At 44.7% G+C, this 72,089-nt stretch overlaps 1 protein-coding gene and 1 long non-coding RNA gene across 2 annotated transcripts; one reads left to right on the top strand and one right to left on the bottom strand.

Moving 5' to 3' along the window:
- Window positions 1-25,227: 25,227 nt before the first annotated feature.
- LOC139532161 (matrix-remodeling-associated protein 5-like) lies at window positions 25,228-48,133 on the top strand. Its single transcript, XM_071329384.1, has 11 exons — window positions 25,228-26,074; window positions 26,276-26,497; window positions 27,091-27,220; window positions 29,244-29,482; window positions 29,790-29,941; window positions 31,524-32,007; window positions 37,877-41,772; window positions 42,026-42,983; window positions 44,707-44,893; window positions 45,168-45,310; window positions 45,671-48,133. The coding sequence occupies exons 2-11, from the start codon at window positions 26,304-26,306 to the stop codon at window positions 47,262-47,264; spliced, it is 7,977 nt and encodes a 2,658-aa protein (XP_071185485.1). The 5' UTR covers window positions 25,228-26,074; window positions 26,276-26,303; the 3' UTR covers window positions 47,265-48,133.
- A 15,588-nt stretch (window positions 48,134-63,721) lies between these two features.
- On the bottom strand, window positions 63,722-64,394 carry LOC139532160 (uncharacterized). Its single transcript, XR_011666515.1, has 2 exons — window positions 64,256-64,394; window positions 63,722-64,064 (listed from the first exon to the last, which is right to left on the bottom strand). It is a non-coding gene; the product is annotated as an uncharacterized lncRNA (long non-coding RNA).
- Window positions 64,395-72,089: the final 7,695 nt, after the last annotated feature.

The raw sequence follows: 72,089 nt of genomic DNA, 5'->3' as shown, positions 1-72,089 counted from the left end.
CAAGGTGAGCGCTACCATCAGTCCTGTGTCATGCCAACAGTAAAGCATCCTGAGACCATTCATGTGTGAAGTTGCTTTTTAGCCAAGGGAGTGGGCTCACTCACAATTTTGCCTAAGAACACAGCCATGAATAAAGAATGGTACCAACACATCCTCCAAGAGCAACTTCTCCCAACCGTCCAGGAACAGTTTGGTGATGAACAATGCCTTTTCCAGCATGATGGAGCACCTTGCCATAAGGCAAAAGTGATAACTAATTGGCTCGGGGAACAAAACATGTATTTTTTGGGTCCATGGCCAGGAAACTCCGCAGTCCTTAATCCCATTGAGAACTTGTAGTCAATCCTCAAGAGGCGGGTGAACAAACAAAAACCCACAAATTCTGACAACTCCAAGCATTGATGATGCAAGAATGGGCTGCCATCAGTCAGGATGTGGCCCAGAAGTTAATTGACAGCATCCCAGGGCGGATTGCAGAGGTCTTGCAAAAGAAGGGTCAACACTGCAAATATTGACTCTTTGCATCAACTTCATGTAATTGTCAATAAAAGCTTTTGACACTTATGAAATGCTTGTAATTATACTTCAGTATTCCATAGTAACATCTGACAAAAATATCTAAAGACACTGAAGCAGCAAACTTTTTTAAAATGTATATTTGTGTCATTCTTAACTTTTGGCCACGACTGTACTATCCGGGTTGTACCTAGGTCAGACATCCAATAATTCCGGCGGCGGTTTGAGACCTGGCTGGTTTGAGAATGCTCTTGTATAGTTGTGGCAGGTTTAGAACTTCCCGCTTGTATAGACTAGTAGTTCACAGCAGTATGTGAACGCTCTCCCTGCATAATAGCATCATATTGGGCAGGTTGATCTTGTCTCCCCAAAGCAGTCAAACACTTCTCCCTGTCAACACCCTGTTATTATTGGCTGGGTGATTTACTCTCTCTCTGTCTCTATTATATTCATATTCAATATGCTTTATTGGCATGAAGGACAAGGTCAATGTTGCTAAAGCGAAGTGATACATAAAATTCTGAAAACAACAGTGACAACCATGAGAATAGTAAATATAATTCTAATGGAAAAATGCATACAGTTGAAGTCAGAAGTTAATATACACCTTAGCCAAATACATTTAAACTCAGTTTTTCACAATTCCTGACAATCAATCCTAGTAAGAATTCCCTGTCTTAGGTCAGTTAGGATCACCACTTTATTTTAAGAATGTGAAATGTCAGAATAATAGTAGAGAATTATTTCTTTCAGCTTTTATTTCTTTCATTACATTCCCAGTGGGTCAGAAGTTTACATACACTCAATTAGTATTTGGTAGCATTGCCTTTAAATAGTTTATCTTGGGTCAAATGTTTCAGGTAGCTTTCCACAAGCATCCCACAATAAGTTGGGTGAATTTTGGCCCATTCCTCCTGACAGAGCTGGTGTAACTGAGTCAGGTTTGTAGGCCTCCTTGCTCGCACACGCTTTTTCAGTTCTGCCCACAAATTGTCTATGGAATTGAGATCAGGGCTTTGTGATGGCCACTCCAATACCTTGACTTGGTTGCCCTTAAGCCATTTTGCCACAACTTTGGAAGTATACTTGGGGTCATTGTCCGTTTAGATACCCATTTGCGACCAAGCTTTAACATCCTGACTGATGTCTTGAGATGTCGCTTCAATATATCCACATAATTTCCCTACCTCATGATGGCATCTATTTATTTAAGTGCACCAGTCCCTCCTGCAGCATAGCACCCCCACAAACATGATGCTGCCAGCCCCTGTGCTTCACGGTTGGGATGGTGTTCTTCGGCTTGCAAGCGTCCCCCTTCAAGCATAACAATGGTCATTATGGCCAAACAGTTCTATTTTTGTTTCATCAGCCCAGATGATATTTTTCAAATAGGTATGATCTTTGTCCCCATGTGCAGATGCAAACCGTAGTCTGGCTTTTTTATGGCGGTTTTGGAGAAGTGGCTTCCTTGCTGAGCAGCCTTTCAGGTTATGTCGATATAGGATACTTTTGTACCTGTTTCCTCCAGCATCTTCACAAGGTCCTTTGCTGATGTTCTGGGATTGATTTGCCCTATTCGCACCAAAGTACGTTCATCTCTAGGAGACAGTACGCGTCTCCTTCCTGAGTGGTATGATGGCTGCGTTGTCCCATGGTGTTTATACTTGCGTACTATTGTTTGTACAGATGAACGTGGTACCTTCAGGCATTTGGAAAATGCTCCCAAAGATGAACCAGACTTGTGGAGGTCTACAATTTTTTTTCTGAGGTCTTGGCTGATTTCTTTTGATTTTCCCATGATGTCAAGCAAAGAGGCACTGAGTTTGAAGGTAGGCCTTGAAATACATCCACAGGTACACCTCCAATTGACTCAAATTATGTTAATTAGCCTATCAGAAGCTTCTAAAGCCATGACATCATTTTCTGGAATTTTCAAAGCTGTTTAAAGGCACAGTCAACTTAGTGTATTTGAACTTCTGACCCACTGGAATTGTAATTAAGTGAAATAATCTGTCTGTAAACAATTGTTGAAAAAATTACTTGTGTCATGCACAAAGTAGATGTCCTAAACAACTTGCCAAAACTATAGTTTGTTAACAAGAAATTTGTGGAGTGGTTGATACACTTAGGTTGGAGTCTTAAAACTTGTTTATGTAAACTTCCGACTTAAACTGTATATATAACAAATAAATATACAATACAGAAATGTAATAATGGTCAACGTTCAGACTCTATTTCAACAAACAAAAACAGAACAGCCTGAATTCGTCGGGGCATGGACACTACAAGGTGTCGAAAGTGTTCAACAGGGATACTGGCCCATATTGACTCCAATGCTTCCCACAGGTGTGTTAAGTTAGCTCGATGTTCTTTGGGTGGTGGACCATTCTTGATACACAAGGGATGCTGTAGAGCGTGAAAAACCCAGCGGCGTTGCAGTTCTTGACACACATTTAAGCTAGTGCGGCCGGCACCTTCTACCATACCCCGTTCAAAGGCACTTAAATATTTTGTCATGCCCTATTCATCCTCTGAATGGCACACATACAAAGGCTGTGTCTCAATTATCGAAATGCTTAATCCTTCTTTAACCTGTCTCCTCCCCTTCATCTACACTGATTGAAGTGGATTTAACAAGTGACATCAATAATGGATCATGGAAAACTCAGTGTATATTGTCTATTACTTATAATACATGGAGAAAATAGTACATTTTATCTTTCCTCTCTTAGCTTGTGGCAAGCTGTGACATACCGTGCTGCCAACTCTGTAACATCAGATCTTTCCCCAAAAATATACAAAGTGTCTCTTTGTTTGATTGTTCTGTGAATGTTGAACTTTTCATTTTGAATTTGGGGAAGAATTAATAGATATTTGGGGCAGGTGATTAGAAAATGTTCTTCACTTTTTAATCTCTCCTGACAAAGTGATGACAGAGTCTGTCCTCTATGGCTAACCATGCTTTTTGATGGCATCTGGTTTCATTTGCCAGGCTATGATCTCGAATTCTGTATTTGGTTAACGTTTTTCTTTGGAGTCTTTTACACCGATTACGTATTCAGTTAAAGTGAAGTCTCTTTCCAATGTTCGGTAGCATTCCAACTTTCTCTGACCTTTGACCTCACTCCACCAATAGTTGATGTATGCATTCTTATTATTCACCTCAGCTTTTCTTAAGTGTTGCCCTTGGGGCCAGATCACTTGTGCTAATTTCAATCTTGTGTTTTTGGGCCAGTTTTGATAAGCGGTTACTCTCTGGGCAGAGACTGTTGTTCATAAATGCTCTGTCTGTCTCTTTCTCTCTCTGTCTCTTTCTCTCTCTGTCTCTCACTCTCTCTGTTTTGCTCTCCGACTCTCTCTCCCAGGGCCTTTGAAGTATTACTGTTCACTTCAAGATCCGGCGCCGAAAAGAGATGGCCGCCTCGCTTCGCGTTCCTTGGAAAATATGCAGTATTTTGTTTTTTTATGTGTTATTTCTTACATCGGTACCCCAGGTAATCTTAGGTTTCATTACATACAGTCGGGAGGAACTACTGAATATACGATTAACGTCAACTCATCATCGTTCCTACCAGGAATATGACTTTCCCGAAACGGATCCAGTGTTTTGCCTTCCACCCAATACAATGGATCTGATCCCAGCCGGCGACCCTGTGCGACGCCGTAAAAGGGGCAAACGAGGCGGTCTCGTGGTCAGGCTTCGGAGACGGGCACATCGCGCTCCACTCCCTAGCATACTACTCGCCAATGTCCAGTCTCTTGACAATAAGGTTGATGAAATCCGAGCACGGGTAGCATTCCAGAGAGACATCAGGGATTGCAACGTGCTCTGCTTCACGGAAACATGGCTAACTCAAGAGACGCTAACGGAGTCGGTGCAGCCAGCTGGTTTCTTCATGCATCGCGCCGACAGAAACAAACATCTTTCTGGTAAGAAGAGGGGCGGGGGGGTATGCCTTATGATTAACGAGACGTGGTGTGATCATCATAACAACACACAGGAACTCAAGTCATTCTGTTCACCTGATCTAGAACTCCTCACAATCAAATGTCGACCGCATTATCTACCAAGGGAATTCTCTTCAATCATAATCACAGCCGTATATATTCCCCCCCAAGCAGACACATCGATGGCCCTGAACGAACTTTATCTGACTCTTTGTAAACTGGAAACCACACACCCTGAGGCTGCATTCATCGTAGCTGGGGATTTTAACAAGGCTAATCTAAAAACAAAACTCCCTAAATTCTATCAGCATATCGATTGTGCTACCAGGGCTGGAAAAACCCTAGATCATTGTTATACTAATTTCCGCGACGCATATAAGGCCCTCCCCCGCCCCCCTTTCGGAAAAGCTGACCACGACTCCATTTTGTTGATTCCAGCCTACAAACAGAAACTAAAACAACAAGCTCCCGCGCTCAGGTCTGTTCAACGCTGGTCCGACCAATCTGAATCCACGCTTCAAGACTGCTTCGATCACGCGGATTGGAATATGTTCCGCATTGCGTCCAACAACAATATTGACGAATATGCTGATTCGGTGAGCGAGTTCATTAGGAAGTGCATTGACGATGTCGTACCCACAGCAACGATTAAAACATTCCCAAACCAGAAACCGTGGATTGACGGCAGCATTCGCGTGAAACTGAAAGCGCGAACCACTGCTCTTAACCAGGGCAAGGTGACCGGAAGCATGACCGAATACAAACAGTGTAGCTATTCTCTCCGCAAGGCAATCAAACAGGCTAAGTCCCAGTACAGAGACAAAATCGAGTCGCAATTCAACAGCTCAGACACAAGAGGTATGTGGCAGGGTCTACAGTCAATCACGGATTACAAAAAGAAAACCAGCCCCGTCGCGGACCAGGATGTCTTGCTCCCAGACAGGCTAAACAACTTTTTTGCCCGCTTTGAGGACAATACAGTGCCACTGACACGGCCCCCTACCAAAACCTGCGGGCTCTCCTTCACTGCAGCCGAGGTGAGTAAAACATTTAAACGTGTTAACCCTCGCAAGGCTGCAGGCCCAGACGGCATTCCCAGCCGCGTCCTCAGAGCATGCGCAGACCAGCTGGCTGGTGTGTTTACGGACATATTCAATCAATCCTTATCCCAGTCTGCTGTTCCCACATGCTTCAAGAGGGCCACCATTGTTCCTGTTCCCAAGAAAGCTAAGGTAACTGAGCTAAACGACTACCGCCCCGTAGCACTCACTTCCGTCATCATGAAGTGCTTTGAGAGACTAGTCAAGGACCATATCACCTCCACCCTACCGGACACCCTAGACCCACTCCAATTTGCTTACCGACCCAATAGGTCCACAGACGACGCATTCGCAACCACACTGCACACTGCCCTAACCCATCTGGACAAGAGGAATACCCATGTGAGAATGCTGTTCATCGATTACAGCTCAGCATTTAACACCATAGTACCCTCCAAACTTGTCATCAAGCTCGAGACCCTGGGTCTCGACCCCGCCCTGTGCAACTGGGTCCTGGACTTCCTGACGGGCCGCCCCCAGGTGGTGAGGGTAGGTAAAAACATCTCCACCCCGCTGATCCTCAACACTGGGGCCCCACAAGGGTGCGTTCTGAGCCCTCTCCTGTACTCCCTGTTCACCCACGACTGCGTGGCCATGCACGCCTCCAACTCAATCATCAAGTTTGCGGATGACACTACAGTGGTAGGCTTGATTACCAACAACGACGAGACGGCCTACAGGGAGGAGGTGAGGGCCCTCGGAGTGTGGTGTCAGGAAAATAACCTCACACTCAACGTCAACAAAACAAAGGAGATGATTGTGGACTTCAGGAAACAGCAGAGGGAGCACCCCCCTATCCACATCGACGGGTCAGTAGTGGAGAAGGTGGAAAGTTTTAAGTTCCTCGGTGTACACATCACGGACAAACTGAATTGGTCCACCCACACAGACAGCGTTGTGAAGAAGGCGCAGCAGCGCCTCTTCAACCTCAGGAGGCTGAAGAAATTCGGCTTGTCACCAAAAGCACTCACAAACTTCTACAGATGCACAATCGAGAGCATCCTGTCGGGCTGTATCCCCGCCTGGTACGGCAACTGCTCCGCCCACAACCGTAAGGCTCTCCAGAGGGTAGTGAGGTCTGCAGAACGCATCACCGGGGGCAAACTACCTGCCCTCCAGGACACCTACACCACCCGATGTCACAGGAAGGCCATAAAGATCATCAAGGACAACAACCACCCAAGCCACTGCCTGTTCACCCCGCTATCATCCAGAAGGCGAGGTCAGTACAGGTGCATCAAAGCAGGGACCGAGAGACTGAAAAACAGCTTCTATCTCAAGGCCATCAGACTGTTAAACAGCCACCACTAACATTTAGCGGCCGCTGCCAACATACTGACTCAACTCCAGCCACTTTAAAAATGGGAATTGATGGAAATTATGTAAAAATGTACCACTAGCCACTTTAAACAATGCCACTTAATATAATGTTTACATACCCTACATTACCCATCTCATATGTATATACTGTACTCTATATCATCTACTGCATCTTGCCATCTTTATGTAATACATGTACCACTAGCCACTTTAAACTATGCCACTTTATGTTTACATACCCTACAGTACTCATCTCATATGTATATACCGTACTCTATACCATCTACTGCATCTTGCCATGCCGTTCTGTACCACCACTCATTCATATATCTTTATGTACATATTCTTTATCCCTTTACACTTGTGTGTGTGTATAAGGTAGTAGTTGTGGAATTGTTAGGTTAGATTACTTGTTGGTTATTACTGCATTGTCGGAACTAGAAGCACAAGCAAGATGTTAATACACTCGCATTAACATCTGCTAACCATGTGTATGTGACTAATAAAATTTGATTTGATTTGATTTGAAGATGTCTTATCAATCCTGATTAAACTTCAAGGAAGGAGCGTTATTAGGTGGTTGAGGTCGAGGTGATGTAACGTTACGAGATTAGTTGCATCAGAGTCATGGTTTACGGGAATTGATGGTGCATCTTTCAGTAATTGGAAGACTTTGTGTGAGTTGCACACTGGGAAACATTCCACTGGGCAAAAACGGGTTGAATCAATGTTGTTTCCACATCATTTCAACAGCAAAAAATATAATCAACACGGAAAACTGATTGGATTTGCAGAAAGTAATCAGCGTAAAGGAATTGTATCTTTTAACCTAAATCCAATGTCATGGTGAATTATTTTGTTGCTTTCACGTTGACTTCACGTTAGTCGTGAAGAGGGCACGACAAAGCCTATTACCCCTCGGGAGACTGAAAAGATTTGGCATGGGTCCTCAGATCCTCAAAAAGTTCTACAGCTGCAGCATCGAGAGCATCCTGACTGGTTGCATCACTGCCTGGTATGGTAACTGCTCAGCCTCCGACCGAAAGGCACTACAGAGGGTAATGCGTATGGCCCAGTACATCACTGGGGCCAAGCTTCCTGCCATCCAGGACCTTTATACCAGGCAGTGTCAGAGGAAGGCCATAAAAATTGCCAAAGACTCCAGCCACCCTAGTCATAGACTGTTCTCTGTGCTACTGCACGGCAAGCAGCACCGGAGCGCCAAGTCTAGGTCCAAAAGGCTTCTTAACAGCTTCTACCTCCAAGCCATAAGACTCCTGAACAGCTAATCCAATGGCTACCCAGACTATTTGCATTGCCCCCCCCCCCCACCCCCTCTTTTACGCTGATGCTACTCTATGTATTATCTATGCATAGTCACTTTAACTCTACCTACATGTACATATTACCTCAATTACCTCGACTAACCGGCTGTTATTTTACTGCTGCTCGTTAATAAAAAATAAAATAAAAATAATAATACTTATCTATTTTTTACTTAACACTTTTTTTTCTAAAAACTGCATTCTTGGTTAAGGGCTTGTAAGTAAGCATTTCACTGTAAGCATTTCACCTGTTGTATTCGGGGCATGTGACAAATAAAATGTTATTTTATTTGATTAGTTGACAACTCAACCAAATGTAAGTAGACGTTGTAAATAGACATTGAACTGACATCTGTGCCCAGTGGGATATCAAATTGGAGAAAATGTAGCGATATGTAACATATTATAAGCCTTTACAAGATGTTATAAAGGTTCATACATGTTTATAACAAGTAATAAAGCATTAACCTGTCAGCTGTAAATTAAGTGTTATTCTCCAGCTGAGGGCCATCCTCTCTCTCCCTCTGCCTCACTGTCTCTCACTCCCTCTCACTCTCTCCCTCTTTCTCTCTCTCTCTCTCCCTTTCTCTGGCAGTGGTCCCACAATCCTCTTTCCATATGCTCACCCATCAGTGTTCCTCGAGAGGTATCCTCCCATGTGGCTATGTTTAAAAGGTGCATCCGCTGAGGTCCCCATGCACTGGGCTACTATTCCATCAGTCTTTTTGGAATCACATATTTTGTCATGAAGCGCTGTATCAATGTGTTACTGTTATGGTTATGCAAGCGGTGCTGTGTCCACACAACCGTTCTGGCTTAGTCTTTCTTTTCCAGGAGTGGGGCTTTAAGCCAGACCCTCCCTCTATAGCGTTGCAGAACTAGCTTTTAGTGAAGTTTAGATACTCTGAAGAACCCAGCTTAGAGGAAGAATGACCACACTTTAGATTTACTTTAGAGTAAGTTTCCATTGATGGTCAGTTGCCATCCATAGGCCTATCCCTCCACCACTCTACTCACATGACACTTACTGCCATACAGTCGTATATTCATGTAAACACCACATTAACACTCCACAAATCTTCAATTACTGTCTCATTATAACACACTGCATACAATGTACAGTAACTTAATTTATTTCGCAGGCAGATTCAGTAGTTTAGCAGAGTCAGTGGTAACTTGATGATCAGGCTGTGCTCCACATGGTAACAGCCTGGAGAGTTAGTTAGCCCTGCACGGTTGTGTCGCTCTGTCTCTGTCATTTTTCTAATGTACCCATTACCCATTAGGTAGTGTTCCATTGACTAACACATGGACCTTGGCTCTGTTTCTAGTTAGATTAGTATGCATTCAGTATGTACTGTACTGTCTTCTATGTGCGAGGGCCTTTGTTGCCTTTTATGATTCCAATTAGCCAGTAGCCTACATTGGTTGGGGAACTACAGTACCTGTTGAAAGTTTGAACACACCTACTCATTCAAGGGTTTTTATTTTTTACTATTTTCTACATTGTACAAAAATAATGAAGACATCAAAACGATGAAATGACACATATGGAATCATGTAGTAACCAACAAAGTGTTAAACAAATCAAAATATATTTTATATTTGAGATTCTTCAAAGTAGCCACCCTTTGCCTTGATGACAGCTTTGCACACTCTTGGCATTCTCTCAACCAGCTTCACCTGGAATGATTTTTCCAACAGTCTTGAGGAAGTTCCCGCATATGCTGAGCACTTGTTGGCTGCTTTTCCTTCACTCTGTGGTTCAACTCATCTCAAACCATCTCAATTGGGTTGAGGTCGGGTGATTGTGGAGACCAGGTCATCTGATGCAGCACTCCATCACTCTCCTTCTTGGGCAAATAGCCATTACACAGCCTGGAGGTGTGTTGGGTCATTGTCCTGTTGATAACAAATGATAGTCCCACTAAGTGCAAACCAGATGGGATGTCGTATCACTGCAGAATGCTGTTTTGGTCACTACATGATTCCATATGTGTTATTTCATACTTGTGATGTCTTCACTATTATTCTACAATGTAGAGAATAGTAAAAAAACAGGTTACTTAACAGGTAAATAGGATGCTTTATGGTTATATACTGTACACAGCTAACAGGTAAATAGGAGGCTTTATGGTTATATACTGTACACAGCTAACAGGTAAATAGGATGCTTTATGGTTATATACCGTATAGTGTAGCACAGTTAACAGGTAAATAGGATACTTTATACTGTATAGTGTATACAGCTTATTGCAACATGTATTATCAACTAGTTTCATTTTTATCTCTCTCCCCCTCTCTCTAGTCCTCTCTCCCTGACCTCAGGTCAGTTACCCCAAAGCCCAAAGGTTTTCACAGCTATTACTATGAACAGTATCAGTTCAGCAGCTTCAGTTCCTCCAAGGTTCCTTCAATATTAAACATTTTCCCTGGCCAACCAACCTGACTCAAACTGTTTGCTTTAAGAAAGCTGATATTTTTGTTTTCTTTCTTCTTAAAAGTGTTCATTAATGAGGCTCTTGCTGCTAACCTCCTTGACTAGGAAGAGATGGAATGAGAGTGATGCATCAAACTGCCATTCCACAGATGGTCCTCATCGTGTTGTGTTTTTTATTATCTCAGGTGTGGCTCCCACCTCCCCAGGCCAGTTCATTAGCAGTAAAAAACAATCGCATGCAGACCCACATGGTCGGTCACACACACTGAGACACACTCATGCACGTACGCACAGACGTAAGCATGCATGCTCGCACACACACACCCACACAAAGGGGGACTTAGTCTGAGTAGGGGCTGAAGGATAAGGCTTGATATCCCCCGCCTCTTTGAACCAACAACGGCCGTTTGACAACCCTCTCCACGTTCTCAAAAACAACAGAACCGATTCCCTCAGGCTATAGCAGGTTAAAGCTTGCGAGGTACAACGTAATCACACGATGGAAAACAAGACCACCGTGCCACATACTGTGTTCATATAGAATGATTACGTCCTTCTGCGAGCCTGAAAACCAACAGTTAAATCATAAGCTTTGACAACAGGCACCCACTCCTGTAGACCTAAAGCGGTACAAGGTGAAGTGAAACTGTCGTCCCTAAGCTATGATAGAACATTGAGGGGTTAGTCTCCAGAAGGGAATCAGTCTGTGATGTGGACAAATCAGCCTTTAGAGGTTTCCCATCCAGTGAGGGGAATGGAGGAGCTGGTATACTGGGGACGGTAGATAAATACAGTTGAAGTCGGAAGTTTACATACACCTTAGCCGAATACATTTAAACTCAGTTTTTCACAATTCCTGACATTAAATCAAGTAGAAATTCCCTGTTTTAGGGCAATTAGGATCACCACTTTATTTTAAGAATGTGAAATGTCAGAATAATAATAGAGAGGATTTATTTCAGCTTTTATTTCTTTCATCACATTCCCAGTGGGTCAGAAGTTTACATACACTCAATTAGTATTTGGTAGCATTGCCTTTAAATTGTTTAACTTGGGTCAAACGTTTCGGGTAGCCTTCCACAAGCTTCCCTCAATAAGTTGGGGGAATTTTGGCCCATTCCTCCTGACAGAGTTGGTGTAACTGAGTCAGGTTTGTAGGCCTCCTTGATCGCACACACTTTTTCAGTTCTGCCCACAAATTTTCTATGGGATTGAGGTCAGGGCTTTGTGATGGCCACTCCAATACCTTGACTTTGTTGTCCTTAAGCCATTTTGCCACAACTTTGGAAGTATGCTTGGGGTCATTGTACATTTGGAAGACCCATTTGCAACCAAGCTGTAGCTTCCTGACTGATGTCTTGAGATGTCGCTTCAATATATCCACATAATTTCCCTTCCTCATGATGCCATCTGTTTTGTGAAGTGCACCAGTCCCTCCTGCAGCATAGCACCCTCACAACATGATGCTGCCAGCCCCGTGCTTCACGGTTGGGATGGTGTTCTTCGGCTCGCAAGCATCCCCCTTTTTCCTCCAAACATAACGATGGTCTTTATGGCCAAACAGTTCTATTTTTGTTTCAACAGACCAGAGGACATTTCTCCAAAAAGTACGATATTTGTCCCCATGTGCAGTTGCAAACCGTAGTCTGGATTTTTTATGGTGGTTTTGGAGCAGTGGCTTCTTCCTTGCTGAGCGGCCTTTCAGGTTATGTCGACTGTTTGTTTCCTCCAGCGTCTTCACAAGGTCCTTTGCTGTTGTTCTGGGATTGATTTGCACTTTTCGCAACAAAGTACGTTCATCTCTAGGAGACGGAACGCATCTCCTTCCTGAGCGGTATAGCGGCTGCGTGGTCCCATGGTGTTTATACTTGCGTACTATTGTTTGTACAGATGAACATGGTACCTTCAGGCTTTTGGAAATTGCTCCCAAGGATGAACCAGACTTGTGGAGGTCTTGGCTGATTTCTTTTGATTTTCCCATGATGTCAAGCAAAGAGGCACTGAGTTTGAAGGTAGGCCTTGAAATACATCCACAGGTACACCTCCAACTGACTCAAATTATGTTAATTAGCCTATCAGAAGCTTCTAAAGCCATGACATAATTTTCTGGAATTTTCCAAGCTGTTTAAAGGCACAGTCAACTTAGTTGATTTAAACTTCTGACCCACTGGAATTGTGAAGCAGTGAATTATAAGTGAAATAATCTGTCTGTAAACAATTGTTGGAAAAATTACTTGTCATGCACAAAGTAGATGTCCTAATCGACTTGCCAAAACTATAGTTTGTTAACAAGAAATGTGTGGAGTTGTAACGGCTGTCAATGTCGTTCTCCTCCTCAGACGAGGAGGAGCATGGATCGGACCAAGATGCGGAGTAGGAGGTATTCATGATTTTAATGACAAACCAACAAACACTAACAAATTAACAAAACAACAAACGTGACTAACCTGCAACAGTCCTGTGTGGCCCAAACGCTAACACAGGAAACAAACACCCACAAAACACCAGTGAAACCCTGGCTGCCTTAGTATGACTCTCAATCAGAGACAAACGATACACACCTGTCTCTAATTGAGAATCATACCAGGCCGAACACAAAACCCAACATAGAAATAGAAAACATAGACTGCCCACCCAACACTCACGCCCTGACCAATAAAGACATACAAAACAAGAGAAAACAGGTCAGGAACGTGACATAACCCCCCCCTTAAGGTGCGAACTCCGGGCGCACCAGCACAAAGTCTAGGGGAGGGTCTGGGTGGGCATCTGACCACGGTGGTGGCTCAGGCTCTGGGCGAGGTCCCCACCCCACCATAGTCACTCCCCGCTTCCGTATCCCCCTCCCAATGACCACCCTCCAACTCAACCCACCTAAATGAAGGGGCAGCATCGGGATAAGGGCCAGCACCGGGATAAGGGGCAGCAGCTCCGGGATAAGGGGCAGCAGCTCCGGGATAAGGGGCAGCAGCTCCGGGATAAGGGGCAGCAGCTCCGGGATAAGTGGCGGCAGCTCCGGACTGAGTGGCAGCTCACGACTGTAGGGCAGCTCACGACTGGAGGGCAGCTCACGACTGGAGGGCAGCTCACGACTGGAGGGCAGCTCACGACTGGAGGGCAGCTCACGACTGGAGGGCAGCTCACGACTGGAGGGCAGCTCACGACTGGAGGGCAGCTCACGACTGGAGGGCAGCTCACGACTGGAGGGCAGCTCACGACTGTAGGGCAGCTCACGACTGTAGGGCAGCTCATGACTGTCTGGCGTCTCTGGCAGCTCCTGACTGGCTGGCGTCTCTGGCGGCTCCTGACTGGCTGGCGTCTCTGGCGGCTCCTGACTGGCTGGCGTCTCTGGCGGCTCCTGACTGGCTGGCGTCTCTGGCGGCTCCTGACTGGCTGGCGTCTCTGGCGGCTCCTGACTGGCTGGCGTCTCTGGCGGCTCCTGACTGGCTGGCGGCTCTGGCGGCTCCTGACTGACGGACGGCTCTAGCGGCTCCTGACTGACGGACGGCTCTAACGGCTCGGGACAGACGGGCGGCTCTAATGGCTCGTGGCAGACGGATGGCTCAGACGGCGCTGGGCAGACAGATGGGTCAGACGGCGTTGGGCAGACAGATGGCTCAGACGGCGTTGGGCAGACAGATGGCTCAGACGGCGTTGGGCAGACAGATGGTTCAGACGGCGTTGGGCAGACAGATGGCTCAGACGGCGTTGGGCAGACAGATGGCTCAGACGGCGTTGGGCAGACGGATGGCTCAGACGGCGTTGGGCAGACGGATGGCTCAGACGGCGTTGGGCAGACGGATGGCTCAGACGGCGTTGGGCAGACAGATGGCTCAGACGGCGTTGGGCAGCCGGGCAGTTCAGGCACCGCTGGGCAGACGGGCAGTTCAGGCACCGCTGGGCAGACGGGCAGTTCAGGCACCGCTGGGCAGACGGCAGACTCTGGCCGGCTGAGACGCACAATAGGCCTGATACGTGGTGCCGGAACTGGAGGTACCGGGCTGAGGGCACGCACCTCAGGGCGAGTGCGGGGAGGAGGAACAGGGCTCTGGAGATGCACTGGAAGCCTGGTGCGTGATGTAGGCACTGGTGGTACTGGGCTGGGGCGGGAAGGTGGCGCCGGATATGCCGGACCGTGAAGGAGGACACGCGCTCTTGAGCACCGAGCCTCTCCAATCTTACCAGGTTGAATGGTCCCCGTAGCCCTGCCAGTGCGGCGAGGTGGAATAGCCCGCACTGGGCTATGCAGGCGAACCGGGGACACCACCTGTAAGGCTGGTGCCATGAAGCCGGCCCAACGTATCTGGCCTCCAGTACGTCTCCTCGGGCCGGCTTCATGACATCCGGCTCGATGCCCAACCTAGCCCTCCCAGTGCGGCAAGGTGGAATAGCCCGCACTGGGCTAAGCACGCGTACTGGGGACACCGTGCGCTTTACCGCATAACACGGTGTCTGACCAGTACGACGCCCTCTCACTCCACGGTAAGCCCGGGGAGTTGGCTCAGGTAACCAACCCGGCTTCGCCACACTCCCCTTTAGCCCCCCCCCCCCCCCAAGAAATTTTTGGGTGAGCCTCTCGGGCTTCCAGCCTCTCTTACGTGCTGCCTCCTCATACCAGCGCTCCTGGGCTGTGGCTGCCTCCTTCTCCTCCCGAGAGCGGCGATTCTCTCCCACCTTAGCCCAGGGTCCTTCTCCGTTGAGTATTTGCTCCCATGTCCATTCCTCTTCTCTCCATTGCTTTTGTTCTTGCCGTCCTTCTCCAATCCGCTTGGTCCTGGTTTGGTGGGTGTTTCTACCCGGTTGTCAATGTCGTTCTCCTCCTCAGACGAGGAGGAGCATGGATCGGACCAAGATGCGGAGTAGGAGGTATTCATGATTTTAATGACAAACACTAACAAATTAACAAAACAACAAACGTGGCTAACCTGCAACAGTCCTGTGTGGCCCAAACGCTAACACAGGAAACAAACACCCACAAAACACCAGTGAAACCCTGGCTGCCTTAGTATGACTCTCAATCAGAGACAAACGATACACACCTGTCTCTAATTGAGAATCATACCAGGCCGAACACAAAACCCAACATAGAAATAGAAAATATAGACTGCCCACCCAACACTCACGCCCTGACCAATAAAGACATACAAAACAAGAGAAAACAGGTCAGGAACGTGACAGGAGTGGTTGAAAAACGAGTTTTAATGACTCCAACCTAAGTGTATGTAAACTTCTGACTTCGACTGTATATAGAAAGTCAAAGCCATAGACTGTCTGCTCTGAGGGAACTATAGAGTTATTAACAGTGTAAAGTCTAGGGGGAATTCGTGTCACTCTGAACTTATCCATCTGTGATTTTGAGATTCAAAATGACTGTGGGTAGGAAGGGAAATGTGAGATTTGACTGCATACCAGAAATTAAATGAAATTGTAACGCTATACTCCAGTTTGGATGTAGGCCTATTCAACCTGTTTAAATGTAGGACATACTGTACACACACACAAACAGATGGTTCCCTGCTTTTTAAACCTCTTAAGGATCGGACCCATTTTTTATATTTTCGCCTAAAATGAAATACCCAAATCTAACCTGAAGCAAAGATATGCATATGCTTGATACCAGAGATGGAAACTCGAGTCTGAGACTCGGACTCGAGTCGCACTTAAGTCGCAAAGAAAATGACTTGCGACTTGGCTTAGACTTGTGATCAGTTGACTTAAGACTTGACTTGGACTCTAGATGAGAGACTCGTGAACAATGCAAGTCAGTACTGAGAAGTTTTAGTTGTGCATTCTGTCAGATAACATGGAACAGGTGGCGTTGTAACACAGAGAAAGTAGTTTAATACATAGGTCTAAAAAGCGTTCTAGAACGTCTGCGTCATTTGTACGTCACTGTAGTACTACAGCTAAACAATCGTAATCAGCAACAATGTCATCAGGTGGTGAGGCTTTCGTTATTACATTTGGTTACAAGAACCTGCAGTATAATGCCAGTGGGAAAAAAACAAAATGCTGTTTGCAAAACTTGTGGAATTAACATTAAAGATGCTGGCGCAACTGCATGCGACATTTGAAAACTCACTACGAAAGGTCAGTTAGGCTAGCTAGCTAACAACGTTACAATGTGGTTAGACTAATAATAGCCTGTTTAGCAGATTCCAGATAGCTAAAAGATGACACACAAGAAAGCTAACTGGAAATGTATTGCTGTCGAATATTTCTTGAAACGTTAATTAAGAGGTGGGTTGTCAGATGGCTAGGCCTGCTTGTTAGCAGAGATTATTAAGTTACATCTCGGCTATATGCATATCATTCTGAGATTTAATATACTTTCTGTTGTAACCAGGTCCTAGGAAGTAACTTAGTATAAAACGAGAGTTCAAAGCATGCAACTTCTTGGACATTTCTGCTGAAAATCCCATAGACCATATATATTTGTTTGTGTCCTTGTACTTCCATCTCAAGTCAGCAGCAACTATCCATGATGTTGTTGATCTGCAGGTACACTGAATTCTGCAAAGCGAAGGTTACCAGCACAGGGACAGAAGGACAGAGCAGCATCGACTCATTCTTGACCACCACAGGTGTCCATGTGTACAGCCAGGGCCACCCCAGACAGAAGGCCATTACAGAGGCTATATTGCAAGACCTGATCATTTCCTGCAACCTGTCTATGTCCTTAGTGGACAACCCTCACTTTAGGCATTTCATGTCAGTGGTAGATGATAAATATAGACCAGAGAGAAGACCCTAGAGAAGACAGAATCAGTGTCTGTCACTAGATATATGGACTGACAGGGCCATGAGGCGCATCATGGGAGTAATGGCCCATTACATGGCCACAGAACAGGGGAAAAAACTCCCAGTTGGAGTCAGTTCTGTGATAGATTCACAGGGTCACACACTGGGGAAAGAATCTGTGATACATTTAGAGACAGACTAAAGGAAACAAAAATCATAAACAGTGTGATGGCTAAGGTAACTAAACGTTGCAGCTTACTACATACTACCTGTGGTCTGAAAGAAGCATTTGAAGCAGAGTTCCGAGACAGTCATAGTATCCCTGCTGCTGTGTCTACCAGATGGAATTCCATCCTCTGGCTTGTTAAAGCATTCACCAATCTGAATAAACAGAGCCTAAATACTCTACTTGAGCCCCAAGGACACAAGGAGCTCTGCTTATCACCAAGGGAATGGAGCCAGCTATTGTAACTAGTGGACATTTTGGACCCTTTTGTCCAGGCCACCGACCTTACTCAGGGGGAGAAAGTGGTGACTCTCAGTGTTGCCCTTCCTTGTGTACTGTCATTCAACTATCGTCTGCAAAGTATACTGAGCCCAAGTCGTCACCTAGTCAGTCTAGTAAAAGCACTGCAGCAGTCACTCAAACGCCGATTCCCGGGGATGTTTGTGAATGTCAGAATGGAGTACTCGGATGAACAGGCAACAAAACTTCCATTTGGTGACAATGTATACATAATGGCTGCACTGCTGGACCCATCTTTCTGCCTGTTTTGATCATGATGTCCTCATACCACATGAAGATAAAGCTGAATTGAAGGAGAGTCTGATTGGTAGGTACAATGCATTGCAACATGCAATGTCTTCTATGTCACTTACATTAAAATAATGTTTTTTCATGTATAATGTATTCTGTTATATTCTTGATCATAGACATAATTGTATGAATTCTTTTCAGACCTTGTTCTGGCTGAGGCACGGAACGTCACCGTTACGGAGAGCAGTTTACGGAGATAAACAAGAACAACCACCTGCCAAAACCTCCAGACTGTTCTCTGGCTACCGAAACAAGATTAGCAAGAAGGAAGGAGACAAAGTTATCTTTCAGAGCAGATATTATTCGCTACATTAAAGTATCTTCTGATGAAAATTAAGTTGATTGCTTGGATTTTTGGAGAATCTATGCAAAAGACTTTCCAATGCTCAAGCAGGTAGCAATGACAGTGTTGCCTGTGCCTGCCACCTGTGCCCCAGTGGAGAGAATGTTTTGTCATGGAGGTCTCATCATGCGCCCTCATCGTGCCAGGCTCAGTGCAAGGACGCTGATAAACTTGATCTTTCTGAAATCCAACCTGTCTGCAACATAAATGTTCTCTGTCTTAAGGCACAGGATGTAATTTGCTAATTGTTACAGGAAATTGTATTTCTGTTAAGTGTCCGGGTCAGTAAATATATTTTAGGAATAAAGGTCATTACGTTTGATATATAGGACACTTTAGTGCAGTTAATGAACAGTTGTCAGTCATTTTTGGCTTACATTCATGCTTGTCATTTATCTTCCCTCACCTACAGATGTTCTGTTTGTGTGACAGAATGAAGTGAAATATAGACAATGTCTGCCACAAAATACCATGCACTTTAAAATGTTATACTAGCTTTTTTTCATATCCGGTACAATTACTTTTATTAATGTAAACTGTCTACATTTTAAGAGGAAATTATTTTGATTTAAATAGAGCCTGATGTGCTTTCTTTCATACAAGTATGGACTAATGAACAAGGGAGTCGCTTCAAATAATTTACAAGGTTTATAGACCTAACCCACAGCAGGCAGAAAGCCATTGCCAAAAGGGACTTGAGACTTGACAAAGACTTGGCCCTAATAGACTTGACTTAGACTTGACTTGGACTCTACCTCAAAGACTTGTGAACATCACTGCTTGATACCATTTGAAAGGAAACACTTTGAAGGTTGTGGAAATGTGAAATTAATGTAGGAAAATATAACACATTAGATCTGGTAAAAGATCATTTGCAAGAGAAAGGCAATAATATAATATTGTAGTTTAAGCGAAATTTAGATTTTGGCCACTAGATGGCAGCAATGTGTGTGCAAAGTTTCAGATTGATCCAGTGAAGCATTGCAATACTGGACAATATTTTGTATCAAGTCTGCCCAAATGTGCCGAATTGGTCAATTGATACATTTTCAAGTACATAACTATAGAGAACATACACAAATGATATGGTAATACAACATGTAAGTTTACACACTCCCAGGAATGTCATACATGATTGATCATTAGCTTATACACTAACTTTCACACATCTAGATGGCCGGGCGGGGTTGGTGTGGAGCTAGCAGGGCTTCAAACTGTAGAAACCAGTTCCTACATTTGAATATAAAAATGGATTTTATCAAATTAATCTATGCTACAATTTATCTCTGGGACCCTCAGAATGACAAAGAGCAAGATTACTGAATGTAAGTACATTATTTACCTTCAGAGGTGAATGTATCAAACCAGTTGCCGTGATAAAAGTTTTTTATTGTTGTGCACTCTCCTCAAACAAAAGCATGGTATTTTTTCACTGTAAAAGCTACTGTAAATTGGACAGTGCAGTTAGATTAACAAGACTTAAAGCTTTCTGCCAATATAACACATGTTTGTGTCCTGGAAAGTATGCTGTTACTTACAATGTATGATATAATTTCCCAACATAACTATAAATAATGATGTATCGCCATGATAATAATGTATAGGCATTATCACTATTGTCCCCTGTGTGTGGCTGTGTATTGGAACAACTGACAGCTGTGGGTGGGATGGCTCCCTGCACAGATGATTCATAGATCCCCTGGTGAAGGGAGACTACTGACATGTAACTGGCACCACACCTGGCAGCTAGTGGGGTGGACGCTGCCTCAACCTCAGCTGGGGCTGAGACTGGCCCCCAGCCTCAGCCCGGGCTTCAGCCTCTGCCTCAACCCCCTCAGGCCCAGCCTCTGCCTCAACCCACAGCTGCAGCTTCAGCCCTACCCTATCCTCCCAGCCTCATCCCCGACCCTATGCCTCATCCCCAGCCTCAGGTGGCGTATCCGCCCATCCCGTCTTCAGCCGAGGAGAGCACAGCTGCAGCCCAACAGGCTGTTGATACCGCTGAGTAGTCCCGGCCGACAGCCATGTGAAGTAAGCAAGGCTCTGGGCCAGTAGAAGACAAAAAGGAAAAAGGCAGTAGTTCAGACTCAGGGTGTGTCCAAAATGGCACTCTATCCCCTCTACAGGCTCTGGTCGAGAGTAGTGCACTATATAGGGAATAGAGTGCCATTTGGGATGCATACTGACTCAGAGCTATGGAATGACTGACCTACAAACCTGTCTGTCTTCTCTCCACAAAGAAATATCCACCACAAATTATTTTCATCTGTTTATTAGTTATTATAGCACTGGTAATAATCAGCATATTAATGACACAACATTAGGTGCATTATGTAGCTGCAATAATCTTTGGTTGTATAGTATTGGAGAATGAATGGTGTTTATTATTGCTGAGCTGTGTGGTTGGTGGGTCAGATCATGGCAGCAGATGTCTCTCCTGAGGGAGAGCATAGCATGTGTTTAGTGGTTGAGAGTCTGGGTCTGGCTCAGACCTGGGTTCAAGAAGTATTTGGTTTCTGTCAAATGCTTTGACCGTTTTGATCGAGCCTGTCTGGAGTGCCAGATAGGCGAGGTTCACACGTTTGGAACTACCCCAATTGGTTCAATTGCGTCACCCCAGCTCAATCAAGTGTAGCTTAAACGTTGAAAGAAAACAAATACTATTTGAATCTAGGTCGTCTAGCTCATAGAGCAGTCATAGAACACTGCCTGTTGTGTGGAAACTTTAACATTGTCTGACAAAAGAAGGGAGGGGAACGAGAAACACATTGAAGGATTTTTAGAGACGCTGTGTGTGCAGGAAATCTAATTAGAGTCGTTGAACACCGTGAATGCGTTAGATTAAATAAGGAGTAGTGCTAATTAAAATGTGATAGAAATAGTTTCCCATCCATTCAGTTTTATTCAACAAATAAACTCAAAATTAGGTGTACATTGTGTTACATAAAAAAAAGCATTTCACTCTTGTAGATTTCTTCTTTAGTTAGTTAATTATATTTACCCACCAACCTGGTTAGAAGTAGTTTTAACTATAGTTATGTGGAATGGCTGTTGTTGAACATACTGAGGTACATGCCAGCTCCGAGACTAAGTAGCATGTCAAATGGAAATCCTGTCATTCAATTTAGTGCAGCCAGGTAACACAAAGCAGCTCCCTGTTCTGAAAGACACCTGTCAAACCCCATTACACCTGGACGTGGTTGGTAAAGTTTTACGTCTCTACATGAGGTCACAACCTTCAGAAGACCCAAACAGGAAAGAAGTGAGAAATTGAATCAGTCCTGGGATGTTTCTGGACCTTTCTGGATGAGTTAGAGCACGTGTTGAGCAGGTGGACGTCGTGATGAATGTCTTTCTGAAAGGTGAGGAGGTCACCAAGAGTTTTCCACTGATCTATATGGTTCTGTTATCTCCATGATTCAAAGGCTGTTTCTACTGCATGGCAGGTTTATGGAGAGTTTACCTTGGCCTCTGTAGTTACTTACGCTTCTTCACAAAAACCACATCGCTCTTGCGTACTCAGACTTGCAGACGGGCTCTGCAGACGGGCTCTGACTTATATAAAGGTTTGAGTGTCTGAAGAATGGTGCCCTTTGTTAAAGTCAACCTAACTCATGGAAGGACCTGCCCCGGTCAGACCTGGGTTCAAACATCATTTGAAATCTTTCAAATACTTTCAGCGTTTGCTTTAACATGGCTGGAGAGGGACTTTTCTATTGTTTTCATTGCAACAGGCAAGCTCAATCAAGCACAGCTACACAGTGTTGAACCAAGGTCTTGTCTGGACCCTGTTTCAACCATACACAAGGTCTATCCCTGAAAACCTACTTCAAGACTTGAAGGATAGCACAGGTCATAGATCCCTTTCTCCCCTGTCAACATCATGACAGTGGAACAACTAAAAGGTATGACACTGCAGAATGCAGGATTTCGTGTCTCTTTCCAAGCATTCGCCTCCTACCCCTCTCCCCTGGTGTTTGTGTAATGTCCGAACTCAATCCAAACATTCAGTAGCCTCTAAAATAATTATTCTGCTCTAACAAGCCAAAATCTCACCCTATTACCTATAGTGCTACATTTGGCCAGCGCCTCTGAGAGACTTCTAGTTCTAACAGGCTTTTTCCATGCATGTCCAAAACATCACCCTATTCCTAAGGCCTATGTTCTGGCCAAAAGATCTGCACTGCTCTGGCCAAAAGAAGTGCACAATATTGGGAATAGGGTGCCATTTCAGACACGCAGCCAGTGAGATACAAAGATTTCGTATTTCTGAGAAATTCTGAATACTGTAACTAGGACACATGCGAGAGCCATATGTCCCGGTGAAAAAGACAACCCCCCCCCACCCCATGGTTTATTTTCTCGGATCGTTCGTCATGGTGCCTTGTCGGGTACAGTATGCCCGCTCATTCACTGTACCTCTGTGTATCCATCCACACTGCTGCCATGGCGAGGAGCGAGGAACTAGAGTAGTCTGGCATCCATTGCATCCTGACTCTCTCTGTGAGTCTATTCAACACACATTACACACAGTCATGGTGTGTGACTGGTCTAGCTCAGTTGACCTCTACGCCCCCGTGGGTATCTACCAGGGTGAGGCAAATAATTCCCTTACTTTCTTTATGGCCATCGTATGGATGGATTTTTTTTTACCCATTGCTGGCTCCGTGATATGTGGACAAAGATGAAGACTAAATACCAGGGTAGACTGATTTTAATTCAGTCAAATCAGGAAGTGAACAATTCCAAACCAAGACAACAGAACATACATGAGAACCCCGTCACATGCCTGACACTACTGTATTGTCATGTAAAATATGGCATGGACAATAAGTTATTTGTTGCTAATCTGCCTCGATTTGTAAGATTGATTTATTCATTATAAGGCTAATCATCCCACTGCGCCTAATGATAGTATATAAAGGCCTTTATGTTTGCTATTGGGTTCTCTTCCTCAACAGAGCTATAGATTTCCCCTCTCCTTAATAACAGCTTTGTTATTCTATAATTGACCGTCATTAAAGCTTTCCTAAAGGTTTTATGGATTCTGTCTCAGGGTAGATGTTGATGTTGTTTACTCAGCTAACTGAATGCCTGTTGTGGTCGATGCTTTAGCGAGAGAGAGAGAGAGAGAGAGAGCACACGAGAGCGCGAGAGAGAGACACTAAGGAACTAAGTCCTTTTGCAAAGATGAAACACTGTAAACACATTTAACACATTTAACCCAAGTACATTGGTTTCTTAAATAAACACATTTATTGTAATTAATCGAGCAAAATACCTTTCTGCAGGAGACTTCTTTGTGTGTCGTAAATACAGTGTATTTTCCCCGCCTTCTGCATAGCACTGCATCATAAAATGAAAATGCCAAATACAAGTTATGAGTTTTAATGATGCTGTATCTGAACCTGCACTAGAAAGCCAAAAATAATATTAATGGCATGTTAAGAGATAACACATTGTAGTAACTTGCAAAAGGCAAAGTAATGCAAGTGAGTAATGCAAGTGCATAGTCATAATTCACAATGATATCTTTCCACTCTTGGCAAAGGGTATGGTACCAGTAATTAGTCTATGAGGGGAATGTATCATTTTGGTGGCATGCACAATCGCCATCAATCAAGTATTTCCAATATTAATTTCATGATACATTTCTCATCTTCTTTTACAGATCTCCAGAGTGGAAATCCCAGAACATTAACCATCATCAAATGAAATCTACTATATGTGTATGTATGCTCTTTAAAGAGGATATCTTGCACAAGCTATCTGACTTTTGGGCCAACTTGTCAAGATGACGCAATGTGTGTGGTACTTGACTGAGTTGACTCTGTACTTTAGGTCCCCCTCTTGGCACTTTGATATTGGCCGCACCTACATGTGGCTTTGGTGCAGCTGTGTGCTATTGGTTGTTGAAGTGACACGGTGATGGATGTCGGGACAGGATCACAGTCTGACATATCTCAGGCGTTTGGTCGAACACACAGGCTTCTCAAGCTCTCTGACCCCCTGGGAAACATTGAACTCTTCGCTCCTCAAGGTTGACATGATCACACAGAGCAGGTCAATAGGGTCCGCTGCCTCCCTCAGCCACAAGACTTCCTACTGGTGGGTTAAAGGACTATAATGTGAGGTCAGTCCCCAGGGGTCAGATTTTCTGAACTTTTATATAGACCTCACCCTACAAGCATACACACACACACACTTGATCTGATTTACATGTTCTAAAAGTCTGTCCTATAAACACCAAATCAACTAAGGGGATATGGGGATAGAGGGACCAGTGTGACAGACTGTTTGTGGTTCCTGAAATGCTTGCAAATGGCACATGTGCTTGCTGACACAGTACTGTGTGTGTTGTGTGGTAGAGGGGGAGATGTTAAATGACAGGGCTGTAAAACCAACATAAACTTTACCTTGGGTCTGTCTGCTCCCTTCACTTAGTAGGTTACCTCACATGGTGGTCTACAGCAGAGAAGTACAACAGAGAAAAGGAGTAGGCTGTTGGTATCTCCCTCCACAGCAGAGAAGTAGAACAGAGAGAAGGAGTAGGCTGTTGGTATCTCCCTCCACAGCAGAGAAGTAGAACAGAGAAAAGGAGTAGGCTGTTGGTATCTCCCTCCACAGCAGAGAAGTACAACAGAGAAAAGGAGTAGGCTGTTGGTCTCTCCCTCCACAGCAGAGAAGTACAACAGAGAAAAGGAGTAGGCTGTTGGTCTCTCCCTCCACAGCAGAGAAGTACAACAGAGAAAAGGAGTAGGCTGTTGGTATCTCCCTCCACAGCAGAGAAGTACAACAGAGAAAAGGAGTAGGCTGTTGGTCTCTCCCTCCACAGCAGAGAAGTACAACAGAGAAAAGGAGTAGGCTGTTGGTATCTCCCTCCACAGCAGAGAAGTACAACAGAGAAAAGGAGTAGGCTGTTGGTATCTCCCTTATTTTTTTATAAATGAATTCATACATTTTAATGAAGATAAAGTCTCAAAGCAGCAGTCCTGTAAGTGGCCAACTGTCAATGTGATGACACAATGATTATGCACGTAGTTGAATGGAAAAACGATATCCTTATTGTAACGACCTACTGTAGCCGACTTCAGCAGTTGCCGTCTCTTACCTCTATCTCACTTTGTCACCCCTCATTGGGTCCTTCTGCTTCTCAAAGCTGACTGTATGTTGGAAACGATTAGCCATTCACTCATCCCTCGCTGTCGGTGGAAGGCGCATCATGCACTGTAAAGTTTTGGGCAAAAGTGTAATTTTCTTTGCGAAGTTTCTCAAGGGCTACACACGAAACAAAACGGATACTTCAAACAGTCTATCGAAGTCCTTTGCGCATTTTTGTCTACGGATTTTACATCGGAATTTCTTGTAACGATTTTATTCTTTGGGGAGTTTGTCATTATAGGACTGTATAACTATGGAGTTATGCGCTTCGTGAGGAGTGGCATTGAGGAGAAACCAAAGCCATGGTAAAATGGGATACAGTGAGTCTGGATCTAAATAAAGGTTAATACATTATATTATAAGGTGAGATGTTTAACATTTTCCTTTCGGTTCAGGTCATACCATGTTTGATGTGCGTAAAGTTGCGTTCATACAGTGGTCACTAATTTCGCGCGTAGTCTATCGATTTTCTCTACTGTGAGGTATTTTGTCAGAGATCACCTTTTCATTTGTATTTGGGTACTACTGAAATAGGCCTATAATTCATCTGTAACTCTCGACCAGCTCCAGTGATAGGAACACTTTGTGGTGGATGGATGCGCAGCTGAAGATGGCCCGTCCCGCCGCATTCATATTGATACTGTCCATGCTGATGGCGCCAGTTACAAGTCTCCCCTGCCCGCGCCAGTGCACGTGCCCTCAGGCCACAGAGGTGCACTGCACGTTCCGTTCCCTGCTCACCGTGCCCGCCGGCATACCCAGACAAGTGGAGCGCATGAACCTGGGGTAAGCCTGGTGGATAGGCTTTATTCAATGACCCGCAATGAGACCGTAGGCCTAAAAAACAAGCATCATGCACAGTAACTTATACCGATAGACGTACAATATGGGTAAAATGTGAAGTGCATAAAGTATACGATTTTTATTTATGCATGTGCGTTGTAGACCAATAAAAAAAATAAAAAAAGCAATCAAAAATAGTCACTTTTCATTAGAGGCCTTTCGAATTGTTTATAGTTAAGTACTTGTTCAAATGTGCTTAGCATGTGACTGAAATTAATCTCTCTGCAACTCACAAGTAAATATGCCTTCAGTGAAGTCTGATGTAATCTTATTATATGCTTATTACCCCAGTCATTTCACATATGAGCTTTAGCCATTTCTTAAAAAGAACAGAGAAGCCCACCCACTGTATATGTTCCCAACTACAGTACCACCTTTATTGACAATGTTTGGATCACGTGGTCTTAAGTTCCGTCAGGTCTTTAACAGTGTCTTCTTATATAGTCAGAAATGAAGGCACGTTGCTCCACAAAGAACAAGTCAAGTAAGTTAATAGTCAGTCATTAATTTCTTGTGTCGTTGTTTGTTTCCTGTAGGTTTAACACCATAAACCACGTGACTCAGACCTCTCTGTCTGGGTTGAGGAAGCTGGAGCTTCTGATGATGCATGGGAACGATCTCTACAACATTCCCAACGGAGCCTTCAGGGATCTCATGTCCTTACAGGTACAAATCAAATCAAATTGTATTTGTCACATGCGCCCGAATACAACATACCTTATAGTGAAATGCTTACTTATAAGCCCTAAACCAACAATGCAGTTTTAATAAAAATGTGTGTTAAGTAAAAAAAAAAATAGATAAGTATTTTTTTTATAAATTAAAATAATTAAAAAGCAGCAGTAAAATAAACAGTAGCGAGGCTATATTCAGGGGGTACCGGTACAGAGTCAATGTGCGGGGGCACAGTTTAGTTGAGGTAATTGAGGTAATATGTACATGTAGGTAGAGTTAAAGTGACTATTTATAAATAATTAAATGCAAATAGTCTGGGTAGCCATTTGATTAGCTGTTCAGGAGTCTTATGGCTTGGGGGTAGAAGCTGTTAAGAAGCCTTTTGGACCTAGACTTGGCCCTCCGGTACCGCTTGACGTGTGGTAGCAGAGAGAACAAGCAGAGAGACAATTTTTAGGGCCTTCCTCTGACACCGCATGGTATAGAGGTCCTGGATGGCAGGAAGCTTGGCCCCAGTGATGTACTGGGCCATTCGCACTACCCTTTGTAGTGCCTTGTGGTCAGAGGCCATACCAGGCAGTGATGCAACCAGTCAGGATGCTCTCGATGGTGCATCTGTAGAACTTTTAGAGGATCTGAGGACCCATGCCAAATCTTTTCAGTCTCCTGAGGGGGAATAGGCTTTGTCGTGCCCTCTTCACGACTGTCTTGGTGTGTTTGGACCATGTTAGTTTGTTGGTGATGTGGACACCATGGATCTTGAAGCTGTCAACCTGCTCCACTACAGCCCCATCAATGAGAATGGTGTGCTTGGTCCTCCTTTTCCTGTAGTCCACAATCATCTCCTTTGTCTTGATCACGTTGAGTGAAAGGTTGTTATCCTGGCACCACACGGCCAGGTCTCTGACCTCCTCTGTATAGGCTGTCTCATTGTTGTCGGTGATCAGGCCTACCACTGTTGTTTCATCCGCAAACTTAATGATGGTGTTGGAGTCATGCCTGGCCATGCAGTCATGAGTGAACAGGGATTACAGGAGGGGACTGAGCACGGACCCCTGAGGGGACCCCGTGTTGAGGATCAGCGTGGCAGATGTGTTGTTACCTACCCTTACCACCTGGGGGCGGCCGGTTAGGAAGTCCAGGATCCAGTTGCAGAGGGAGGTGTTTAGTCCCAGGGTCCTTAGCTTAGTGATGAGCTTTGAGGGCACTATGGTGTTGAATGCAGAGCTGTAGTTAATGAATAGCATTCTCACGTAGGTATTCCTTTTGTCCAGGTGGGAAAGGGCAGTATGGAGTGCAATAGAGATTGCATCATCTGTTGATCTGTTTGGCCGGTTGCAAATTATGGTGGGTCTGGGGTTTCTGGGATAATGGTGTTGATGTGAGCCATTATCAGCCTTATTAAGCACTTCATGGCTACAGACGTGAGTCTATGGGTCGGTAGTCAAAATGTCAGTGAAGACACTTGGCAGTTGGTCAGCGCATGCTCGGAGTACACGTCCTGGTAATACGTCTTTGAATGTTGACCTGTTTAAAGGTCTTACTCACATCGGCTACGGAGAGCGTGATCACACAGTCGTCCGGAACAGCTGATGCTCTCATGCATGCTTCGGTGTTGCTTGCCTCGATCGAGCATAGAAGTAATTTAGCTCATCTGGTAGGCTCGTGTCACTGGGCAGCTCGTGGCTGTGCTTCCAGTAATAAACAGGAAATGTTGATTGACATGAAATATCACCTCAGTACTGTACAGTAGGATATAGAGTATAGTACCAGGCAATTGTTCCATTCTATTATTATATTCTACTCCATTCTACTATACTCTATTCCAGAGTTTCCTAAACTCTGTCCTGCACCCTGGCACCCCCTGGGTGCACGTTATGGTTATTGCCCTAGCACTACGCAGCTGATTCAAATAATCTAAACTTGACGATGAGTTGGTTATTTGAAGTTTGGGAAACCCTGATCTATTCTATTAGGATGATAACTCACTCACCTCTGCCTTTCTTCCCCTCAGATGCTGAAGATGAGCTATAACAAACTGAAGGAGATCAACAGACACACTCTCCAGGGTCTGTGGTCTCTGACCAGACTCCACCTGGACCACAACCATCTGGAGTTCATTCACCCAGACACCTTCCAGGGCCTCACCTCCCTACGTCTCCTACAGCTGGAGGGGAACAGACTGCAGCAGCTCCACCCCTCTACCTTTTCCACCTTCTCCATGATGGGACACTTCCACGTCTCCACCCTAAGGTGAAGCCTAGCATTATGAACTACAGTACCCATAATGCTCTGGACAATATTTGGTTTTATCTTAGTATCGGGCACTTTCTCGATTCATCTTTCATAGATTATTTGCGTCCTCTCTCCTCACCGCCTTCTCAAAACCCATTGTAGAGGAAAGTCAGAGGGGCGGGACCTTGTACCTTCTCTAATGCAGTTGAAAATGAGGCAAGGAAATATGATGTGAGGAATCACGGAAAGAGGAATTGAGATGGAGCCAAGACGTTCCTGAAGCTAATGTTATAATGTCCCTCCTGTCTCTTTATCGATACATCAGGCACCTGTACCTGTCGGAGAACAGGCTGACCTCGCTGCCCCAGAAGCTGCTGGGAGGAATGCCCCAGCTGGAGAACCTATTCCTGCATGGGAACCCCTGGACATGTGACTGCAGGATGAAGTGGTTCGCCGACTGGGACAAAAACTCACCAGGTTATGTAAACTCAGCTAAAAAAGAAACATCCTCTCACTGTCAACTGCGTTTATTTTCAGCAAACTTAACATGTGTAAATATTTGTATGAACATAACAAGATTCAACAACTGAGACATAAATCTCCTCCTCATGGACTGCACCAGATTTGCCAGTTCTTGCTGTGAGATGTTACCCCACTCTTCCACCAAGGCACCTGCAAGTTCCCGGACATTTCTGGGGTGAATGGCCCTAGCCCTCACCCTCCAATCCAACAGGTCCCAGACGTGCCCAATGTGATTGAGACCCGGGCTCTTCGCTGGCTATGGCAGAACACTGACATTCCTGTCTTGCAGGAAATCACGCACAAAATGAGCAGTATGGCTGGTGGCTTTGTCATGCTGGAGGGTCATGTCAGGATGAGCCTGCAGGAAGGGTACCACATGAGGGAGGAGGATGTCTTCCCTGTAATGCACAGCGTTGAGATTGCCTGCAATGACAACAAGCTCAGTCCGATAATGCTGTGACACATCGCCCCAGACCATGACGGACCCTCCACCTCCAAATCGATCCCACTCCAGAGTACAGGCCTTGGTGTAACGCACATTCCTTCGATGATAAACGCGAATCTGACCATCACCCCTGGTGAGACAAAACCGCGACTCGTCAGCAAAGAGCACTTTTTGCCAGTCCTGTCTGGTCCAGCGACGGTGGGTTTGTGCCCATAGGCGACGTTGTTGCCGGTGATGTCTGGTGAGGACCTGCCTTACAACAGGCCTACAAGCCCTCAGTCCAGCCTCTCTCAGCCTACTACGGACAGTCTGAGCACTGATGGAGGAATTGTGTGTTCCTGATGTAACTCGGACAGTTGTTGTTGCCACCCTGTACCGGTCCCGCAGGTGTGATGTTCGGATGTACCGATCCTGTGCAGGTGTTGTTACACGTGGTCTGGCACTGCGAGGACGATCAGCTGTCCGTCCTGTCTCCCTGTAGCGCTATCTTAGGTGTCTCACAGTACGGACATTGCAATTTATTGCCCTGGCCACATCTGCAGTCCTCATGCCTCCTTGCAGCATGCCTAAGGCATGTTCACACAGATGGTCAGAGACCCTGGGCATCTTTCTTTTGGTGTTTTTCCAGAGTCATTAGAAAGGCCTCTTTAGTGTCCTACGTTTTCATAACTGTGTCCTTAATTGCCTACGGTCTGTAAGCTGTTAGTGTCTTAATGACCGTTCCACAGGTGCATGTTCATTAATTGTTTATGGTTCATTGAACAAGCATGGGAAACCGTGTTTAAACCCTTTACAATGAAGATCTGTGAAGTTATTTGGATTTTTACGAATTATCTTTGAAAGACAGGGTCCTGAAAAAGGGACGTTTCTTTTTTTGCTGAGTTTATTTCATTTACCAGCTACTCAGTGAATGTACGTATTCGTCAGTGATGGCGGATACAATTGGATCAATGCTCAAAGCATAAGGCAGCTGTCATTTTACACATTTGTCCCGTAAAAATGTATGTCCAAAACCTAACCAAACTTCACATTTGGAATTCCAAACATTGAATAATGATGTTAATGTTCCCTCTCATTTTCCTTTCTTTATAGGTGTGCTGAAGTGTAAAAAGGACAGGGCCTACCCAGGAGGTCAGCTCTGCTTTATGTGTTACTCCCCAAAGAACGTACGAATGAAAGAAGTCCTGGGCCTGGACACACTGGTCTGCTCTAGCCCCGTTATCACCTCCCCTGATCGACCTACGACCCAAGAGGACACAGAGACAGAGGTCATGACCCTGGAGGAGTTCAAGGGGTCGTTCGGCAACATTACCCTAGGCCTGACGGACGAGCATGGGAACAAAGTGGATCTGGAGTGCAGCGTCGGAGAGCCCCGCGGGGAGTCGTCTAAGGTCAGCTGGGAGCAGGTCAACCCTCTGCAGCTGGCCTATAATGTGAGTATCTCCGTGGATCTAGGGTGTCCCATCAACAGGGACAATTATGAGAGACTCTGGAGGCTGATCGCCTACTATAGCGACACGCCCGCTCACCTGCAGAGAGAGATCATGCTGACTAAGGAGCCGGTGCCCAGCTACAGGTAGGCTGGATTAAGAAACCGCTTTTTAACTTATCATTATGGGCCAAATTCCAACTTCTACTTGAGTAACATTTGCACTTAGTCATACAATGAGATCAATGCACGTGAACATTTGTGGAAGTTAGGATTTGCCCATATGTGATTATTATGTGATTTTATGTGTTCATTTTAGAGTGGTCCTCAATACAGGGCACGGTTGTCAAACTAATTTTCCCCATCGGCCGCATTCGGTCTTCACCGAGGTCCGGAGGGCCACACTTATGATGAATTGTATTTCCTCGCCATCAAAATGTGCAAAAGATTGTACTCACTCTATTTTTCGATGCTCCCTGACTGTCTAGCTTTCGTTTAGATGACTGTTAGCTAGCTGGACAGAGTGAAGAGACTGTAAATGTAGGTCCATTATCATTTCTACACAGTCTTGACTTGGTTTTAGTCATTTAAATGTTGATTGGGATGGTTTTTTCCCACAAAAATAAATTAATATACAGTACCAGTCAAAAGTTTGGACAAACCTAATCATTCCAGGGTTTTTCTTTATTTTTACTATTTTCTACATTATAGAATAATAGTGAAGACATCAACACTATTAAATAACACATATGGAATCATGTAGTAACCAAAAAAGTGTTAAACAAATCTAAATATATTTTAGATTTTAGATTCTTTAAAGTAGCCAAATCAAATCAAACTTTATTTGCCACATGCGCCGAATACAATAAGTGTAGACTTTACCGGGAAATGCTTACTTAAAAAATATTTACCAAGTAGGCTAAAATAAAAAGTAATAATAAAAAGTAACACAATAAAAATAACAATAACGAGGCTATATACAGGGGGCACCGGTACCGAGTCAGTGTGTAGGGGTACAGGCCAGTTGAGGTAATCTGTACATGTAGGTGGAGGCGAAGTGACTATGCATAGGTAACAAACAAACATCAAGTAGCAGCAGTGTACAAAAGGGAAAGGGGTCAATGTAAATTGTCCGGCTGCGATTTTTATGAATTGTTCAGCAGTCTAATCCTAGACTTGGCGCTCCGGTACACCTTGCCGTGCGGTAGCAGAGAAAACAGTCTATAACTGGGTGACTGGAGTCTCTGACAATTTTATGGTCTTTCCTCTGACACCGCCTATTATATAGGTCCTTGATGGCAGAAAGCTTGGCCCCAGTGATGTACTGGGCCGTTCGCACTACCCTCTGTAGCGCCTTATGGTCAGATGCCGAGCAGTTGCCATACTAGGCGGTGATGCAACCGGTCAGGATGCTCTCGATGGTGTAGCTGTAGAACCTTTTGAGGATCTGGGGACCCATGCCAAACCACTGTTGTGTCGTTTTGTCGTGCGTTCTTCACGACTGTCTTGGTATGTTTGGACCATGATAGTTTGTTGGTGATGTGGACACCAAGGAACTTGAAATATCGACTCACTCCACTACAACCCTGTCGATGTTAATGGGGGCCTGTTCGGCCCGCCTTTTCCTGTAGTCCACAATCAGCTCCTTTGTCTTGCTCACATTGAGGGAGGGGTTGTTGTCCTGGCACCACACTGCCAGTTCTCTGACCTCGTCCCTATAGGTCGTCTCATAATTGTCGGTGATCCGGCCTACCACTGTTGTGTCGTCAGCAAACTTAATGATGGCGTTGGAGTCGTGTTTGGCCACGCAGTCGTGGGTTAACAGGGAATACAGGAGGGGACTAAGTATACACCCCTGAGGGGCCCCTGTGTTAACTGGACTCACTCCAGTTCGCATACTGCCCCAACAGATCCATAAATGATGCAATCGCAATCGCACACCACACTGCCCTTTCTCACCTGGACAAAAGGAACACCCATGTGAGAATGCTGTTCATTGACTACAGCTCAGCGTTCAACACCATAGTGCCCACAAAGCTCATCACTAAGCTAAGGACTCTGGGACTAAACACCTTCCTCTGCAACTGGATCCTGGACTTCCTGACGGGCCGCCCCCAGGTGGTAAGAGTAGGCAACAACACGTCTACCATGCTGATCCTTAACTTCTTCGGGCTAGGGGGCAGTATTCGGAAGTTTGGATTACCTTCGCTTCTTTGGGCAAAGGGACTATGGTGGTCTGCTTGAAACATGTAGGTATTACAGACTCGGTCAGGGAGAGGTTGAAAATGTCAATGAAGACACGTGACAGTTGAGCCGCGCATGCTTTGAGTACATGTCCTGGTAATCCGTCTGGCCCAGAGGCTTTGTGAATGTTGACCTGTTTAAAGGTTTTGTTCACATCGGCTACCAAGAGCGTTGTCACACAGTCATCCAGAACAGCTGGTGCTCTTGTGCATGCTCAGTGTTGCTTGCCTCGAAAGCGAGGCATAAAAGGCATTTAGCTCGTCTGGTAGGCTCGCGTCACTGGGCAGCTCGTGTCTGGGTTTCCCTCTGTAGTCCGTAATAGTTTTCAAGCCCTGCCACATTCGACGAGCTTCAGAGCCGGTGTAGTAGGATTCAATCTTAATCCTGTATTGACGCTTTGCTTGTTTGATGGTTCGTCTGAGGGCATAGCGGAATTTATTATAAGCATCCGGATTAGTCTCCAGCTCCTTGAAAGCGGCAGCTCTAGCCTTTAGCTCGATGTGGATGTTGCCTGTAATCCATGGCTTCTGGTTGGGATATGTACGTACAGTCACTGTGGGTACGACGTCATCGATGCACTTATTGATGAAGCCGATCACTGAGGTGGTGTATTCCTCAATGCCATTGGATGAATCTCGGAACATATTCCAGTCTGTGCTAGCAAAACAGTCCTGTAGTGTAGCATCCGCGTCATCTGATCACTTCCGCATTGAGCGAGTCACAGGTACTTCCTGCTTTAGTTTTTGCTTGTTAGCAGGAATCAGGAGGATAGAATACTGGTCAGATTTGCCAAATGGAGGGTGGGGAGAGCTTTGTATGCATCTCTGTGTGTGGAGTAAAGGTGGTCTAGGATTTTTTCCCCCTGGTTGCACATGTGACATGCTGGTAAAAAATGTGGTAAAACTGATTTAAGTTTGCCTGCATTAAAGTCCCCGGCCACTAGGAGCGCCGCTTCTGGGTGAGCATTTTCTTCTTTGCTTATGGCCTTATAGAGTTGGCTGAGAGCGGTCTTAGTGCCAGCTTCGTTTTGTGGTGGTAAATAGACAGCTACGAATAATACAGATGAGAACTCGATAATGTGGACTGCAGATTATCATAAGGTACTCTACCTCAGGTGAGCAATACCTCGAGACTTCTTTAATATTAGACATCGCGCACCAGCTGTTATTGACAAAAAGACACACACCCCCACCCCTCGTCTTACCAGAGGTAGCGTCTCTGTTCTGCTGGTGCATGGAAAATCCCGCTAGCTCTATATTGTCCGTATCTTCGTTCAGCCACGTCTCGGTGATACATAAGATGTTACAGTTTTTAATGTCCCGTTGGAGGGATAATCTTAATAGTAGGTCATCAATTTTATTTTCCAATGATTGCACGTTAGCAAGAAGAATGGAAGGCATTGGGAGTTTACTCGCTAGCCTCCGAATTCTCAGAAGGATCCCCGATCTGCGTCCCCTTTTCCGGCGTCTTTTCTTCACACAAAAGGTGTGGATCTGGACCTATTCCAGTGAAAGCAGGATATCCTTCTCGTCGGACTCGTTTTAGGAAAAAGTTTCTTCCAGTCCATGGTGAGTAATCCCTTTTCTGATGTCCAGAAGTTATTTTCGGTCATAAGAGACGGTAGCAGTAACATTATGTACACAATAAGTGAAAAAATAAGTTACACAAAACGCAAAAAAATTAAATAAAATAGCACAATTGGTCGGGAGAATTTAAAACGTCAGCCATGTTCTTTGGTGCCCTTTGCCTTGATGACAGCTTTGCACACTCTTGGCATTCTTTCAACCAGCTTCATGAGGTAGTCACCTGGAATGCATTTCAATTAACAAGTGTCCCTTGTTAAAAGTTAATTTGTGTAATTTCTTTCCTTCTTAATGTGTTTGAGCAATGGTTTAATAATCCAACAGGGGCAGGCAATAGACAGGTCAAGGCAGGCAGTTGTGTTGTGACAAGGTATGGGTGGTATACAGAAGATAGCCCTATTTGTATCAGGAATCAAGGTAAGACCCAGATGCAGACACGTTGAATTAACAATGGTTTAATAATCCAACAGGGGCAGGCAATAGACAAGTCAAGGCAGGCAGGGGTCAGTAAACCAGAGGTGGGGCAACGGTACCGGACAGACGGCAGGCTCAGGGTCAGGGTAGGCAGAGGTCAATAATCCAGAGGTAGGGCAAAGGTACAGGTCGGCGGTCAGGGGCAGGCAGAGTGGTCAGGCAGGTGGGCTCAGAGTCAAGACAGGCAAGGGTCAAAACCAGGAGGGCGAGAAAAGAGAGACTGGGGAAAGCAGGAGCTGAGAACAAAAACACTGGTTGACTCGACAAACAAGACGAACTGGCAACGGACAAACAGAGAACACAGGTATAAATACACAGGGGATAATGGAGAAGATGGGCGACACCTCGTGGGGGGTGGAGACAATGACAAGGACAGGTGAAACAGATCAGGGTGTGACAATTTAGTAAAAGACAGAGCCCATATTATAACAAGAACAGCTCAAATAGGCAAGAGAAACGACAGTCCATCATTACTTTAAGACATTAAGGTCAGTCAATTTGGAAAATTTCAAGAACTTTTAAAGTTTCTTCAAGTGCAGTCGCAAAAATCATCAAGCGCTATGATGAAACTGGCTCTCATGAGGACCGCCACAGGAAAGAAAGACCCAGAGTTACCTCTGCTGCAGAGGATAAGTTCATTTGAGTTACCAGCCTCAGAAATTGCAGCCCAAATAAATGCTTCACAGAGTTCAAGTAACAGACACATCTCAACATCAACTGTTCAGAGGAGAATGCGTGAATCAGGCCTTCATGGTTGAATTGCTGCAAATAAACCACTTCTAAAGGACACCAATAAGAAGAAGAGACTTGCTTGGGACAAGAAACACGAGCAATGGACATTAGACCGGTGGAAATCTGTACTTTGGTCTGATGAGCCCAAATTTTTGGGGTTCCAACCGCCGTGTCTTTGTGAGACGCAGACTAGGTGAACGGATGATCTCCACATGTGTGGTTCCCACCGTGAAGCATGGAGGAGGAGGTGTGATGGTGCTTTGCTGGTGACACTGTCGGTGATTGATTAGAGTTCAAGACACACTTAACCAGCATGTCTACCACAGCATTCTGCAGTGATACGCCATCCCATCTGGTTTGCACTTAGGGGGAGTATCATTTTTTTTTCAACAAGACAATGACCCAAAACACACCTCCAGGCTGTGTAAGGGCTATTTGACCAAGAAGGAGAGTGATGGAGTGCTTCATCAGATGACCTGGCCTCCACAATCACCCGACCTCAACCCAACTGAGATGGTTTGGGATGAGTTGTACCGCAGAGTGAAGGAAAAGCAGCCAAGAAGTGCTCAGCATATGTGGGAACTCCTTCAAGACTGTTGGATAAGCATTCCATGTGAAGCTGGTTGAGAGAATGCCAAGAGTGTGCAAAGCTGTCATCAAGGCAAAGGGTGGCTACTTTAAAGAATCTCAAATGTAAAATATATTTTGATTTGTTTAACACTTTTTGGGTTACTACATGATTCCATATGTGTTATTTCATAGTTTTGAGGTCTTCACTATTATTTTCTAGTGTAGAAAATTAGTAGGTGTGCCCAAACTTTTGACTGGTATTGTATATATTAATAATAATCAAACCACCCGCAGGCTGGATTGAATGGGCCTTGAGTTCAATACGTGATATAGAGCATCTAATTTCATACTGCTATGTTATGTTTTATGTTATGTGTTTTTTTTCTAATAAACTCAAACTTCTTGATCTCCAGGTACAGGCAGGACCTGGAGAGAGACGCATTGTACTACACAGGGGTTAAGGCTAACATGGTAGCTCAACCATCCTGGCTGATGCAGAGCTCTGTGGACCTGCAGCTGAACAGGCCCCAGTCCACTGGGAAGAGCGTCAAGCTGATCCTCAGCACCCACCTCACACAGACCGTGGAGCCTGAGCTGGAGCGCAGACACCGTAGGACATGGGTCATGATAGAGAACACAAACACTACCAGGACGGTGCTGAGTGTTGTAGTGGGCAGCCCTGCTGTAATGGACTGTAACGTGTTGAGCTCAGGAGACACAGTGGTTCGCTGGATGCTGCCAGACGGGACCCAGCTGGAGGCACTGTACAGCAGCCCAGACAACAGGGTGTCAGTGTTGAGCACCGGTAGGTTGGATATTAAAGCTGTAGGACACTCAGACTCAGGGATATATTACTGTATCGCCCAGGTCTCTGACGACCTCAGTGTCCTCCCTTTCCGCCTGATGGTCGAGGAGTCCTCCAGTCCTCCCCCTCTTGGAGGGGATGAGACGGTGCCTACCCTCGTAGAGGGGTTCACCGGTGTCCCTCTCACTCTAAACTGTGTCGTGTCTGGCTCTCCTGACCCTGAGATTAACTGGATCCTTCCTGACAGCAGCATAGTGAGTCACAGAGCCAACTCTTCTAGAGCGCTGGTGTATTCCAACGGAACTCTGAGAGTCCCAGAGAGTCGACTGACAGACAGTGGATATTATAAGTGTGTGGCCATGAACCAGCATGGTGTGTATTCCCTGGCGACTAAGGTGACTCTCACCAGACAGTTAGGAGCAGAGATACGACCACTGAGGAGAATGAGGCCACAGTCTGCTTCAGGGGTCAACACCAGGGTCAAAGCCCCCATGGGGGACACTGAGGAGGCATCAGGGGACAATGACGACACACAGGAGGAAGTCCCCTCCTCGCCTTCCTCCTCATCTTTCTCCTCCTCCTCATCCCTGAGCCGTGTGGGGCTAATGAATCGGAGGAGAGGTCAAAGTTCAAACAGGGGTGGTGGTCATCCATTTAGAAACACATGGAGGCGACCTGCTGTACCTAGAAAACCAACCACGACAGGGACAAATGATGAAGACAAGAAAAACACAGTGGGGACGAGGAGGAGGATTAACGTGGCAAACAAAAATATAGACCCGGAGAAGTGGGCGGACATTTTGGCCAAAATCCGTGACAAGAACGGACAGGGTAACACTAACATAACACCCAGCTCAACTCACCTCACCACAAAGAAGAAGCAAGAGTCAACAACAACAGCTAGCGCTAAGCAGACAGAGTCTCCTTACAACATAGAGGGATCAACAGACGACCTACATGAGGAAGAGGAGGAGGAGCTATACACACCCACTACTATACCGCATATACCCACTCGACACACTACTTACACTACAGACTCAGATGTGGATACAGCCACAAATCATGCACTTTTCACGCAGCCGGTCACAGAGCCTGTCACATCTGTTCCCCAGCAGCTCAGTAACACTGTCACACACACAGAGACGCAAGGCAGGCACACAGTCACACACACACACTCCCAGACCCTGGGTCAGCTGCATGTGAACGTCTTGACCAGTTCTTCGTACAACCCTTCTTTACAAGGAGAAAATCAAAGCACCACCACCACCGCTTTGACTACAGATGTTGCGGCTACAGAGTCTGATATCTCACCCACGTCTGAGGATAATCAGGGGGAGAAAGACGCTAACGGACCCAGTGTTGATAGCAGCTTTAATGAAGGAAGTGACGCATATTTAGACAGAGCTGAACTTGACCCATCACTCACCACCACCACAGTTAGAGGGTACTCTGAATCGGAAACAGAGAGAGATGAATTTGACCACTCTCTCACTGAGACTCAGAGCACAACTGCTAAACTAGACACACCTACTCAGCTAAAGCAGCATACAAGGTCTAATATAACACATCTTCCACTCAGCACACCCTCTCCCACAACCGAGCTCACTTCAGCTGTGTATATGAGGAAGGAAACTCCAGGTGAGGTGGCTACTCGACTCAGAAACCAGAACTCCAGGAGGAGGAACGGGGGTGGGGGCAGGAGAAGACGGCCCAATACGGGCAGAAAGAAGCCAAAGCCTAATAATCCGTTGAGAAGTGATTTTACAACCGCAGCCACGCCCAAGGACGCCCTCCCAATAATTACCAAGGCAACCACTGCCACATGGATTAAAATAGAAGCGTTCGACAATGCCAAAAGCATGACGGACAGGTTTAATACCGCAGTTCCATCGACGGGCAGCCAAACGACGTCATCAGGCAGAGTGAGTCACGAAGGGAACACAGTAGTCTCTTTATACGAAGACGGGATTGACCCCTCACCTACAACTCGCTCCGAGACAAAGGACACCCTTTCACCACACGCCAAACCACTGTTCGGGAGCACAACAGCCCCACCGGCGTCTCCTACAACCTCTTTAACAGAAACACATAAACAAACATCCCAGAGCAGCCATCACAGAACAGCCCCAGAAAGAGCCTCTCAGACTCCGAACACTCAGAGCCCAGTTCCAGAGCACTCGGTTGTGCACACGACAGCCCGTCAGGGGAATTTTACAAGCACCCCCCGTCCTACAGTTAAACCAACCGAGACAACACAAAGGGGAGGCAGCGCTACTGTAGACCTTCACCCTGTCCCAAGTCCTGACAAGTCCCCGGAGAATCGCAACACTCGCCCGGGAGTGCCAGCAGATGGACAGCTCGACACACCAGACTATCGATATACAACAGGTACGACTGAGGTTAAAAAAGCGCCGGTCAAAGAGATTGACAGCGCGTCTCCGTCCATCCGGCATGAAATAACCAGCGCACACGGCACAACACACGCCCCAACACACGCCCCAACACACGCCCCGGGTGCCTCGACAAAAGAGTCCTTCCATGAGGAGGCAGAACATGAGAAGGCTCGGGTTAGCACCGCTGAAAGGCCGGTGACATCTGAAAGCTCTCATCGCGGATCTGGTCCCGATAAAACAGCCACTGTTAAGCCCAGAACAACCTTTGATGGGCATTATAACATCAGAGAAAGCACTTCCACCACAGGCAAAGACCAAACACCAGTGGAAAATGTTGCAGTTTCTGTTGCTGCTACTACAACAAAGGATGTTTCTCCCACTATGTCACCTGTCACCTCCACATCAGTTAGGACATCCATAGTTTTCCCCTCTAGGGTGAGGCCTCAGATCCCTGTACTAAACACTCCATCCACTAGGGTCAGGACCCAACCTTCATCCAGAACAGTGGAGGTTCCCTCCAACTCCAACCACATCCCAGACAGTCACATAGAGAGAGTCCTCATCTCTCAACCCGACCAGAGAAACAACCCGATCCTCAACAGAGGAGACTCCATCCTAATCACCAGATCTGACCCCAACAGACAACCGCCACCAGCCGACTCCCACACCACTACTAAACTAGAGTCAACTGACATCAAGCCTGATCCAGTCACCGGTGTTAAACCAACCACCACAGAACCCAGAACACCCCACAGGACAGTCACAAACACAAACACCCAGATGGTCAAACAGACGACCATCACAACCACGCTCGCTTCCACCGCCACAAAGAGCTTTTCTCAGACTTCATCAGTGTCTTCATCAAGGCCTCAGAGTCCGTCCAGTGGGGGCCAGAGGACAGAGACCCCTACCCAGACACAGGGGTTATCAGGTGGGGTGTCGGGAGGTGGTGAGAGACCCTCCGTAGCGGGACCTGTTGTAAGAGGGAAGCCCCGGATCACCAATGTGGATGTGCGGACAGTGACAGTGAATGCAGAGATGGATGCACAGCTGCCCTGTGTGGCTGTAGGGGAGCCCAAGCCTTTCCTCTCCTGGACGAGAGTCTCCACTGGTATGTATAACAGTACTTCCTTTTCTGTTCTCCCCTCTTCATAGAACATCCTCCTTCACCCTCTGTTACAGAACGACACAGCTGTATGTAAGCCTGTTAATGTAACAGAAAAGGAGAACCCTATTTGTCATGATATAAGCTATGCTCCATTCTTATGCGTTTCAACAGACACCATGTTGCAGAAATAATCAGTTATCTGCATTGTTTTAATCTGCTCGATGTCTTGAAACACACATTATTTTCATTCATGCAGGAGCGACAGTAGCCCAGAACACTCGGGTCCAGAGGTTCGAGGTCCATCCCAACGGCACATTAATCATCCGTAACAGCCAGCCCCAGGACCGAGGCCAGTACCTCTGTATGGTCCAGAACCAGTATGGCATGGACAAGATGGTGGTCTCCCTGATGGTCCTGGCCCAGCATCCCAGAGTGCTCCAGCCGCGCTACCGCGATGCTACCGTATACCACGGGGACGGCATCGATCTGGAGTGCCAGGTACAGGGACATCCCATGCCCCGGGTCACCTGGGTGCTGCCTGACAGGGTCCACCTCGCTGCGCCCCCAGCCCCGGGCCCTGCCAACCCAGCCAGTGGCCCCCAGCCCGGCCCACAGTCTGGCCCTAAGCACGTGGACCTCCTCAGTAACGGTACTCTCCGGATAACCGAGGCCAGCTACACAGACAGAGGGATCTATAAATGTATCGGCAGCAGCGTGGCGGGAGCCGATACAGTCTCTGTCCGTCTCCATGTGGCAGCCTTGCCTCCAGTCATCCAACAACCTCGCTATGAGAACATGTCCCTCCCCGAGGGCAGCACGGCCTACATCCACTGCACCGCCAAAGGAGCCCCTACGCCCGTCATGCGCTGGACCACGCCCGACGGAGTCCAGCTCCTCACCTCGCAGTTCGTCAACGGACGTAATTTCTTTGTCTTCCCCAACGGGACCCTGTACGTCCGTGGGCTAGGCCAAGGCGACGCGGGGAGATATGAGTGTGTGGCCAGTAATGCGGTAGGAGCCTCCAGGAGAACCAGCATTCTGACCGTACTGAGACTCCCATCCTCCACCAAGGCCAGGATTACCTCCTCGTCTCCCCAGAGGTCTGACGTGGTCTACGGGGCGCTTCTGAGGCTCGACTGCATTGCCACAGGAAAACCAGAGCCCAGGATCGTCTGGAGGACCCCCTCTAAGAAACTAGTGGATTCCCAGTACAGGTATGCATCTTCATTGTCTGTATGTCCGGTGCCTTCAGAAAGTATTTATACCTTTGAACTTTTTACACATTTTGTTCTGTTACAGCCTGAATTTAAAATGGATTCAAATTGAGATGCTATGTCACTGGCCTACACACGATACCCCATTATGTCAACGTGGAATTACGTTTTTAGAAATCTTGACAAATTCATTTTAAAAAAATGAAAAGCTGAAATGTCTTGAGTCAATAAGTATTCAACCCCTTTGTTATGGCAGGAGTAAAAATGTGCTTAACAAGTCACATAATAAGATGCATGGACTGTGTGCAATATTAGTGTTTAACGTGATTTGTGAATGACTACCTCATCTCTGCACCCCACACATAGAATTATCTGTAAGTTCCCTCAGTCGAGCAGTGAATTTCAAACACAGATTCAATCACAAAGACCAGGGAGGTTTTCCAATGCCTTGCAAAGAAGGGCACCTATTGGTAGATGGGTTAAAAAAAACAATGACATTGAATATCCCTTTGAGCATGGTGAAGTTATTAATTACACTTTGGATGGTATATCAATACACACATTCACTACAAAGATACAGGCGTCCTTCCTGCCGGAGAGGAAGGAAACCACTCAGGAATTTCACCATGAGGCCAATGGTGTCTTTAAAATAGTTAGAGTTTAATGGCTGTGATAGGAGAAAACTGAGGATGGATCAACAACATTGTAGTTACTCCACAATACTAACCTAAATGACAGAGTGAAAAGAAAGAAGCCTGTACAGAATTAAAATGTTACAAAACATGCATCCTGTTTGCAATAAGGCACTAAAGTAAAACTGCAAAAAATATAGCAAAGAAATTAACTTTATGTCCTGAATACAAAGTGTTATGTTTGGGGCAAATCCAATACAACACATCACCACTCATCATATTTTCAAGTTATGATAAAAAAAATATATATATAACTAACCACAGGCAAAATCCTAGAGGAAAGCCTGGTTCAGTCTGCTATCCAACAGACACTGGAAGACAAATTCACCTTTCAGTAGAACAATAACCTAAAACACAAGGCCAAATATACACTGGAGTTGCTTAACAAGACGACATTGAATGTTCCTGAGTGGCCTAGTTACAGTTTTGACTTAAATCGGCTTGAAAATGTATGGCAAGACTTGAAAATGGCTGTCTAGCAATGATCAACAATCAACTTGACCAAGCTTGAAGAATTCTTTCAATAATAATGTGCAAATATTATATAATCCAGGTGTGCAAAGCTCTTAGTGATTTACCCAGAAAGACTCACAGCTGTAATTGCTGCCAAAGGTGATTCTAACATGTATTGACTCAAGAGTGTGAGTACTTATGTAAATGAGATATTTATGTAATGTATTTTCAATATATTAGCAAAAATGTCTAAACATGTTTTCACTTTGTCATTATGGGGTATTGTGTGTAGATGAGTGAAAAAAATATATTTAAGCAATTTTGAATTCAGGCTGTAACACAACAAAATGTGGAATAAGTGAAGGGGTATGAATACTTTCTGAAGACATTGTATATCAACTATCATCATCAGATGTTATGAGAAGATTTACTGTGAAATCATACAGGGGCACATTTTCTATTCCCTAAAGGTTAGCTGAAAAACCATCAAAGGAAGACCTAAAATGGTTGCTATTAACAGCAGGAAATACTGTTATTCATAAACAATAACAACTTGTTTTTGTTGGGTGGGTTTTCAGCTTCGACCCCAGGATAAAGGTGTTCACCAATGGTTCTCTGGCCATCCAGGCCATGACAGAGAAAGATGATGGGGACTACCTGTGTGTGGCCCGAAACAAGATGGGGGACGACTACATGCTTCTGAGGGTTAACGTGCTGACCAAGCCGGCCAAGATTGAGCAGAAGCAGCTGCTGGCGAGTCAGAAGGTCTGTCTTTTGTCTTAGGTTTCTATGTACATAATGGGGTACATCCCAAAATGGCACCCTATTCCCTGTATAGTGCACTACTTTTGACCAGAGCCCTATGGGCCTTAGTGAAAAATAGTGCACTATATAGGGGTTAGGGTGCCATTTGGGGCAGAGCCTTGGTGTTTTTAATGTGATATTTTAATGTTTTGCATCTGAGTGTCATGCAAATATTTCGGTCGATTTTCTGTCTGATGTACGATTGGATAGACAATAAATATTTTTGAATTTGAAGGTGATGTATGGAGGAGACCTGAAGGTGGACTGTATAGCGTCTGGCCTCCCCAACCCTGAGATCCGCTGGGCTCTGCCGGACGGCACCATGATCAACACACTGAAACAGACGGATAGTAGGGTTAGAGGTGGCCGCACCCGCAGGTACTTGGTGTTTGGTGAATCGCATCAACTTTACACATAACGTAATATGTTATTGGATCACATAATACAGTATGTACACCCAATCTGTTATTGAATCACATAATACAGTATGTACACCCAATCTGTTATTGAATCACATAATACAGTATGTACACCCAATCTGTTATTGATTCACATAATACAGTATGTACACCCAATCTGTTATTGAATCACATAATACAGTATGAACACCCAATCTGTTATTGAATCACATAATACAGTATGTACACCCAATCTGTTATTGAATCACATTAACTGCATAGTCGATAAGAATCCCAAATACCATTTTCAAACAATCACCCAACCCCTCCCATCCCCCAGATACGTGGTGTTCGACAACGGGACGTTGTACGCCAACGACGTGGGGATGAGAGAGGAAGGAGACTACACCTGCTACGCTGAGAACCAGATAGGGAAGGATGAGATGAAGGTTCACGTCAAGGTGGTGGCGGACCCTCCGATCATCAGAGACAAAACTCAAAGCCCGGAAGTCATCAGGGTTCTTTATGGGGAGACCGTGTCTCTGAAGTGCAGCGTCAAGGGAGAGCCGACCCCAGTCATCACGTGGCTATCCCCCACTAACCGGGCCATTGCCTCCTCCCCCACTAAATACCAGGTCCATAATGATGGCACATTAGTGGTCAAGAAGGCGCAACGCTTTGATGCTGGTAACTACACCTGCACAGCTAGGAACAGTGCCGGCCAGGACCGCAAAGTCACCAGGGTGGAAGTCTTTGTGACGCCCCCGACCATCAATGGACTGAGAGGTATGGTCAACACTATCAGAGTGACGGCTATAAGGGACCAGCGCACCATGCTGGCCTGCGAGGCCGTGGGGACACCCATCCCCCGGGTCATGTGGGTGTTACCGGAGAACGTCATCCTCCCGGTGCCATACTACGGCAGCAGAATGACGGTGCATCGTAACGGTACGTTGGATATACGTTCGCCGAAGGGGACCGACTCGGCTCAGCTGGCCTGCATCGCACGCAACGAGGGCGGGGAGGCCAGGCTGATGGTCCACCTGGAGGTTAAAGAGATGGTAGAGAGACCGCAGCTCAGAGGGCCCAAAACAGAGAGCCTCTCTCTAACGGTAGGCAGTACCATGACCCTGAACTGCTCCTTTGAAGGAGGCCCAGCACCCCCAACGGTAACCTGGATCCTCCCTAATGGTTCCCCCCTCATGAGGGGTGCCCAGTTCTCCAAGTTCTTCCACCGACCTGACGGCTCCTTGGTCATCACTAACCCCGCTGTCTCTGAGAGTGGTATGTACCGCTGCCTGGCGAGGAATGTAGCCGGGCTAGTGGAACGTACTATTACTTTAGCCCCGGAGAGGAAACCAGAGATCAATAACCGCTACAACTCCCCCATCAGTATTATGAATGGGGAGAGCCTCCAACTCCACTGTCTGTCTACGGGGGACCCCCTCCGGCTGACGTGGACACTGCCCAGTGGGGTGGTCCTGGGGCGGCCACAGAGAGCCGGTCGCTACGCCGTACTGGCCAATGGGACGCTCGCCATCCAGCAGGCGTCCGTCTACGACCGCGGCTCCTACATCTGCCGAGCGGCTAACGAGTACGGCAGCGCCCTGCTCTCCGTGCCCGTCATCGTCATCGCGTACCTGCCTCGCATCACCAATGGCCCGCCTCCCGTGATGTACGCTCGCCGCGGCGTGGCGGTCCAGCTGAACTGTGTTGCCACGGGGATCCCCCGAGCTGAGATTGCCTGGGAGACGCCGGATAGGACGCGGCTAGCGGTCAGAGCCCAGCCACGCCTCTTTGGCAACAAGTACCTCCACCCACAAGGCTCTCTCATCATCCAGAACCCCACACAGAGAGACCAGGGCTTCTACAAATGCACCGCCAGGAACGCGATAGGGGTCGATACTAAAGCCACCTATCTACATGTGTTCTGATTAGCCTTAGACAAATCGTTTTTTTTTATCATATGCCCAAGAAACTGCCAAAGGAGCTGAGCACGGCCAATGCTTTTCATCCGTCCACATGATGTTGAAGAGACTTTGAATCACTGTCAACGCAAAGTAAAGATACACTTTCCAATCGGGAGCTAAACAAACGAGCTACTGTGTATGCAGTAGCTGTGCTGTATGTGTCCTGTGACGTCATTCAAGGCCATGTTTCAGCTGCATTTAAAAAAAAAAACATTTTGTGACAAAGCCATTTTTCACTCATCAAAAAACACTTTGCCATGAAGGACTTTAATAGAGAGCGAAAACTGTAGTATTACTATTTGTAGCATTATATGAGTATATGAGAGCACATGACTTTCCATGTAGGCTGCTTCTCTTTTCCATCTCCTGCGCTGACAATGACAATTTTATGTCAAACTGTGTAGATAAGCGTAGCTCAATATCTTTTTACGTTCGATTAATGAAAATATTCTAAATGATATACTGTTGATACAGAAAATATCCAATACTGCTGAGATGGGGACGATTTCAGGGGTCTAAGCAACAATGGCTGGTGTTACAATTATGAATACCTGCTTCACAACCATCCATATTATCTTACTATCTTAACCAAAAGTATTTTTAATGACCGCTAACCCTGCTATTTACAGGAGCGACTCACACATTACCGTTACTGTGATTATTGTACATGCAATATGGTTTAGATCTGCTTGCAACCCACATAGGTGTCAACATCAACTCATAAAATAATACTAATATGTTTTTACATGCCCTCATTATTAAATTATTTGTCTTTAAAAGACTCTGATGTATAGGAATTTTACACGTTTTTTAATAAAGAGAAGCTCAAAATCCATCTTGTCGAATATTACTTATGTAAGTTTGAGAAAAGACTATGGATGCATCCCAAATAATGCACTATGTAGGAAATAGGGTGTGTTTTAAGATGCAGCCATAGTTTATGGGCCCTGATCAAAAGTAGTGCACCACAAAGGGAATAGGGTGCAATTTGGGAAGGGGTTAAGAACTTCAAACTAGGTCAGGACAGATTAAGGATCCGTCTTCCAAGAGTAAACATTTCAAACGTAGCTCTGGGATTTATTATACAGTCATGGTCCCTCTCTTGCTAAAAGGAGAACCATCTGGTTGTGTGGGGGAAATCCCCTATTAGTTCACTGGTTTCCCTCTGAAAGAATTACTGCTTTAACTATACAGACTTAATTGTAATCGGCTTTCATGATTTATGAAATCCACTCACAACTTGAAGTGGTGCAGTACCGCTGCCAGAGGGATGACATAGAAAATGTGTTTATTTGACTATTGATGGACCTGCTCTTCAGGAAATGGCCCGTACAATTGGCTGTTGAGCCCAAAGAATACATTTTCCCTCTTTTTGTTTCAAATAATCCAAGTAATAAAGGCTTTAGCTGTCTCTCACTGACCCAGGCCCAGGTCAAACACAAAGCAGAAACCACCCAGGGCAGCTGCTCACATCTTGGACACACTTGTGGTCCTGTCTCTCCCAGTACTATAGAGATTAAGTCATCCATTTGCCATTACAGTACCATATTGTCATCGGCACTAAGTACTGCAGTCTTGCTGTGTTTATATAAACTATTTATTTCCATTTCCACCTCCGCTCTGCTCTGTCTTTAACATGGTTAACGTAATACCTTATTATGCAAATAGTGAGACTGGTGACATCATAGGAGAGAGAGAGAGAAAGACAGAGAGAGAGGACGAGAGAGAGAGAGAGGTAGTGAACTCATGGGCAACTGAGTTCTTCTGCAAAAAGATAGAAATAGAGTTGGATAAATGTAGATAAACTTGAAATGTTTTGCAAGGACTTATACAGGATACTAACCTCAACATCAAAACTTTTAATCCAAATCAATATTCCATACCTAAAATTACCTGAATGGACTATTACTACAAAGGACTAACCTGTACGTACCCCCGCACTTTGACTAGGTACCAGTACCCCATGTATATAGCCGCGTTATTGTTATGTAATTTATTGTGTTACTTTTTGATTATTATTATTATTTTATTTTTTAAGTACTTTAGTTTATTTAGTTTATTCTTATCTCTATTTCTTGAACTGCATTGTTGGTTAAGGGCTTGTAAGTAAGCATTTCACGGTAAGGTCTACACCTGTTGTATTCGGCGCATGTGGCAAATAAAATTTGATTTGACTATCAAGAAAAAACTTCTAACAAACCAAAACCTGCAGAAGAAACACAGCGGAACCTGGAAACACCATCAAACACAAAACTGAGTGAGTAATGTTCAGTCTGAACCTACTTCTGAAGCCAAAAAATGTAAAGACTATAATAGGGTTGCAAAGGGTCGAAAACTTTCCAGTAAATTCCGGAAAGTTAAGCCCGGGAATTTTGGGAATCTTTCTTAAATTGGTAAGTTTTTATTAGAATACTGGGTGGGGTGAATATATTTTATATGACATACATTTTTTTGTTAACAAGTAAATAGTAGCCTACAGCAAACTGTGTTTAAATCATTTCATACTTGTTAACAATTTCTGCTATGTACATTTGCAAATACTGTGCCAAATCATATGTGAAGAATGCAACAAAGATGCAGAATCATCTGGCCAAGTGCATAAAGTTCCCTCAGCGCTCACAACAAGCCACCTCTGACAAAAGTCCCTCTACTTCTATTCGAGGTGAAAAATATGAATCAGACACCTTATCGATAGCAACAGCTCATTGTCCTCCTGGAATCAGAAGTTTTTTTGACTCAATGGAGGAACGTAGTCAGAGAAATGCTGATGAATGTCTTGCTCGAGCTGTGTATGCAACTGGTTCAACTCTGATGCTCACAGGTAAAGTGTATTGGAAGAGATTTCTGAATGTTTTTTGCCCAGCATACACCCCTCCAACCAGACATGCTTTATCTACTCATTTGCTGGATGCAGAGTTCAACAGAGTTCAAGTGAAGGTCAAGCAAATCATTGCGAAAGCAGACTGTATTGCAATCATCTCTGATGGGTGGTCGAATGTTCGTGGGCACAAGGGAGATGATGCACATGATGCAGATGAGCTGAAGGCAGTCATCAATGACCTTGGACCACAGAAGGTATTTGCACTGGTGACAGACAAGGCTGCGAACATGAAGGCTGCTTGGTCTAATGTGGAGGAGTCCTACCCTCAGATCACACCCATTGTCTGTGCTGCTCATGCATTGAATCTGCTCCTCAAGGACATCATGGCACTGAAAACAATGGATACACTCTACAAGAGAGCCAAGGAAATGGTTAGGTATGTGAAGAGTCATCACGTTATAGCAGCAATCTGCCTCACCAAGCAAAGTGAGAAAAATAAGAGCACCACATTGAAGCTGCCCAGCAACACCCATCGGGGTGGCGTTGTCATCATGTTTGACAGTCTCCTGGAGGGGAAGGAGTCTCTCCAAGAAATGGCCATACCACAGTCTGCCAATATGGACAGCCCCATCAAGAGGGAGAGAGTGGTAAGCAGCCTGAAACCTATAGCAGTAGCCATTCCACAGATTGAGGGAAACAATGCCATCCTGACTGATGTTCATCCTGACTCTGTTTGCAGATGTAAGAGAAGAAATCCGTACTGCCCTGCCCACTTCACTGTTGCTCCAAGCAGAGGAAACTGCAGTTCTGAAATACATCAAAAAGCGTCAAGACTTCTGCCTGAAGCCCATACAAATCTGAGGCTTTGTGAGCCTGACAACGAGCCATCCTCAACAAGGTTGGAAAGTGACAGTGAAGATGAGGCCTCAGAGTTTGATGTTCAAGAGGTGAACATTGAGGAGGTCCAGGGAGAAGACATGGAAGCCTGAGAGGAAGACAACCAAAGCTTTAGTCTAGAAACTATCATTTTACAGAAGTATGTTGAAAACATTTTTGGGAGATGCGATGGATCATTCAATATTTCCTTTCTTTTGTTGTTCAGTGAAATCATCCCATGTGGAGAGTCAACTCATTTAATTAAAGTTCAATTCGTAACTAATTTTTTGTATTTTATTTTCTATTGGAAAGATTTAATCATTTGCAATTATGTCTACTTGCGATAAGGTAAAAGGTTTTTGTTTCTGTCTCCATATGATATGGTAAAAAAAAACATCTACATTTAAATTGTATTAATATTCATGTGCATACAGTGGCAAGAAAAAGAACCCTTTGGAATTACCTGGATTTCTGCATAAATTAGTCATTAAATTTGATCTGATCTTCATCTAAGTCACAACAATAGACATACACAGTGTGCTTAAACTAATAACACAGAAATTATTGTATTTGTCTTGTCTATATTGAATACATCATTTAAACATTCACAGTGTAGGTTGGAAAAAGTATGTGAACCCCTAGGCTAATGACTTCTCCAAAAGCCAATTGGAGTCAGGTGTCAGCTAACCTGGAGTCCAATCAATGAAACGAGATTGGAGATGTTGGTAAGACCTGGCCTGCCCTATTAAAAAACACACAAAAAAAATGAGTTTGCTATTCACAAGAAGCATTGCCTGATGTGAACCATGCCTCGACCAAAATAGATCTCAGAAGACCTAAGATTAAGAATTGTTGACTTGCATAAAGCTGGAAAAGGTTACAAAAGTATCTCGAAAAGCCTTGATGTCCATCAGTCCACGGTAAGATAAATTGTCTATAAATGGAGATAGTTGCGCTGTTGCTACTCTCCTTAGGATTGTCCGTCCTGCAAAGATGACTGTAAGAGCACAGCGTAGAATACTCAATGAGGTTAAGAAGAATCCTAGAGTGTCAGCTAAAGACTTACAGAAATTTCTGGAACATGCTAACATCTCTGTTGACGAGTCTACCATAGGTAAAACACTAAATAAGAATAGTGTTCATGGGAGGACACCACGGAAGAAGCTACTGCTGTCCCAAAAAAAACATTGCTGCACGTCTGAAGTTCGCAAAAGAGCACCTGGATGTTCCAGACAGATGAAACTACAATTGAGTTGTTTGGAAGGAACACACAACACTGTGTGGAGAAAAAAAGGCACAGCACAGCAACCTCAAAACCTCATTCCAACTATAAAGTATGGTGGAGGGAGCATCATGGTTTGGGCTGCTTTGCTGCCTCAGGGCCTGGACAGCTTGCTATCATCGACGGAAAAATATATTCCCAAGTGTAACAAGACAATTTGCAGGAGAATGTAAGGCTATCTGTCCGCCAATTGAAGCTCAACAGACGTTGGGTGATGCAACAGGACAATGACCCAAAACACAGAAGTAACTCAACAACAGAATGGCTTCAACAGAAGAAAGTATGCCTTTTGGAGTGGCCCAGTCAGAGTCCTGACCTCAAGAGCAGTTCACACCAGACAGAGAGCAGTTCACACCAGACATCCCAAGAATATTGCTGAACTGAAAAAGTTTTGTAAAGAGGTATGGTCCAAAATTCGTTGTGCAGGTCTGAGCCGCAACTACATAAAACGTTTGGTTGAGGTTATTGCTGCCAAAGGAGGGTCAACCTGTTATTGAATCATATACTTTCCCCACCCTGCATTGTGTCAATAAAGACATGAAAACGTATAATTGTTTGTGTATTATTAGTTTAAGCAGACTGTGTTTGTCTATTGTTGTGACTTAAATGAAGATTAGATTAAATTTTATGACCAATTTATGTAGAAATCCAGGTAATTCCAAAGGGTTCACCAAATTTTTCTTGCCACTGTATATTTCCGTTAATTCCCATATACTCTCGTTAATTCACATAAATTCCCATTAATTCCCACAAAGTTTCCACCTCTGAATATTCCCCAAATTGTGCAACCCTAGACTATAATCTCTAGGTAATTTTGTTATATAAATCTTAATAAATAAGGCTACTAAGCTACCAAGCTGTTAGGACAAAACTGACCTGGCTGCAACTTCAATTAGCACTGAAGTGTGAAGTGAGAGGTGTGAAAACTCTTGAGCACAAAAATGGCTGGAGAGTTTCACAGCAAACCCCCCCCCCCACCCCTCCCCCAAATACAGAGGCCTTTGAAGCCCCCATGGCTTATCCCTGTGCAGAGGTCATTACAATACAGTACCCCATGGATATTAAAAAAACACTGCAAAAAAAGCTTTCTCATGGACAATCCAGAGACACTATTTGCTGACTGCTACAAAGAGAGGAACGTAAGCAACGTAATTTTCCACACAGACCATCCCCTGGCATGGCACAGTGCTATAAGAGCACACTACCCCTATGTCAAGAGAGAGGGTATTGGCCCAGGGTGGAAACTCTGAATACCAGACATTGAGGAAATTGAAAAAACCTCTGTCAACGTGTACAAGTCTGGGACAGTAATTATGCAGGGCATCCTCATGCAATTCCAGCAGGATTTTTACGCGATCAAAGAGAGAGCACAGCAGGAAAATCCCTCTCTCTGTGACGACTCCCTCATCCTGAGTTAGTCTGATCACACCTCTTCAAACTGTTCTGCAGACGAGGATAGTCACCTCCCAGCACTGAACACACCCATGTCCCACAACTGCACTGCTCCTCCATCATTGAGAGGGATAAATTCACAGAGCTGGAGAGAGACATGGTGGAGCTCAGTCCATACAACTCAGACAGAACAAACCCACAAAACAGACCCCACAACAACACCCCCTCAACAAGACCCGGAGGGCAGAAGGTGGAGATGGACGGCTGTCTGAGAGAGCTGGCAGTTCTACGGACTGAGGTGAGAGAACTTAAAGAGGCACACATGGCACTGAAGGAGGTGAGAAAGTTGAGGTGTGACAGAGAGTAGGACACTCCCCCACAAAAGCCAGCAGAATACCCCACCTTAGATCTGCACCTCATTTACATTTACATTTAAGTCATTTAGCAGACGCTCTTATCCAGAGCGACTTACAAATTGGTGCATTCACCTTATGACATCCAGTGGAACGGCCACTTTACAATAGTGCATCTAAATCTTTTAAGGGGGGGGGGAGTGAGAAGGATTACTTTATCCTATCCTAGGTATTCCTTAAAGAGGTGGGGTTTCAGGTGTCTCCGGAAGGTGGTGATTGACTCCGCTGTCCTGGCGTCGTGAGGGAGTTTGTTCCACCATTGGGGGGCCAGAGCAGCGAACAGTTTTGACTGGGCTGAGCGGGAACTGTACTTCCTCAGTGGTAGGGAGGCGAGCAGGCCAGAGGTGGATGAACGCAGTGCCCTTGTTTGGGTGTAGGGCCTGATCAGAGCCTGGAGGTACTGAGGTGCCGTTCCCCTCACAGCTCCGTAGGCAAGCACCACAATGGACACCTCAACACCACAATGGAACAGACAATATAGGACCCACCACCCCAACAGACCCAACACCCTCCTAACAGCCCCCCTGTCAGCTCCCCAATCAATCAATCAATCAATCAAATGTATGTATAAAGCCCTTCTTACATCAGCTGATGTCACAAAGTGCTGTACAGAAACCCAGCCTAAAACCCCAAACAGCAAGCAATGCAGGTGTAGAAGCACGGTGGCTAGGAAAAACTCCCTAGAAAGGCCAAAACCTAGGAAGAAACCTAGAAAGGAACCAGGCTCTGAGGGGTGGCCAGTCCTCTTCAGTCTGTGCCGGGTGGAGATTATAACAGAACATGGCCAAGATGTTCAAATGTTCATAGATGACCAGCAGGGTCAGATAATAATAATCACAGTGGTTGAAGAGGGTGCAACAGGTCAGCACCTCAGGAGTAAATGTCCATTGGCTTTTCATAGTCAATCATTCAGAATATCTCTACCGCACCTGCTGTCTCTAGAGAGTTGAAAACAGCAGGTCTGGGACAAGGTAACACGTCCGCTGAACAGGTCAGGGTTCCATAGCCGCAGGCAGAACAGTTGAAACTGGAGCAGCAGGACGACCAGGTGGACTGGGGACAGCAAGGAGTCATCAGGCCAGGTAGGCCTGAGGCATGGTCCTAGGGCTTAGGTCCTCTGAGAGAAAGAAAGAAGAGAGAGAGAGAAAGAGAGAAAGAGAGAGAGAGAGAATTAGAGAGAGCATACTTAAATTCACACAGGACACCGGATAAGACAGGAGAAATACTCCAGATATAACAGACTGACCCTAGATCCCCGACAAATAAACTATTGCAGCATAAATACTGGAGGCTGAGACAGGAGGGGTCGGGAGACACTGTGGCCCCGTCTGACGATACACTGGACAGGGCCAAACAGGCAGGATATAACCCCACCCACTTTGCCAAAGCACAGCCCACACACCACTAGAGGGATATCTTCAACCACCAACTTACTATCCTGAGACAAGACCGAGTATAGCCCATGAAGATCTCCCCCACAGCACAAACCCAAGGGGGGGGGGGGGGGGGGGGCAACCCAGACAGGGAGATCACATCAGTGACTCAACCCACTGAAGTGACGCACCCCTCCTAGGGACGGCATGGAAGAGCACCAGTAAGCCAGTGACTCAGCCCCGTAATAGGGTTTGAGGCAGAGAATCCCAGTAGAGAGAGGGGAACCGGCCTTTCCTAGACTACACTCAATCATAGGACCTACTGAAGAGATGAGTCTTCAATAAAGACTTAAAGGTTGAGACCGAGTCTGCTTCTCTCACATGGATAGGCAGACCATTCCATAAAAATGGAGCTCTATAGGAGAAAGACCTGCCTCCAGCTGTTTGCTTAGAAGTTCTAGGGACAGTAAGGATGCCTGCGTCGTGTGACCGTAGCATGCGTGTAGGTATGTACGGCAGGACCAAATAGCTCTCTTGACAAACCCCACACATCCACTGAGGACACACAAAAGCCAGAGATTGTGCTTCTAATTGACTCAAATGGCAAATACATTGAAGAGGATAAACTTTTTCCAAAACACAAAGTAGCTAAACTCTGGTGCCCAAACACTAGGCAAGCCCTGGACCTGTTGTCAGAAGACAGGCTAGGGTCCCCCAGCCACATCATAATTCACACAGGCACAATGACCTGAGGGCCCAGCAGGAAAGGGTGGACACAGCACTCAAGGGAGTGACTGAACAAGTGGTTATCTCCACCCTACTACCTCGAAAATAATTTCACCCTGCCACCATACAGCGGGTGTATGCAAGCATTCCGCGAGACTGTGCCTTAAAACCTAATGTCTATCTGACCCACCACTCCCCCCTGGATTTGAACAGCCTTTACAACCAGGTCCACCTCTACAAGGCAGCAATCCCAACTTTTGCCAGGACCCTGAAGGACGTCACCCTCAACCGTAGCCCCAGCACCTCACACAGGAGCAACAGTCTTGGGAAGTTGGCCTCATAGAGCCTCCACCACCCAAGTGGGTCTTTGTCAGGGTCTGTGTCAGGGGACATCATCAAGTAACTTGACAACTCAGTTTTGATGTTGTCCTCCTCTGACTGTGGGCTAGACAGCGCTGTTGTCTTGAAGAAGCTTGCAAGTGTTTTCTTGCCCTTCATAGACACAGGTTTACTTTCTTCTTCTTGGTGTACAGTTGTGACCAGGGTGACGTGTGCTTTCCTCAGCTAGCAGAGACTTCAGCTCCAAAACAGCTCTTTGTTTGATGCTCTCACTCTTGTCATCTGCTTTATATGTTGTCCTGAACCGTGGATCCACCAGCCAGGCCATATCAAGGAGTTCAACTGTGGCAGGATCTTCGTACTTGTCATTCGAGATACTGTTGTGTAGCACTCTTGATTTTCTTTGTGAGCGTGCCCTCACCTTCCTCTGGCTGCAGGAGGCTGCTGTTGAACAGGTTTAGCACAGGCTTGAGATAGGAGACGCTAACGTAGTTCTCCCCAGACAGCGTGTCAGTGAATTCCTGTAGTGGGCCTATGGCTTTGTTCACTGACTCCAACTCGTCGACATCCTGATAGCTGGGCACCAGGTGCCTGCTTTTCTTTTCTGAGCCCAGGACCCAGGTTATGGCCTTTTCTTGTTCCAGGATTCGTTCTATCATCTTCTGTCTTGACCCCCACCTTGGTTGGGGACTCTGTGATGAGCTGGTGAGTGGGTAGACTGAGCTCAGCCTGTGCTCCAGACAAGTCTCTCCACTTCTTCCGGCTGAAGGAAAAGGTGCTGACCACCTTCTTGCACAACCCAATGGCACGGTCAACTCGTGGGTCTTTCACACCATTCTCTGAAAAGAATGAAGAAAGAAAGGATTCTAAGAATGGCAGCATTTTCAATAACGTGACAAGTACAGCATTCAGTTGACCTGTCAAACCAACACGACCCCCCCCCCCCCCCCCCCCACCCACACGTCTATTCTATTGTTTAGGGACGTTTGATCACTAGCTGTTTGAATATGTAATTTATATAATCATTTTGATTGAAAATTTATTAATTTAGTTAATTTGTGGTTATATGCTATTGGATTGGCAGAATGACACAACTACTAACACATTAGCCTACAGCTGGCCTGAACATAACTTTTTTGAATGCACTTTATTTATCCAATGTCACACTTACCGATGATGAAGTGAAGCCTGTGCCCAAAGCACTGCAGGCCGGTCCAGTTGTTCAAGCGCAATGCTTTAATTATGTTGCTCCCGCTGTCAGTAGTCATGCACACCTGTCGGTCTTCGCTCATCTTCCACGATGCCAGAGATTCTTTGAGACCCTGGGCTATTACTTCACCCGTATGATCATCGAGGAAGTAAGACATCTGGAGGCAGACATTTTGCAATTTCCAGTCTTCATTTATGTAGTGGACTGTCAATCTTAAGTATGGCTCTAACGTTCTGCTCGACCATAGATCGACTGTGGTGGAAAAATAAGAAACATTAGCCAGCTTCTCTGTGACTCTTTCGCGGGTGGCAGTGTATAATCGCGGCAGGGCTTCTTCCGTGAAATATTTGCGGCTTGGCAGCTGGTATTTGTGGTCAACTGTACCTAACAGCTTTTTAAAGCCTGGCTTTTCTACTGTAAAGATTGGGACCATATCTTTCGCTATGTAATAGGTCACTGCATCCGTTACCTCCTTCCACCTCAAACTTTTCTTGTCATAAGGGATCACGTTTGTAAAGGATGCAGCTGTGGTAGTTTGTCTTTTAGCAGACGTTTTGGGAATCGGCGACTGGAATCGGCATTGCGTAGTCTCACGCATTCCTCCCATTCCACCGCATGTTTCAGTTGCAGGTGATGGAAGAGGTTGGTTGTGCTGCTGCTTTTCGTAGCAATTGTCTTTCGACACATTTTGCACAGGACTTTCGTTTGCTGAACATCAGACCTCTTAAACCCGAACCACTTCGATATTACTGGAAAAACATCGCTGCCCTTTTTGGGGAGGATTTCATCCTCACGAGAGGCTGAGTTGGCTTCCTCACTTTCCATTTTGGTTGAACTCTTACCGCTGCTACACTTCTCCGGCGTGGTCACAATTTGTGAAAGGCTGTCTAGGGTTGTGATTGGTGGATAACCTCTGTGCACGTGTTGTCATGCAATTGGGACATGATTCAACATTGGGTTGACAAAGAAGAGACAGTGAGATGCTGCATTTGTAAAATGTTACAACATTATAACAGAACCTCGATTCATGCAATACAGGCATTTTCCATATCGAGCTAAAACATAAACTCAAATATATTGAAAAAACTCGATATGTCGCCCAGCCCTAAGAGACGGACCCACTGGTTGCCCTCTACTGTAGATTACAGAGAGCTGGAAGTCGCATCCACCAAACTACCTGATGTGAAACAGGGAAGAGACTCAGGGGGTATGCTAATTTGGTATAGAGCAGACCTAACCCACTCTATTATATTAGGAAAAATTTTCATCTGGCTAGAAATGAATAAGGAAATTATCTCAACAGAGACAAATGTCCTCATGTGTGCTACCTACATCCCCCCAATAGAATCCCCATACTTTAACGATGGCAGCTTCTCCATCCTAGAGGGGGAGACCAACAATTTCCAGGCCCAGGGACATGTACTAGTCTGTGGCGACCTAAATGCCAGAACTGGACAAGAACCTGACACCCTCAGCACAAAGGGGGACGGACACCTACCTGGAGGTGACAGCATTCACTCCCCCTAGACACAACTACAACAACATAACCAACAAGAATGTGTCACAACTCCTGCAGCTCTGTCGGACACTGGGTATGTACATAGTCAATGGTAGGCTTCAAGGGGACTCCTACGGTAGGTACACCTATAGCTCATCTCTTGGCAGTAGTACTGAGCTATGCTCAGTCATGAGGCATCAAAGCCAAAGAAACTGAATAATATTAAGAAATGCTATAGATGGAAGGAAAGTAGTGTGGAAATCTACCAAAAAACAATTAGGCAACAACATATCCAATCCCTTCTAGACAATTTCCTGGACAAAATGTTTCACTATAATAGTGAAGGTGTAAACTTGGCAGTAGAAAACCTAAACAGTATATTTGACCTCAGCTTCCCTGTCAAATCTAAAAATGTCAAGCAGACAACCTAAGAAAATTAACAACAATGCCTAATGGTTTGATGAAGAATGCAAAAGAAATTGAGAAACCTATCCAACCAAAAACATAGAGACCCAGAAAACCTGAGCCTATGCCTTCACTATGGTGAATCACTAAAACAATACAGAAATACAATACATTAAAATAAGGAACAGCACGTCAGAAATCAGCTCATTGTAATTGAAGAATCCATAGAATCTAACCATTTCTGGGAAAATTGGAAAACAAACAACAACATGAAGAGATATCTATCCAAAACGGAGATGTCTGGATAAACCACTTCTCCAATATTTTTGGCTCTATAATAAGGTACATGATCAAATACAAATCTCAGAATCAATTATTAAAGACTACCAGAACCTTCTGGATTCTCCAATTACATTGAATGAACTACAGGACAAAATACAACCCAAAAAGGCCTGTGTGGTTGATGGTATCCTAAATTAAATGATAAAATATACAGACCACAAAATCCAATTGGCTATACTTAAAGTCTAACATCATCCTCAGCTCTGGCATATTCCCCAATATTTGGAACCAAGGATTGATCACCCCAATCCACAAAAGTGGAGACAAATTTGACCCCAATAACTACCGTGGGATATGTGTCAACAGCAAACTTGGGGAAATCCTCTGCATTATCATTAACAGCAGACTCGTACATTTCCTCAGCGAGAACAATGTACTGAGCTTTTTACCAAATTACTGTACAACAAACCACGTACTCACCCTGCACACCCTAATTGACAAACAAACAAACCAAAGCAAAGGCAAAGTCTTCTCATGCTTTGTTATATTCAAATAAGGTTTTGACTCAATTTGGCATGAGGGCCTGCTATACAAATTGATGGAAAACGATGTTGGGAGAAAAACATACGATATTATAAAACCCATGTACACAAACAACAAAAAACTGTGTGGTTAAAATTGACCAAAAACACACACATTTCTTTCCACAGGGCTGAGACAGGGATGCAGCTTAAGCCCCACCCTCTTCAACATATATATCAATGAATTGGAGAGGGCACTAGAACAGTCTGCAGCACCCGGCCTCACCCTACTAGAATCTGAAGTCAAATGTCTACTGTTTGCTGATGATCTGGTGCTTCTGTCCCCAACCAAGGAGGGCCTACAGAAGCACCTAAATCTTCTGCACAGATTCTGTCAGACCTGGGCCTTGACAGTAAATCTCAGTAAGACAAAAAAATTGTGTTTCAAAAAAGGTCCTGTTGCCAGGACCACGAATATAAGTTCCATCTAGACACAGTTGCCATAGAGCACTCAAAAACTATACATACCTCGGCCTAAACATCAGCACCACAGGTAACTTCCACAAAGCTGTGAACGATCTGAGAGACAACCCAAGAAGGGCCTTGTATGCCATCAAAAGGAACATAACATTTGACATACCAATTAGGATCTGGCTAAAAATACTTGAATCAGTTATAGAACCCATTGCCCTTTTTGGTTGTGAGGTCTGGGGTCCATTCACCAACCAAGAAATTCACAAAATGGGAAAAACAACAAATTGAGACTCTGCATGCAGAATTCTGCTAAAATATCCTCTGTGTACAACGTAAAACACCAAATAATGCATGCAGGGCAGAATTAGGCCGATAGCCGCTAATAATCAAAATCCGAAAAGAGACGTTAAATTTTACAACCACCTAAAAGGAAGGGATTCCCAAACCGTCCATAACAAAGCCAACACGACAGTGAAATTAACCTGAAGAAGAGCCCCCAAAGCAAGCCGGTCCTGGGGCTCTGTTCACAAACACAAACAGAACCCACAGAGCCCCAGGACAGCAACACAATCAGACCCAACCAAATCACGAGAACAAAAATATAATTACTTGACACATTGGAAATAATTGACCTGACCACTGTGACTGACCCAAAATTAAAGAAATATTTGACTATGTACAGACTCAGTGAGCATAGCCTTGCTATTGAGAAAGGCCACCGAAGGCAGACCTAGCTCTCAAGAAAAGACATCCTATGTGCACACTGCCAACAAATTTAGGTGGAAACTGAGCTGCACTTCCTAACCTCCTGCCAAATGTATGAAAGAATTCGAACACAAATCCAGTTTTGATAAACTCCCATATATATTGGGTGAAATACCACAGTGTGCAATTGCAGCAGCAAGATTTGTAACCTGTTTAAAAAAGAAAAGGGAAAACAGTGAACAAACAGCATTGTAAATACCACTATGTTTATTTATTTTCCCTTTTGTACTTTAACTATTTGCACATCATTACAACACTGTATGTATACATAATTTGACATTTGAAATGTCTTTATTCCTTTGGAACTTTTGTGAGTGTAATGTTTACTGTTCATTTTTTATTGTTTATTTCAATTTAGTTGATTATTAATTTCACTTGCTTTGGCAATGTAAACATATGTTTCCAATGCCAATAAAGCCCTTAAATTGAATTGAAATTGAACTGAGAGAGAGAGTGAGCGAGAGCGAGAGATGGGAGAGAAGCTAGACAGATCATTGGTATTCCAGAGGCAGCTATTACCCAGATTATGTTGATGTTACAGAATCAAGTGGATGGTGATTGAGGAAGGTCTTTCCATGATCTGATTAAACACAAAAAAATGTGGAACACATTGTGGAAAGATTAACTGAGTTGAGTGAGGAAATTACGTGTCACTTTTAATAGGTTTATTTACCTGCATTTCCCTATGCTTATCAATCAAATATTTTATTAGATACACGTGATTTTAGATAATGAATAGGGAAGACTAGTGTTAGAGGTTCCTAAATCTGAAAGACAAAATCAGCAACATATTTACAAAATGTGGTCGTTTTGCTGTGTTGTGTTTGTAGAATCATAAATGTAACTTAATTTTAAAGAGATTCCAAGTAATAGTCTGTGTTCAGAACAACTCTAATCACAGGAGACAATCACCCTCAGTGTCATCTGTTCCAGAGTCATGGGAACAGAATACAGGCCCTTTGGAACAGGCTGTGAATGCTAAATTCCACAATGATGAAAGCTGGAGTGTACTAAAACTCTCTTTCTCCCTGTGGTCTCTTAGATGTTGACAACTGCTGTTATATGTATTGTGTGTGTGTGTGTGTGTGTGTGTGTGTGTGTGTGTGTGTGTGTGTGTGTGTGTGTGTCTGTGTGTGTGTGTGTGTGTGTGTGTGTGTGTGTGTGTGTGTGTGTGTGTGTGTGTGTGTGTGTGTGTGTGTGTGTGTGTGTGTGTGTGTGTGTGTGATGATCATGCACATGGGGGTTGTGTGTGATTCATGTAGGCCTATGTGTGTATGAGATGTATGCCTCAGTCTGTCCAGTCAGTTTGCTAATTCATGAAATCGAGCCAAAGGTCTCCAATTACATGGTATTCAATCAATTCAATCTCAGGACAAGCAGCATCCCTCAAACGTTTCCCCATGATGCAGTTGCCTGCCTCACCCACAGACAAACCCAAAGTCAACTCAAAAGACTGCCTGGGCGGTGATGTCATTCGCTCCTATGGCTAGAGCCGGAGATGTTTGGGAGTGTGGTGTGTTCCGTGTTGAGGTGTGACCAGTGCACCTTTATAACTGAACAGTCTCTGAGCTTGCAGGATAACATATGGCCCATAGATTACTTTAGTACCACAGGGAAATGTAGCACCTGTAAATGCAAAAACCTCTTCAGTGTAAAATGTAATCCTTTTACCATACATAGGAAACAATGTCTGGGGAATAGCTCCTAGGGCTTTGTTGAGTGAGGGCTAGTTTCAACAGTTCAAACTGAAGAGCCCTTGCAACAGTACAATGGCTGGCAGCCAATAGCATAAGGTCATTTAACCAAATTGAAATGTTTAACCAAAGACTCAGTAAAGGGTATTTCAAAAGAGGACAGCAACATCCATATGCTGATAATGTTGTTGATTATGACGTACAGCCACTATGCTGTCATATATGCGTTCAACTCTGCAGTCTGCGCATAAACTAAACTATGATTTTATAATAACTCACACTGTATCTATAAGGGATTTGCGTCAATTCGAATCTGGTATCAGGACAAAATGTGATTCAGAGTCACCGAATATACTTTAAGTATTTTTATTAAACTCAAGCGATAAATGGTAAATGCAATTTTCGTATATACGGGTTCACTGTAACACCTCGCAGGGTAGAACAGGGAACTGGCTGGATGTAAGTAAACAGCTGTTCTTATACGGTGATAGACGTAGTTCCAACCCGTCTGTTGGCCTATCACAGTAGAGGCTGAGCGTGGTTTAAACTTTGCTCAGCCTATCGCCGGCGCTCAGACTGGTCCCAGCCTCTTGGCGCTCCTTGGTGTCCGGCGCTGTTGCTGTGTAGATTACGCTCCCACACCCCAGAGACTGAGGTCAGACAGCTCTGTAACATTGTTTGAGCCACTTGCACCTGCATAGAAAGTGTTAGTAAAACGTTTATTGGTGACAGGAGAACAAGTGGAGACATAGGACGAGGTGGATAATTTTATAATAAGGCCGTTTTATTCAAGTGTAAAGATATCAGGCAAAAGCGTGCACGGCTCCTTTCTGTCTGATTCTTATGAAATCGTCGGAGAAGAGGCCCCTCTAAGCAGTACATACAGATTATATAGGCAACAAGCAAAGTAGGTTGATCTTGTCGTCTGGCCTTCCGATTGGTCGATCTGGGTCGTCCTGTTCGGCCTGATGTCGACGTTCCATTGGTTCTTCCCACAGTCCTTTGTCCTAGTCACATCCAAAGGCATCCTGCATGTGCGTTTGTTTTCACAGGCCCTATTCATGGGGGAGGGGATGTGTGTGTGGGTCTGACAAAGTAGAGGGGATGGGTGCATGTTGTGCCAAGAATAGCTTATGTTGAGAAGTGGTTAAAACAAGTTACCAGTATCTTATACAATTTCTTACAAATCCCCCTCTTCACGTCTCACAAGAGACGTGACATAAAAGTTAAAAAAAAGACAAAGCTATGGGATAAAATTTGTCCGAGGACAAATTTTGTAATTCCCCCTCTTCACGTCTCACAAGAGACGTGACATAAAGGTTTCTTAGTCCTCAAATAGATAGACAGGTCCAGCTTCCCCATCATCAAGCAATGGGAACATTTGGGCCCTTTCCTGATTAGGGTCTATTGCGGCAGTGATAACACGGCTAGCAAGCGTCCGCGCACATGGAATGCAACAGCATCCACAAAGTACAAGAATGCCCGCAAAGACGGAAATAGATACTAGGATAGAGGAAACCAGCGTCTTATATTTACCAAAAGCATCCATCCATGAGTCCCACATAGAAGTGTCCACTCCAGAATGCTGTTTCATCTTACCATTAAGGGTACGAAGTCCCTCCAATGCTACAGTCAGACTCCCATTCGTAGCTGTGTTGTTGGGAATGAAAGTACAACACTGCTCACCAAACATTGCACAGACCCCCCCCCGGTTCAGCCAATAACATATCAACCGCGATTCTATTTTGAAATGCCATCAGGGACGTAGCTGCCAATTGTCCATGGACCGCCTCGAAGCCTTGTTGAGTCCAATTGCCCAGTTTCTGGACATTAAAATGAATGTAGTTAATTCTGTCCACATTTTTATTAACTGTACACCACCAACAGACAGAAGATTCAAACCCAGCTGTCACTTAGTCCACCAGTTTATATTCATCTGGCACCCCCTAGGGACAGCACTAGCATCAATGTAAGTTGAGTCGTAAATAAGCAAGGACCAAAAAGGAGACCACTCCAATAACTACACCTGGAGTGGCCAACCACACATTAGTAACCCAAAAAACGAGAATATGTTAAACCCTCAGGTCCATCCCTCTATACAACCTGTACCAGGTGGGCTCGTCGCCACCCGGGAACTTCAAACCTTCACAACAGGGAGGACAAACATCACTTTTTATTCATTCGACAACATCAACTACAGCAAACCAAGGGTCCTCCTCTGTCAAGCCCACTTTCCTGCGGAAGCTTGTTTTCGTATCAGCCTCTCCAACTGGAGCATCAAGCAGCGGCATCATACCATAGGCCCTTTCCACATCTGTAACAGACTTCAAACAAGGTATGATACAGGCAACACAAAAATGAAAAACAACAACTAGTGTCAGAAATCCAGTAATCATCATTGCAGTATACTTATCAAACCAACCACCCAGCCAGAGAACAGTCCACTCTCCTGCACACCTGCAAGACCCTTCATCTCCACTGATAACCTTGCCAACCCACTCAGAGCTTTTGAAATGCTCCCATCCGGACTAGTATTGTTTAGGGACAAACGTGCAACACTGTTCTCCAATCATTTTACATACACCTCCCTGGTTGGCCAGAATCATGTCCAGTTCTAGTCTATTTTGTCTACTGGTTTTAGAGGTAGCCTCCAATCGTTCAGCCATCCCCGTAAGTACTGTGTGGGTGTAGTTTAACAAATCATTGTTGATTATAGTAGATATAATTGATCCAAGCATTCTGCTTAGCATCAACAATAGCTGGGCCAAACTGGGCAATAGATGCCACAGGCCATCATTCCTGTTTGATGTCTGGTATTCGTGGGGGACCCCTATTGGGACCCCAACAGGTTGGTGTGCATGTTATCTGTACCCTCGGACCAAGGAGCGTCACGGTTCTGCCGTCTCCTGGGTTGGTACCGAGTCTCTGTGTCATGTGCAGCTCCCAGAAGTTGGTTAGCTATAACCTCAATAATAGGCAATGGTGGTATCAGACTGGCCAAAACACATGTGCAACGACAATTTCCTTTCAAAAATGGGGTCAACCGCCTGGCAGGTCCACACATCCACCATACATCAGCAACACCTCTAGTTAATAGTGGCATTAGTGATGCAGGTAGTAGTAGGGAGCCTCCCATAGTCTATACCCCTACCTGTACCAGTGATACAGCTGTAATATCCTCCATATGCCTTAACTCCCCACGGTACCTTCTGGGGAGGTACTTCTGGGAACACAAAACTCAAGAGTTTTACACAAGGTTGAATTTGGCTTAAACTTTCCAATATACACATCCAACCTTCCACATTACTTAGGGCAAATGGGTGAGCAGCCAGAATAGGTCTGGCATGTCCACATACGACACAGTCCTTTCTATTAAGTATTCTGTAGGCCAACCACATATTCTCCCTTTCCTCATAACCAGTTTCAGTCCCCAATTTTTCACTATCTTAGATGTCTTTTATATTTATTACCTGTACCAGATTGGAGAGCTTAGGTGATGGCGTGGGACTTGGTCTTGAAGTGGTGGAGGAGGCCGGCTGAACCCTGGTCCGTTAGAACTGGTGGTGGTTCTGGCAACACTGCGATGGTAACATCCCCATCGTATCCTAATCAGACAGCTCAGGACTACAAGCAGTCCTGTAAAACCCCACCCTCTCCCAAAGAACACATCATCAGCCAGAGATCAAACAACACTTTCACTTCTATGAACGTACACAGTGAGGAAAGGTCGGGGTCAGGGAATTTTCATTAAGGAGTTGACCCCCGAGCTTTATTAGCAACAGTTCTTCTCCTTAACTCTGTGATCATTCGGCAGTGTCAGTGTGTCTCACCCTCCAAGTGCGATATGCCCCCAGGTCGAGTGAATCACCTTCTCCTTTAATTCACCTGCAACGCATAAAATCCTGGACATACAGATTTGGTTAACCACCAGTTTCTCATTTGTTTTATCTGATTATATATTTAACTTCTATACCTATTTGTTAGCTATAATTTTGAATTTTACATTAGTTTATTTTCCAATAGGCCCCATCCTATCCTAGACCACAATGTACCCCTCCCCCGTTTGATACCTGGCTCTGGCCAGGTATCAACCTTACCTACTCTAAATAATGACTTAGTACATTATAATATAGAAACGTCCCATTCATTCGCCGCATATCCAATTCTCCCTTGGGCGTACATTCATATCTATTCTTTTCCAATTCTCTGTCAAGTGACTTATCTACTTTAAAATGTATCTGTGCTGCTTATATATGTTAAACCCTTTCTCTCCTTTCTTATTTCACAGCCTACCTTGCTCATTTCCTGGTCCACCCTCCCCACTCTACTCTCAAACCTTCAAGGTCTCAACAGTGTGGGATAGACCCATCTGTCTGCCTTTTTCTAATAATAGTCAATAACAACTATGTGTTCTTTTGCAATATTAACTAAGTGTCTCACTGTTTTGACTTTATCTATCCCAAATGGATTTAAAATAACAACATGTCTTATAGTGTCAATCTCTAAAGTCCTTACATAACCTTAATAAACCTATCTCTATCTTCTAATGGCCAAAACAAATGCCAACCTTATGGTCAAGAGTTATAAACTAGTATCCCAAATGACACAAATTCATTATTCCCACTACATTCCCCCGTGAGTGATCAAGTCACCGGAAAATGCAATGAAAATAGGTCAAAAAGGTTACACCTACATTCGTGTTCCATACCATATCTAGGCATACCAAAAGAACCCTTCATCTTCTCAAAGTCCCTTGCCTAAATAAAACTCAGAAAGTAAAACTCCTATTCCAATATGAGTGTATTCTTTTAAGATATCTTGTCTCTGGGAACACGGAAAACCCCTTAACCCAAGCGTTTACCACAAAAACAAAACCTAATAATTATGATAATACCCTTAAATCATTCGTTCTAAATTTCCCCGATGTTTCATGTAACACAACTGTGATAAACGTGTACTGTCCCTTTAAAAACTCCCTGCCAGCCATACCAGGTTGCGAGTCGTTCATTGTTCCCCATAATGAAAACAGATCACGTTTAGAATACGTTTACTTATTGTTCGAATTCTCTGGTGTTACCTAAACAAAAACCAATAACTTTCAGCAACTTTTGAAAAGTATCTCAAAGCTATAATGTACACATTTTCCCTCTAAATGACACAACCAATTTTCTCTAGCATAATTTAATACGGCCACACCCGGTGGGGAAAGTACACATTTTATCCCGTTCCTCCTATAATACTCAATGCTAAATTCAAAGTTGTGGTTAAATATATGGATTTGCCAATCATTATCAAATGTTAAATATACAGGTTTAGTACTTTTATCAAATAGATTAGTATAGTTCAAATAAAGATATGCGTTTACTAGCGCTCAACCTGTGTTCAGAACGCAGCAACTAGCCAATATAATACCAAAAATGACTGTCTTATTCCTGCCTCTAGGCAAAACATCTAGTTACCCCAACTAAGTTTGGCAGCAAAACTATCGTATAAGTAAAATCGACTTCTCAACTTTCTCCATTCCAAAGTGTAAACCTACCATATACTTCGCTAAATTTATATCGCATGTCACCCAATCCATAACAATAATATCATTAGTCTGTAAATTTAACCTGAATAAGTTATTAAACGTATTCTCTCTACTCCGAATTGGTTTTAAGTTTTTTCTCTGTCACCAGCACTCAAACAGGCTCCTGGGAGACCGTTGAGTGCTGCAATACTGCCATCTTCTGTCCATTCTCTGTATAGCTCTCCACCCCCAAACTATTCTAAGAGTTATGAGTGTGTGGAGGAATATCACAAATAAGGGGCCAGATATCCCTAGTCTTGCCCAGGGAGGGAGAAATGTCCCTCTAAATGGGCGAGGTTCCTTTTTCAGGGGAGGCGGAGTTTGATGCCGCATCCCCTGAGTCAGGAATGTCTTCATTTGGAATCGGATTTAAGCTGTTTAAATCAGCTCTGACTTCTGTCAGTGTTCTAGAAGGGATTGGGGCTGGAGTGCAATGTGTGAGGTGGTGCCAAGGTGCGCCTGATTTACCTTTGACCTGGACTGAGTGTGAAGTAACCTCCCTCACTTCGTACTGTCCAGTCCACCTGGGTTCTAGCCACTTTCTCTTGTGGACTTTTACCCCACCCAGTCACCAATTTTTTACCTTCCGTGGTGCCGGATCTCTCGTCAGCTCCCCTTCTTGGACCTTGTGAATCTGTTTGGAGAGAGCTGCAGAAAGTTCCGTCAATTATCAGACATTACAATTTGTTGTACATCAAGGGCGGGCATATGACCTCCCTCCCTTGGTGAACCAAGCATGAGGAGAGAGATGGGTGCCTGCACCTGGAGAGGCTCTCATGGCCAGCAACGCCAGGGGCAGGGCTTCAACCCAAATCAACTTCAAACCTGCACATACATTTGATTGGCGCGTTTCACGAGGCTTTTGACATTGTGGCCTGTACACTAACCCAAACTTGTGCACAATACCCAATCTTTCCTCCACCTGTCTCAGGTGTTGGTTACTGAAATGGGACCCGTTTGTCGGATCGGATTTGCCTTGGAACTCCACAACTTGGTATGAGTTCAGTCTGCAGCCACTTAATGACTCACCTGGCATCCTCACGTGCTGTTGGTATTGCCTCGACCCATTTGGAAAACCTGTCTACCATTACCAAAAGGTTATTTTTGCTTAATTATTATTATTATTTATTTATTTTTTAAACAGTGCTGAACGTGAATTCTTTGCACATCAGATATGCTGCAACTCCATGTTGGGTGTGGATTTCCAATGGATGGCACATTACCAGATGAGCTGGTTTTTTTTTTTTTTTTTTTCAATAGCTTTTGCCACTTCAGCCACATACCTGGAGCATGTGGTTTGTCCTACTTCAATGTGGTCCAGTTTGGAGGAGTGATACATCACCACTCTACTCTCCCCCTCTGTTTTGTACCTTCTTATACTGCATCTTTCCCCCTGATCTATCTTTCATTCTCTGATCTAAGTATTCATTGAATTTGTGTTTGGGGACGGTGGTCGTGGCCATTTTGTCGTTAAGCTATGTCTGGCTCTATGCTATTTTGGTGCACTTAGCCCATCACTGGCCAAAACTAGCAATGTATCTCTGGTGCTGACACAGTCTTATCTCTGGTGTCTGTCTCCCCCTTGTGTACAAAGAATTTTATTGCTTTATGTTTGGCGAATTAATTAAATACTTTCCCAAAGTATTTCGGCAATATCCTTTTGGAACGATCTACTAGTATTATCTAGCGCTTCTATTTTAAATATAATAATAATTTTAGGAACTATTTTCAAACAGTTATTATTCGTTTTCACTTTTTCGATTATTTAAATACTTTGCCAAAACATTTCAGAAATGTCCTTTCGGGACATTATATTAGTATATTCAAGCGTTTCTAGAATAAATATTTAATTAATTCTAGGACTCATTTTTCTCAAAAACTAATTAAAAAACTGAAAACTCAAAAACTAACTTAATTAATTAAATACTTTCCCAAAGTATTTCAAACGTGTCCTTTTGGGACAATATATGGTGTATCCTAGCGCTTCTAGAATAATTATCAACTGAATTCTAATTCTTAAATCAATCCCAACAGCACGGGAGAGAAAATTCAAGTCAATTTATCAGCAGAAAATAGCTGCTTCACAGCAGCTCCCACAATCTGACTCGGCGGTCACTTAAACACAGCCTCAACCTAGCATATGGCTAAATAGTAGCAATCGGCCTCGTGGAACGTTCAATCACTCACATTGATTTGGTGTTATCGACTAGTCTCGGTTCTGCTCATGCAACTTATTTCATATTTCATCATTTAATTTCATCAATTCCTCACTGGTATATCAGACTACTTGGAATACATTTCAGACAAAATTCATTTAATTCCTCACTGTTATCAGACTACTTGGAATACATTCAGAACACGCATAGCCTTCTGTCTACTGGAATGCCAACTCCAGTAGGCTCAGGTTCGCTATTCAATTCCTCACTGGTATATCAGACTACTTGGAATACATTTCAGACAAAATTCATTTAATTCCTCACTGTTATCAGACTACTTGGAATACATTCAGTTAATTCCTCACTGTTATCAGACTACTTGGAATACATTCAGTTAATTCCTCACTGTTATCAGACTACTTGGAATGGGATTTTTAACGCAGATATCCTTACATCATGCCTTAGATTCTAAACAATTTCACATAAATTTAACAACAATTCATACTCACCTCAGTACTTCTGATCATTGAATTTAGATATTGGCTATGATACAATATGCAGATTTTGATTAAACCGGCTCTGCTTACCTTAATATTTTCGAGCTCTTTGATCAGTTTCCTGGGTGAGTTGAATCGCCGACGTCTCCCTCGAGCGGGTCACCTCTCCTTCTTGAATCTTTCTCCCACTCGCCTCCTGTCTCATCAACTCTCTATGGACCGAATTGTAAGGCTGTTAACCATCCTCTGCTTACCAAGTTTCTGTTGATAAAACGTTTACTGGAGACAGGAGACCAAGTGGAGACATAGGACGAGGTGGATAATTTTATAATAAGGCCGTTTTATTCAAGTGTAAAGATATCAGGCAAAAGCGTGCACGGCTCCTTTCTGTCTGATTCTTATGAAATCGTCGGCGAAGAGGCCCCTCTAAGCAGTACATACAGATTATATAGGCAACAAGCAAAGTAGGTTGATCTTGTCGTCTGGCCTTCCGATT

The sequence above is a fragment of the Salvelinus alpinus genome, chromosome 10 (genome assembly GCF_045679555.1).
Source record: "Salvelinus alpinus chromosome 10, SLU_Salpinus.1, whole genome shotgun sequence".
NCBI classification, from domain to species: domain Eukaryota; kingdom Metazoa; phylum Chordata; class Actinopteri; order Salmoniformes; family Salmonidae; genus Salvelinus; species Salvelinus alpinus.
Note: the sequence above shows the minus strand (reverse complement) of the source record. Positions and strands in the feature narration are given on the sequence as shown.

What these genes read in the sequence shown, in the direction of transcription:
- LOC139532161 (XM_071329384.1), top strand. Translation starts at nt 26,304, where the DNA reads ATGGATGCGCAGCTGAAGATGGCCCGTCCCGCCGCATTCATATTGATA. An exon ending in CTGGGACAAAAACTCACCAG is followed by an intron (nt 29,942 to 31,523) that starts GTTATGTAAACT and finishes CTTTCTTTATAG; the next exon opens with GTGTGCTGAAGTGTAAAAAG. An exon ending in AGCTGCTGGCGAGTCAGAAG is followed by an intron (nt 44,894 to 45,167) that starts GTCTGTCTTTTG and finishes TTGAATTTGAAG; the next exon opens with GTGATGTATGGAGGAGACCT.